General features: G+C 36.1%; 2 protein-coding genes and 1 pseudogene across 2 annotated transcripts; all 3 read right to left on the bottom strand.

Annotated features, from left to right (window-relative positions):
• Positions 1-7,744: 7,744 nt before the first annotated feature.
• On the bottom strand, positions 7,745-9,640 carry LOC122020697 (probable polyamine transporter At3g19553). Its single transcript, XM_042578704.1, has 2 exons — positions 8,522-9,640; positions 7,745-8,435 (listed from the first exon to the last, which is right to left on the bottom strand). Exons 1-2 carry the CDS (start codon positions 9,511-9,513, stop codon positions 7,904-7,906), a joined length of 1,524 nt encoding a protein of 507 aa, XP_042434638.1. The 5' UTR covers positions 9,514-9,640; the 3' UTR covers positions 7,745-7,903.
• A 3,209-nt stretch (positions 9,641-12,849) lies between these two features.
• LOC122019965 (SWR1-complex protein 4-like) lies at positions 12,850-50,037 on the bottom strand. Its single transcript, XM_042577633.1, has 17 exons — positions 49,657-50,037; positions 45,039-45,194; positions 44,864-44,956; positions 38,451-38,516; positions 38,288-38,347; positions 38,142-38,198; positions 25,264-25,399; positions 22,045-22,112; positions 17,929-18,021; positions 17,793-17,855; positions 17,393-17,563; positions 15,394-15,504; positions 15,168-15,263; positions 14,735-14,806; positions 14,560-14,617; positions 14,441-14,475; positions 12,850-13,217 (listed from the first exon to the last, which is right to left on the bottom strand). The coding sequence occupies exons 2-17, from the start codon at positions 45,150-45,152 to the stop codon at positions 13,137-13,139; spliced, it is 1,374 nt and encodes a 457-aa protein (XP_042433567.1). The 5' UTR covers positions 45,153-45,194; positions 49,657-50,037; the 3' UTR covers positions 12,850-13,136.
• Positions 48,774-48,915, bottom strand: LOC122022190 (annotated as a pseudogene).
• Positions 50,038-72,089: the final 22,052 nt, after the last annotated feature.

The raw sequence follows: 72,089 nt of genomic DNA, 5'->3' as shown, positions 1-72,089 counted from the left end.
ACATGCACGATTTTTTAGATATTCTATTTCTGTTTTCACTTTATCATTTTCTATTTTCAGATTATCATATAAATTTAGCGGACATGCTTTGGACAATTGTATTTTCAAATCTATGTTATCTTTTTCTAACTTACAACATTCTTTAGTTAATAATTTTATAAATTTAAATAATTTATTAGGTGGGAGAGATCGTACCTTACTTACCTTGTCGATCTCGTTGTCCGTAGCTCCCCCTGAATTGCTGCTTTCTTCTGTTGACGCTCCCCCTTCATTGATACTCTTAATGCTCATTTCGGATGAGATTGCTTCGTGGTTGGCTTCTTGGTGACTTGCCATCAATGCAAGTCCGGAGAAAACTTCAATCTCTGATTCAGACGACGTTTCATTCCACATCGCCTTTAGGGTCTTGTGTTTGTTCGTTTGGACAGGCTTCTTGTCTTTGCCTTTGTCTTTCTTCTTCAATTTAGGGTAGTTGTCTTTTACATGTCCTTCTTCATCGTAGTGGTAGCATTTTATTTTTCTTCTTCTTCTACTCTACACTTGATTAAATTGCATAGATTTAAATATTTTTTTTAAACTTACGTACCATCAGCGTGATTTCATCATCATCGAAGGAAGATTTTGACTCTTGTTCGTCCATTTTTGCTTTAAAAGTAACATTGTGCTTTGTCTCCTTCTTTGAATCTGCACATCTTGTTTCATGGACTTCAAAAGTAGAGAATAATTCATCTAAAGTAACAAATTCTAAGTCCTTAGAGATAATAGGCATCCACTAATGATACCCATTCTTTATTTCTAGGGAAGACATTAAGTGCGAACCTTAGCAAATCTCGGTTGCTTATCTTTTCTCCGAGATTCGAAAGTCCGTTGGTTAGCTCCTTGATCCTCGAGTGAAGATGTGCTACAGTTTCATCTTCTTCTAATCGAAGGTTGTTGATCCGGTTGCGAAGTAAGTCCCATTTTGTAAGTTTTGCCTCCGAGGTTCCTTCGTGTAGTTCCAAGAATTTCTCCCAGAGCTCCTTCGCAGACTCGTAGGCTCTGATCAGATTGACTTCTTGTGGCGGTAGAATGCTTAGCAGATGGAACTCTGCTTTGCCGTTTGCCACGAAATCAACCTGCTCCTTTTTGGTCCAGTGGTATTTATCTTTACCTTCGAGTGCTGCAAAACCAACCTCCATTATCAAAAATAAATCAAAATCGGTCTTGAAAAATACCTCCATCTTCTTTTTCCAGTTGACGAAGTCCCCCTCGAACTTTGATGGAGAGAGGTCTAGATAGGCCAGTTGGAGAGAGTTTTGCTTGAAAAATAACTAAAGATCTTTCTCGAGTTTTGGAATTAGATTAGTAGCAATAGCATAAAAATAAATAATACAAAAACTGAAAGAAAGATACTTGAAATTTTACTTGGTTACAACCGGGATGGTTGTTAATCCAAGACAATGACAGCACTAGAAAAAATCTCCTTCGTGTAGGCGGAGAAGCCTCTTACAATCTTTGAACGCTCAGACTATTGCTAGGAAATGAGTGCTTGAGTTGTTGCTCTATTTCCTAGCTCTAGGGGCCTTTTTATAGCTCCTGGAAATTCTTTCCATAGCTCGATGGCGCCTCCTAAGAGTTTGGAGGGAGCCTCCAGCGAGGCGGCAGCGGATAAAACTTTATCCGTTGCGAATGACTATTTTGGCCAGGTTGAGGGCGCCCTCCATGCTTATGGAGGGTGCCCTCCGCCTGAAGGTGGCGGAGGCGCTGGCTCGCTTCAGAGGCGCCTTCAACACCTTGTTGAGGGGCGACTCCAATAGTGTTCTCCAGCTTCTTCGGAGGCGCCTAGGTGATTGCGGCCAACTGAAATAAGGCTCACTCAAACTCAATTTCCGACCTTCTTCTTGAGCAGGTTTCCGTTCCAGCTTCTCGTCCCTCGGACGTCGTGTACGTTCTTCTCATCCACCGGTGTACTCTTCCGCAGTCCTCTCGTCCCTCGGACGCACCGAGCCCGTCGGCTCCCTTCCCGTGTCGTCCTTCTCGCTAACTGTGTCTTCTGCTCAATTTCCTGTGCTCCTAAGCTCCTATAGACTTAGACATAGGGATTAAACCAAAACAAAACCTAACTTAACTTGGTTGATCATACCAAAAATAATCTTGGGGTTCCAACAACACCGATTGTTTTAACAATCTGCCCTTTTTTGATGTTTGACAACCATTTAAGTTAGGGAAACAAATAATGCAACAATACATATGCAAATAAATATACATTCTAATTATGCATATATAATGGAACCTAATTATTGGCTCTCCCTTCACGTAAACTCCCCCTGAGCTATGATTTCTTGCAAATGTATTTATATTTTCCACTTAAACCTAAACTTCTCCCTCTTTGCTATACATAAAAAAAAACTCCAATAATATCTCAATTATTCGACCCTTATACCTCTAATGACCATAATCATCATGTATTAATTTCCCATATGATTATATACTTGTATATCATCATTTTGATCATTTTCTATTGCTGAAAATCAATTTCAGATTATCTCAGTCGACTACCCTTCATCCAATCAAACTCACAGAATTATTCTATTTTTGATGAACAGTGTTACCAGTCGACTGCCCTAGTCCCTAGTTGACTGCCCTTATCAAATCAACCTCACAGAGCCATTGTGTGTTCAATGAATAGTATTACCAGTCGACTAGTTTCTGATGCAGTCAACTGACACCAAAATTTTGACCTAAGCCCATTTCTGAATCTAATTTTAGAAAACACCAAAAATTTTCTAGACCTCCAAAAATTCTCAAATTTTGTAAAGAGATCTATTTTACCATTATATTCTTGGGAAAAATAGAATTAAAAATTAACTCATCACGGATCCCAAGATAGATACAAAATCTAAAACTATCTAAATAGTTCAATTGAATCTTGACCTAAAGTCCTAGTTTTGGCTTACTCTTGATGTATCTGTTCATATTAAACCATAATACATCCCTAACATTAGTTTATATGACATCCATATATCTAAAACCAATTTTCATGCAATATGAATCTCATCCTAATTGTGCCAACCAACTAGGTTAAAGACTCAAATCCATCTCTAAATTCTTTGGCATATTTTATAATCCATCTAGAATTCCAAGCAAAGTCCACTTGAGATCCATTAACCATAAGTCCGAAATTGACTTTTTGATCATCCCCTAGAGCTCTTAATCCTAGCCACCTTCCTAGATGACTCATCTATTATGGTTATACCACTATGATGCACCTTGGGTGATAATTGGCCTAGCCACTTTACTCTCTTAACCTTATACACATTGTCTTTAATTTAGTTAATGTCTCCTTTTTCTTAAATGGTTTTACCTCCATTTCTTGACTTCTCCTTGCTATAGTCATATGCAACCCTAGCATACGACTTTTCTTTAGCCTTGAAGTATTTTCTCTTGCCATTAGCACGTGCAATCATTACATGTGACTTTTCTTTGGCCTTAGGGGATGATGATCTATATCCCAAATCTGATTGTTGGGTCTTTGGCTATCCAAAATATTATCAAGTCCTTTAGATCCAACAATGAATCTATCTAGTACTTTTTCTACCCTATCAAGTTTTTTCTCAAGGTTTGATTTTCTAATTCTAAGTTTCTAACCCTAGAATCGACTTATCCACCATGGATATTCCTAAACCTATTCACCTTCCTAGGCATGTGTCTCCCTTTCTTGGAATTAATGCCTAGATTTTCCACCACCTTCCTCTCCTTAGGTAAAGTGGGTTGTTTTTTATTAGGTCTAACTTTTGAATTTGATTTCCTAGGGCTATCAGCCATGTTAACCCTATTCCTATCATTATATCTAAAACTATAATTATGCATAGGCAAATAAACAACCACTACAATAAATTTTACTTTCCACAGCATGTAATTATTCTATCCACAGTAACTACAAGCTGTTTAAAGTTATAAGACATTGACAGCGTGCATAGCGCGCTACAGTTAAGAACATTTGCAGCACGCACAGTGCACTACGTCCATTAGTTAATCAATCACCCTATCAATTGACTAACACCCCTGTTTTAGCCTTATCAAAGTTGAATTCTCATCTTGTCTGGTATATAGTTGACATCAACCTACCATAACTTCCTTTGCCCAACACTCAATCAACCTTGATCTGCCAAGACTTTTCATTGTTTAACATCTGGTTAACCTTAATTCATCGAGACTTCCTCGTTGCCTAACATTCGATCAACCTTGATCTATTAGGACTTCATCGTTGTCTGGTATTTGATCAACCTTGACTTGTCAGGACTTCATGTCTCATCTCAACTCCTTGTTAGACTTCTGATTGCCAAGTATCTGATCAATCATGACCCACTTGGACTTTCCTCTTGCCAACACCATATTAGACTTTTGGCTGCCAAGTGTGTGGTCAATCATGACCCACTTGGTCTTTTCGTCTTGTACGAACTCCATGTTAGACTTCCAATCGTCAAGTGTCTTGTCGATTATGATCCACTTGGACTTTTTCATATCTTGTCAAGTATTCGATCAACCTTGACCTACTTGATTTTTCGCTCAACCAACTTAACATATTGATCGACTGTCAGTTATTAGGTCAACCTTAACCTAAACCTATTTGATCTCTCACTTGACCAACTAACATATTAATCAAATATCAAAATCTAATTCAAGTCAACTCGAACTTAATTGGTCAACCTTAACTAGAGGTCGATTGCACCAACACTTGTGCCAAATTATCTTAAATTAGGCAGAGTTCAAAAACTTATAACTCTCATTGTAGGTCGTGGGATCCAAGTTTGAGGGCATGTTTACACTTAGGAGACTCTCAGAAGTGTAAAGATCATGGTTTGAAGTGATTTTGAGATTTTTAAAACGATTAGCGACTTTTGGTCAAAAATCACTGATAATCCTAAAATATTCAAAATTTTAAAATCTTGATAAAGTTTGAACTAGGAGAATCCTAGAAATCCTTTGTTAGTGTTGGTGAATAAGTGTGACAAGCCTAAGTTTTTTAATGAGTTTGTCTCAAATTATCTCAAGGGTATGAAGATTTCAAAAACTCACAACTCTCAATCTAATCTGAGAGTTTAGTTATATTCAGGAGGCTCCCAAAAATATAATGGTCATAATTTAAAATGATTATGAGATTTCTAAAACACTCAACTGAGTTTTGGCTAAAATTCATCGATGATCTTAAATATCTTAAAAATACTTCAAACCAAGTTCATTATACCTCAGATCATTATGCATATAATTATGCTCTTAAACATGAATTTTATAGCATAGATAGAGAGATGTGAGTTTTAAAGCTGACATAATTTTGAGATATTTTAAAAGTTGTAATGATCCTGTCACATAATGAGAGCATAGAAAATTTAATAGTCAACTGATGGGTTATGGACAATTTTGATCACTAATTGAGCATGGTAAATTTAAAAGTAGACTAGTGCACTTCACTATTTATATATTACTTAATTGTTGATGAATGCGTAGTCGACAACTGATAAAGAAGGGATACATGCATATGGTTTGAGAATAGTTGATGACAAAGAGGTATAGTTTGATTCTTGGCATATGTAAATATTACTTTAGATTATCTAGGAAGATCGCTAAGTTAAGGTTGAATAAGCCTCCATAACTACTTCCTTCCAAAATATGTGAGACCACTTAAAAGATTTGTTAAGGTGACAATTTTATCTTTTATTATCTGAGAATAGTTGATCGTGATGGAAATAATTATGTTGATACTAATCAAGCTAGCTGTGATAGTGCTCGATACTTGAGCATTTGTGGATATCTAATCCATTTAAATCGAGTTTGAAAATATAGTTATGCTTAATAATATGCTCTACTATAAATTGGCAAATACAAATATTTTAAATAAATTCTAGTGGTAAACATCTAATTGGTGTATATTCATTTGAATAGTATTAAAATAAAATTCTAGTGTTAATGATTAAAACTTTTATATATATTCATTGCATGCCCATGTGCAACACAGGCATATGAATTCATTCAGTAATTTTATTTTAAGTATATTATATATATTTTTAAGGTTTAAAATTTTAAGATTTAAAAGTTAAGTTAATTATATATAATAGATTTGAGTCAATAAATTTTTTAAAAAAAGTTTTTATTTTTATTTATGTATTTGCTTCTTATTTTGAGTGGTATTTTTGTATGAGCTTGTACGAGATTTTTTCATCTCCGGATTGTTCTAAGAATGAGTGTATTTCATAAAAGAGAGTGTGCTCACGTGTAGGTCATTGGATTAGTTATCTCGTTTAGATGGATATCAAGTAAATCTTTCATGTTAATATTGGAGAGCTTTGCTTTGTGTTTTCTGCTGCAAAAGATTATTATCGACGAAGCGAGCAAGTTATTCACCCCCTCCTCCTCTAACTCCAGGTGACCCAACACTAAGGACGCTAGACTGATAGGTCATCCACTACAAATACTTCTCAATTTACTCCAATGGTTGATGAAAACTTTTCCTGAAACGAGACCAATCACTCCAAGATTAATCGATGTAAATTAGATAACTAATGTCAGCTAAATAAAAAAAACATGATATACTTTTATAGTAAAAGTGATTATGCTCATCTCATATGTCCTTCATAGTTCATCCCCAGATTATGTGAAAGGATGTAAATTACAAACATAATCTACTTTAAAAAATAATGAACCATGTAATATCGAACATGGGACGACCAACCCAGCCCAGAAAAATTCTCCATCGCTGTCAGGATAAACTGGGAAGTATTCGTGGCGGACGACCCAAAAACCTAGTGTACATGGTTGCATGCCCCATTTGAAAAAAAAAATTCTACAAATATACCACAACTAAGAATTGAATCACAGATACTTGATAATAATTTTATACTCTTCCGTTACACCATAAAACATGATCTATTTGAACTTGTCTCTTCGAATGAGTCTAGTGGCTAGCGCATGAGATGTTGCCACCATAAGGTCTGGGATTCAAATCTCGATAAAGTCGAAGTAAATGTCTCCCTTATGTGCTAGTCATTATTTCAAAGACTAGTAACCGCCCATGATTTACCTCCTTCATGTTGACCTTGGAACGAGTTGACGGAGACACTGAGGGCGAGCGTATTCATCTTTTTACCGCCATGATCTACTTGAACTTGTATTTATCTTAAAATGATGCGATGGTTAAGATCTTAAAGCGGTGTGATGATTAAAACATTAAATGTTACCACAAAATCTAGAGTCAAAACTTGTTCTAAGTAGGGATGGCAATTTCACCCGAATTCGATGGAGGATCCGACATCCGACCCGAATGGAGGAGGGTATGAAGGGACTATCAATACCCGATACCCGACCCCGAATACCCGATTAAATAATATATATACATATATTAAAGAAAATTTTCTTTTTCTAAAATCAACTTACTATTTTTTGTTGATATTAGTAGGAGACTATATAATATTTAATCTATTTTTTAATTATATATATATAGAGAAAGAGAGGATATTAATTTTAATATGTTTTTGTTGAATGATAATAGTTTGATAGAAAGAAGAAAAATTATACATATAGAAAATATCCGATTCTTTAATGAGTATGAGTATACCCATCAGATATCCTATACTCGATGGGTATGAATACAGAGGATATAGAATCCGATCTGAACCCGACTCATTGTCATCCCTAATTCTGAGGGCCAACAAATCATCTATTTTTACCACATGAACTACTTGAACTCTGAGTGAGATGAGTAATCGAATATACCAAACATTGGAGTTCATGACCAGGGCAATATTTGCTAAAAAAATTAAATATAAAAACTTATAGGGAAAATAGTATACAATCTATTTTACCTTTTTCATTAATTATTGTGTAAGGTAGCTTCGAAATTTCTAATACAAATGGTTTTAACTCTGTTTCACTCCATTTTTAAGGCACTATCCAACGAAATTGCCAAGTCCAGAGGCTCCTTCTTGGCATGCGAATGGTCCAGCAAGAGGCTTACAGAAGCATCGTCGTCGATGGTCACTTGGTCCTGCACCAGGGCGGCGCTGGAGAAGCTCTCCGGCGGCTCAGCGGTGGCGAGAAACGCAACCCATTTCCTGCTCCTCAGCTGCTCTATCGCAGGGTGTAGCAGAAACCCGACCAGCATGACGCTTACACTCACGGCCACGGTCCTCATCGAAGCCAAGCACATGACGAGGACCAGCAGAACCGTCGGCGGTACGCAAATGGCCACGGCACCGCCGGTTCCTACCGGGATCCTGTACGGCCTGTGGAGCTCTGGCTTCTTGACTCTGAGTTTTATGAAGGCGGCGAACTCGAGGAGCATGCCGAGGGAGTAGAGGAAGTTGAGGAACTCGATGATTTCCTGGAAGCTCATCGACGACAGGAGCACGACGCCGGAAGCAGAGCATAGGATGCTGGTGGTCGGAGTTCCGTACTTGGATCTGCAAGGGGATCGGGAAAGGAAGAAGAAAGGAATCGAAGGAGAGAGACGGAGGAGGAGAAGAAGAGGCGGGCGGTGCGTGCTGACCTCTTCGAGAAGATGGCCGGCAGCATTCCCAGCTCGCTCATGCCGAGCAGTTGGAAGGAGTCGCTGCTCATCTCGGCCTCGAACAAGCCCATGTTGGACATGGCGGAGGCGGCTTGGATCCACCAGCTGAGCCAGGCGCCGCCTATGGCCATGCCGACCTGGGCGAAGTAGCCGTCTTTCCACTCGCCGGTGGTGGAGGTGTCGAGCGCTCCCGTGCCGGCGAGCAGGGGGATCAGGTAAGATGCCATCACGAGCATGACGGCGCCGAAGAGGGCCCTCGGGAAGGAGCGGCTAGGGTCATCGACCTCGCCGGCGAGGGTGCTGGCCTTGTCCCAGTAGTTGAGGTTCCAGAACATGCTGTTGAAGTATCCCCTGAAGTTGGCTTTTTTAAGGTCGACGGCGAGCCAGCGGCGGGGGCGGATGCGGGGGACCGCGAGCAGAGCCATGACGACGAAGGGGGAGAGGGAGAAGGCGGTGAGGGCGACGGCGGCGAAGCCGACGATGTGGAGGCCGCGGTAGTTGAGGAAAGTCAGTGCGGCGGTGAGGGCGAGGAGGGCGGGGACGCGGGCGGCGGGCCGAGCGAAGAGGGGGAGGGACTGGCTGAGGTAGTCGAGGAAAAGGACAGGGTAGAGGGCGTTGTCCATGGTGCCGCTGATCCACTTCCAGAAGCCCTCCTGGAAGCCCCAGAAGGGGCCGAAGGCGGAGGAGATCCAGAGGACGTAGCCCCCGTTCTCGGGGAAGCTGGCGGCGAGTTCGGCGGTGACGAGCGCCTCCGGGAGAGACCACAAAAGGGGAAAAATGAGGAAGCCGAGGAGCGAGAGCAGGGGGCCCCCGCCGGTGGAGACGGAGTCCTCGACGCCGAAAGGGCCGCCGGAGACGTTGTAGAAGATGAGGGCGATTAGGGGGAGCACCGACAGCTTCTTAGGCGACGGCGACGGCAGCGGAGGAGGAAGGCGGGGAGAGGCGTGATCGGCGGCGGAGAGCTCGCCCATCCCTTCGGTGCGGCGGAGGGGCCGGGTGGTGGTCGATCCGGAGCGACGAAGGGAATGGAAATGCGGTTCGGGCGCTGGCTAGTCGACGCAGGAGGCGTCAGGGATCAGATTGGATCTGATCTCGCAATGATTGTGGGCTCCACGTATTATTTTTCTCTTATGCGGGAAGGAATTAATTATTAAATTATTCGGATAGATGAAGTTTCGTGGGGAGTTGGTGGCGTGGTGGGCTGGGAGTGGACGGGGAGACTTCCATTCAAAAACGAAATCTTCATTACCAAGTGAACGTAATTGCATATAATTTTCTTGATATGGGCAAAAGGCGTACATACATTTTTTTTTTTTTATAAAAAAAAAATCTTGTACATATTCCTAATAAATATAAAACATAAATTTCGTCTGGAATCGATCGAAGCGTCCGATGATCTCAGTCAGGAAATCCTAAGTGTGAAAATGAATCGGACAAATTTTATATATATATATATATATATATATATATATATATAATTTGTATGCTCCGGATTGATTTCTGCGGACACCATTGGCGATCATGCAATTTTATATTTTTTTTTTCAAATTTTTTGTTTATTTTTTTTAAACTCCAGATTATGTCAATACAAATTTTATCTTTACGATTTAGACATTAAATTATAATATTAAATATATATAAAAATTAAATAGAAAAAAATTAAGTATTTATGGGGTGTGAGACATAAGGTGCTTAGGATATCATTTCTATATAGAGAGAGTCGTGTTATGTTACCTGACTCCCATGCACAATTCACGTGCATGACTCTTATAGATATCCGGATGTCCTACACATCCAGTTGAGTACGAGAGTTGAGCAGCATATCAATCCAGCATATATATAGAGAGGAGTGATATCGTCCCTGACTTGCATCTAAGTGGTCAGAGCATCCAGAATGTCGAAAGTGATCCAAACGCCCTAAGTCACTCATGGGTGCGCAGTGCGCTTTGTAAACAGCTAGTTAGGGAGGATATATATAGAGAGAGAGAACTGATAGATGCTTGACTATCTATCTATGTCGCTTATCCACGACTGAATGGTTGTGGTGCCTAGAAGTGATCCTAGTGTCCCGAGTGCATTCACTTTACATAGCACAGATCTCTTTCAGGTGCCCCAACAACTCAGTCATGGATAAGCAACACCGACAGACAAGTAGCCTCTCATATATATATATATATATGAAAGAGATAGAGAGATATTGATATGTTGTCCAACTTTCGTGCGAGGGTGCGAGGCACCCGGATATCTGTGAGATTCATGCATGTTTTCTCAACTGAGACGACTCGAGGCACCTTAAATGAATCAAGGCACCCTGAGTGATTCAAGATGACCCGAATCATCTTAGTCGTGAAAATATGACACAGACAATGAATCAGACACCATATCATATATATATATATATATATATAATATTAGCCTATATACTTCATAGTGGACACCCACCTAGTTTCTTTTTTAAAGCTTAGGATTTAAATTATTGCATTTAAGTTTAAGAAATTTAAAAAAAAATGTGCTCACAAAGTGTGTTCATATATATATAAATTTTGAAAGACCATAAGAAACTCCTTAGGGTGTGTTTGGTTCAGGGTTATCGCTGATAACCTTAGTTGGCTATCAACAATAACCTTATTTGATTTAAGTAATTGGTGATTCCTGGTAATACAACATTTCCGCCACATCAGCAATTAGGGAATATAACCCGGAATGGGAAAACCTTGGAAGCCTTAGGTTTTTCACGATTCCGAAGTTAACAAAAATTTTTTTCCCAAATTATCCTCCAAGCGACAAGCGGCAATGGTGAGCAGGTGGGCACCGTGGAGCAACGACGGCTAAGACGGAGCAACGATGATGGTTCGCTAAGGAGAGAGCAGCAGTCATAGGCGCACGATTCTCCTCTGAATAGTTTGCGAAGGAGGAAGCAATGGCCTAAGGCACACAGTGCTAGCGGTTCGCAAAGGAGGCACCAACAGTTTGCAGAGGGAGATAGAGACGACGCCGGTGGTTCACGGAGGAGGCGACACGCCGATGGAGGGAGCAACGACCCAAGCCGCACAGTGCCGAGGGTTCACGAAGGAGGGAGCAGTGGCCTAAGGCGAACAGTGCTGGTTCATGAAGGAGGCACCGATGGTTCGCAGAGGAGGGAGACGGTGCCAGCAGTTTGTGAAGGAGACAGCACACTACCAGAGGGACCAACGACCCAGGGTGCACGATGTCGGTGGTTCATGGAGGAGGGAGCAGCAACCCAAGGCAGATGGTGCTGGCGGTTCACGGAGGAGGCGCCGACGGTTCGAGGAGGAGGCGCCAGCACTTCACAGAGGAGGCGCCGGTAGTTCACAGAGGAGGAGTCGACGGTTCGCAAAGGAGGAGTCGGTTCATGGAGGAGACAACACGCTGACGGCTTACGAAGATTGCGCTAGCGATCGTGGAAGAAGCACAGTAACGTAAGGAAGAATCAAATTTTTAATCAAGTATTTAAATTTATTTTAATTATATTTTAAAATATATATATATACTTATTTTAAATTTTAAAAATTAAAAATCAATTATATTTATTTATTACATATATTATCAACTTATTAATTAATAATATTATTAATTTAATTTTAAAAATTAATTAAATATCAAATTAAACAAAGGATAATATAGTAAATATCAAATTAGATTATAGTATAACCTACGTTCAATCAAACAACATTGGATTTATACTTTATTCCCGATAACCTTAGTTATGTGATTACTTGATAATCACGTAACTAAGACTATACACGATAACTTGAATCAAACGCACATACTCAGAAAATGACTCATTTATACTAAAAAAACATGCAGTTTTTATTATTAATTACTTATATTTGAATTATCTATCCTCACTGAACTGTGATTCATTTATTTATTTTTCAATTTCGATTTCGCAGCGACCAAAATATAGATGCCTACAATTGAGACCCCGCACTAAGTTAAATTCATAGCAAGCTGCTGCTTTGCTAGATGTGAGGCAATTTTCAGCACAAAACTTGCACAAACTTCTTTGATTTTGCTGGCAAACACAATGGGGAAATGCAAATTATGACCAAAAAAAAAAAAAAATACCAACAGTGACTGCAGCTGCAATGAACTCGGTTTGTTGGATCACTATCAAACCCGAGTGGGAGGACAACTGGTGCAAAGATATCGCTCGCCTGAGCATTTGATCCAATCCTACACGGAGATGAATTGCATGTATTGATTCAGCTGGTAAGTGAGGAGCAAGGGAGCAGCCAGAGATGAATCCACAAACCAGAGCTCATCCACATTTATAACAAGACACCTTTTACATAAACCGTCCAGTAATTTTTATCTCAGTTAATTTGACAAATTATACAGAGTTGAGTTTCAGAATCAATCTTACTACACTTGCAAAGACAGGTTCAAAAGTATGGATCCTTGTCTAAGTCACACAGACTACTTACAGGCACAGTGAAATCAAAAGCCAAGTTCAGAAAATCACAGATCAAGGTAACACAATCAAATGTTTGGTTGGTTTGTTGGATAATCTGCAATCTTCCCAATGACAATGCCTACCCTTTGTTTTCTGGTACATGGTTTTCCTTGCACATTATCCATCGGAAGACTTCAATTTCCTAGGCCGTTTAGATTGTGGTGGTGATGGTGGCGCATCCATGAATCTTCCAGGAACCTTAAAAGACATCACAGATACGTACAGCATTTAGGAGTTGAGATATTCTGTTTATAAAGGGATTAGTATGATCAATAGCTGTAACCTTCTAAAACTAGATGATAGAAAGGGCTAGGAGCACAAGAATTTTTCCAATAAAAGTATATTCTTAGCCAATTCGTTCCACCCAATTATTAATTCGGTAAATGAACCGTGGACACCATTTCAGGCTAGATATGAAACACATCAAGCCGGTTTGCGAGCTTTTTGAACAGGCTCGAAAAATATTTGAACCGTGGACACCATTTCCACCTTTCAATACAAAGGTGAATACCTTATGAGTAATCTGATTGAGATTTTATTCTTACATTTGTTTATGTAGAAATTCAGCCAGGAGGAACACATTGACCATGTGAGCATTTGGAATCTTCCTTCGGTAGGTGTGTGTTGGTGGTGGACTTGTCTTTCAAAGTGTTTCACCTTCCATGTTTAATATTGTGTCTATTCCATTATTAATTGTTGGTTTATTTGTTGTACCTTAAAATTTAAAACTATCTTTTAATACATGATTAAACTTGAACAACATTCATTAAATGGAGGCATAGGCTCCATAAACTAATGAATTCAAGATAGATATAGTTGCTTTAAGACAAATACACAACTGTGTTAATATTAACATAAATAAAAGTGTGTTAACCGATAAGTGATATGCTCAAATAATACATATAAGCCAAAATGTAAAATATATAACTTTTGTTAATTCTCACCTGTTAAATAAGATTACATTCATGCACATTATTCCTATTTATCAGTAATTTGCATTTACTTGACATTTTTCTTAGCCTCTAGATTTACATGTGAAGTCTGGTGATAGAATATAAAGTTGCTTAGACACCTTGATGTGCTGGAAACCGACTTTGATTCTACGCATAATGCGCTTATTTTACCATATGTTTAGTGTTATGATATTAGTATACATTGCTCTGCACTTTATTGAAACGTCCTGTGTATACCTTTTGTTAATTCTTCACCTCTTAAATAAGATTGCGTTCATGCACATTATTCCTATTTATTAGTAATTTTCATTTACTTGACATTAGTGTTTCAATTAATCTTCCAATTTTTTTGTTTTATGTATCTGATTGGAGGCAAAAAAATGTGTATTATATCAAATTGAAAGTTTGGAATAGTTTATGCATGAACAATTTAATTAACCCAAAAGTAGCACAAGTTGAATAACTGACCTTCCTTTTGTGGTCACGTTTGCTAACTCTATCACCTGCAAAAACAGGAAGTACATATTTAGAGCACCATATTCTTTTATAATATGAAACCAAACCAACTGTTTCTTCCTTTCACCTACCTCCGAAACCAAGAGAATCAGGGACAATAGTTCGTTCAGCATCCCCACGATAAGCACGCTTTAACATTACCATTTAAAACAGTCAAGATGTAAACACAGACACTAGAGGTAACATCAAGGGAATCAAAAATGTTTTTGTGTGTTCAATATGTGATCGTAGAAGGCCAACAATTACCTTAGGAGTGCTTGATGCTTCAGCATATGTATTGTCTCGGTTTGCAGTAGCTTCAGCCTCTCTATTTTGCAGCTATTTTATACAACATAATAATAGTAATAATCAAAAACAAGAAGCTAGTTGTTTGAATGGCAGTCATTAATTACTAAAGATGATCACTTTATATCATATGAAGATGCAACATCAAGAGTAGTTTAAAGAAGAATGATGAAAAAGGGTTAATTACAACTGTATCATCATATCATCTTTTTATATATATATAATCATATTAAACCTAATTGCTCTTCAATATTAATAATCTTAAATTCCCTCTTGGGAAGAGTTGAGTTGCTCTAGATGTTGCATCAATCATATATCTCCCATAGGAAAACTTCAGCACAGACTGTTATAACAATTTAACTTTGACTGGAATTGGTAAAATAGCATAATGTACCTGTTTTTGTAGGTTGAGCAGTGTTAGTATCTCTTTTCTCAATTCAAGGTGTTCTGCACATACTGATTTAGTTGGAACCTTTGGTTTCAGATGAACCTACAAAGGAAGATTAATAAGAATACTAAAGTTTATTTCATGTCTGATCAGACATAAAAAAGAATACAAAAACAAAAGAAATCTTCAATTATTTGTTATTATTGGGACAGATCGAGGAAAACAAACAAACCCCTAGATCTTGGAGTGTCTGATCAACCCTTTTGATGGTCCTCAAGCCTGCAGTTGAATTTGCAGCTTGCACCATCTGGTCAAGCGCGTGTGTTCTCAAATATACACGAAGCTGAAAAAAAAGGGATTAGTTGAGATAACTTCAAAGCAATAGAAAATACTATGAAAGGAGGTTGCCCATCAAATAAACTGGGAACAATTTCCAATAAAAAAATTAACAATTTAAATAGGAATATCTAGCAAGAATTTAAAAATTATATTTAATGATATTGGTACTCTGATTTTCTAATCAATCGAAAAAGATAGATAATCTGTTGGTTTTGAACAGTTTAAGCTCCTACCATAATGAAGTAACTACATCAAATGCACTATACGGTTACGAGTGAACTGAGATCTATGCAAATAACGAAACACCAGACAGAAGACTGCAGTGTGTGCAATAGCTCCATGTGCTAATAAAGATAACAACAACAACCAAGTTTTTATCATACTAAGTGAAGTCGGCCACATGAATCCTCCTATACCATTGGATTTGATCCCTACTGTATCCTCATCTATATTTAAATGAATCTTTATTTTTTGCTAACAAATTCTTCCTCTGACCTTATCCTTACATTTCGAAGAGAAGGGGAAAAAAGCCAAGAATGAACTCTGTCATGATTATTGTTGTTTTGTTCCTTGTTGATATGATGCATATTGAATTGGCATGCATCTGTCAAAGAGCAAATGTAGAAGAAAAAGAATAAAGTCGAGAGAATATAAATGATGAATTAGGACAGACTAAAAGTATGAATTTTACTATTGTTAAGACTTAAGAGAAGAATATACCCTTTCTTAATGGCTCAAGCTTTTAGATCATAGTGCTCACCCAACCAGACTTAACATGCAGAAAATGTATGTTTGAATCATGCCCATTTAAATAAATATAGAATATAACCTCAATTAAACTAGTCCGAGTGTTGAACTTCAGTCAGTTTGTTGTAATCCCAACGCCCACAGATAGGAGTGTTAAGAAAATATCGAATGTGCCATTTGCTAAGAATTTTAACCTTATGAAAAAAATGTATGCCCAATCAAATTTAACACATGGTACAGATTTGAATTGAACAAGAATATTCGTACCAATTCCAAATCAGATTTATTTAGGTTTATAGAAAGTATAAAAAATTAGGCAACCTCATATCAGGTTAGACGATGAGACAATGATAATCATCGCATGAAAAAGACAAGGATCCAGAAGTGAAATTATGAGTTCAGTTTAAGATTAAAAGTAATGCTACCCCTGTACTACCTGTTATCAGGTAGAGACCAATCACTTTGAGCTATTAATTCACCTTTTCTTTGTTATCACATGATTAGCCTTCTATCTACTTCAAGCGTGGACTTTATCAGTACAACAAAAGAAAGAAATACAAACCTTGCTCATAGCTAGCAATCTTATGTTTAATGACGAGGAGAAAAAAATCTACTAACAATGTACCACATTGGTTGTGCAGCATAAAAATATTTGTGGCAAAGTAGACTTTGTTTCAATAAGGCAATCATGAATCAACTACTTAGCATCACTTACAGGAAATAAAGCAAACTGAAGACTTTTTGTAGTAACAACAAAAATTTGTTGTTTGACAAATCAAGAAGCATGCTTATTTTACAAATTATGGTACATAACATAAGAACTGTCAGAGATAATTAGAGAATCTCGCATGTAACTGGATATAACAAGTAACCTTCAAAACAATACCCATCCAAGCCAACCTGGAAAAATACACAAGAATTTATCATTACTGACTAGTTGTGAGAAATCACCGAGATATGAGAGTTGTCTTCTTTGACCACATATTTTGTTATCTATAGAATGCATGACTAGAAAAAGCACTAGACAAATTCTTTGTATGAGAATCAAACTTATCCAAGGAATCAGAGTCAACAAACAGAGTGGAAGAAAGGCTAAAATTAGTAAATGGCCAATTAAAAAAACAACAAAAAAATAGTAAATCTACCATGCGAAGTGAAGCTGGAGTTGAGGTACATTCTACTGTGGCTATTGGTGGTGTAGCAGCTGAAGATGACAGATGAATGTTAGGCGATGGCAATGCAGATTCATCATGAGCAGCAGCCTCTGCACCTTCATTACCTATTTGGTTGTCCGGCAATTCAACTTCTTCTGCACTCTGTATGAAACTCTAATCTAAGTGCATCTATTTTATTTAATATGCAGAAAGAAATGGTAACTCTACAACCAAACTATATATATATGTTCCTTTGAGGCAAAAGTTCTCTTTGTACAACCTTAAAACAGTATTAAGCTTCAGAAATTTGCAGTACTAAAATTGTTACATGATAGCTATGCTGCATTTTGACCGAATCCATTAAGAAATGACTGGGTTAATATAAACTCACATGGGTCATATTCACTTTACTAGCCATGCGTGACTCCATTATTTGTTTAGCTTCAGCAAGGATCTAAAATGGTAAGAAATAAATCAGAATTTGAAACACAGGAACATAAATGAGCAACGTGATGCAACAATAATACCTCTGCCTCTTTCTGCTCTTGCTGTCTTGTTTGAGAAAGCACTGCAGACAGTGCACGTTTCCGCTCAACTTCATGTGTCATATTGTAAGGTTCCTAAATGTGAGCACCAAAGCAGAAACAAATCACAAACCTATTAGAACATATCAGATCCTACTTTTTGGGAATGTCTACCACACGATCGATGCGACATTAAACTTTTATGCCCCATACGTGAGTTTAAATATCCACATGTTGATACATAAAGTGACTACCTCAAAGAATGTCCATGAAATGGAGAACCATGTTTGCATGCAAGATGATAAGAACAAAAGTCCTACCTAATGGAGAACAGGAAAAAAAGAGGAGAAAAGTGATTGATCCCTTCAAGGGCATAGACCTCCATCAATTCATAGGCTATTTTATTCCTAAATTTGTTTATATCTATATATCTACAACAACAACAACAACCAAACATTATCCCACTAGGTGGGGTCAGCTCTATGGATCTTTTTACGCCATTGAGCTATATCTCCTACTATATTATCAGCTATACTTAAATAAATTTTATCTTATTTTATTATTACTATGTCTTTTGTGGTCTTCCTCTTCCTCGTTTGATATGCGTGTTTGTCGTAATTTCATATCGCCTAACTAGAACATTTATTGGTCATCTAAGTACATGCTCGTACTATCTAAGTACATGCTCGAACCATCTTAAACGTGTCTGTTTTCTCTTAATAGATGCAACTTTCTCTCTAGTGCTCTCATTTCTTATTCTGTCAATTCTCGTATGTCCACACATCCATCTTAGCATCCTCATCTCTGCAACTCTCATCTTATGTTCATATGCTTGAGTCATAGCGCAACATTCAACTCTATATAACATAGCAAGTTTAACTGCGATTTTGTAGAATTTTCTTTTAAGTTTTAGAGGTACTTTACGGTCATAAAACAACCTTTAGTTTATATCTATATATCTACAATAAAATAATTAATTCTAGAAAAAATATAAGGAGTAACTTGATAGGTAACTTGAATTAGTCCCTACAACTATTTCCAAAAAAAAGGAGATAATTCTAGTTTAAAGGAATGATTTGAATTAAAACCTTGTCCTCAAGGTTGGACTAGAATAAGCTTTGCAAATCTCCTTTTTCCTTATTTTCTTCATGATGACTTGCATTGCCACTCTAAAATTCTCTTTGATTATTGCAAAAGAGTGACCTGTCTTGATTCTCCAAGAAAGACAAGCATGCCAAGGCTTCTGTTCCCATGTTATTTTGTACTAAGTATTCACCAAGCTGTCACAGACATGACAAAGTTCCTTTGATATCGTAAGTCACTCTTCAATGAGAAGAGGCTAGTAGGATTGCAAATGAGTCCAAGTAGGCAAGTTGTGTTATTCAAGCTTTTTTTGATAAGGTAACCAAATCAAGCCAACCCATGCCAAGCTAAGCATAAAATGAACCAGCCATGTCGAACTAAGCTTAAAATAGACCAAGTTGTTGAAACCGTTGTTCATGCTTGACATTTTTTTTTATAAACTTGAGTTTTGCTTAAGCTTGGTTCATTTAGATGTTATTGACCTCTTAATTTGGAGGTTGATTTTATAACTTTTACATTTTTAACCTTCTTTGGTTGATTAGTGAACTTAATATTTGAATTTTTGTTTATTTACAAGTTTGATAAGTGTTTTATTAATGAATATGATTAACGAGATGAACACATATGAAGCTTGTTCATTAATTACCAATCTCTGACCAAGCTTGTTAACTCTGCCCATGACGAACGTGTCATGGCCGATCTCAAACCTGGATAAAAGAGGAGGGTTGCGTTAGGTTGTCAGTCAGCATTAAACTATGACAAATGTTCAATGAATAGATCCATTAAACTATTGTGCTAATGCTAGATTGTTCCCCGGAAAGAATGCGTTGCAAAGTCCGACTATAACGTCTTGACAAAGACCGTTACATCTCTAAAACTTGGATGTAGTACTAAATATGTAAGAATTTACATTGCAAGTACGATTGTAACATAACGACAAGGATTGCTACATCTCCATGAGAACTTAGGTGTAGTAGTAAATAGCAAAGAGTTCTCACACCATAGATTGGATAACAATAAATATTGTGATCGTAAAGTATCTAAAACTTAAAGAAAAGTTATACAAAACCACAATTAAACCTGTTATGTTATATGGAGCTGAGTGTCGGGCTATGACTCAAGCACATAAGCAGAAGATAAGAATTGCTGAGATAAGGATGTTAAGGTGGATGTATGAGCATACGAAAATTGACAGAATAAAAACTGAGAGCATTAGAAAGAAAGTCGGAGTTGTATCTATTGAAGAAAAACTCCGAGAGACGTTTAAGATGGCACGAGCATGTACTTAGACGACCAATAAATGCTTCAGTTAGGCGATGTGAAACTATATCAAACACGCACATCAAAGAAGACCATGAAAACTTGGTTAGCAATAATAAAATAAGATAAAATTTATTTAAGTATAGATGATGATATAATGGGAGATAGAGCCCAATGGCGTAAAAGGATCCATATAGTCAACTCCACCAAGTGGATAAGGTTGGGTTGTTGTTACAAAACTTGTTCAAGCTTGTGTATATTAAATGAACATGAACAATCTCTTACCAACCTAAACACCTATCGATAAACGTTTAATTCATTTATAGACCTAGAAGCTATCATGTTGAATCTTCCTTTGATAACAGAATGCCTTTGGTGAGTAATTATCATGTGAAGGCCTTGAGCCTCTATTAGAATCAAGTGATTTTAATAAAGCATCTTGCGTCAAATCTTAAATAGCAAAGATGAGCGCATTAAGACTACTTTAGGATTAAGTGATGATAAGATAGCCCCGTAAGTTGTCTTCATCTAGTAGAACCGAATATGGTATAACTTCCTTTAAGATAAATTGCATCAAGTCTCCATTCGACATAGGTGAGCATATTCAAATTTTCCTTGATAGCCTCTGTAATATCCTAATTTACTTAATTATTATTACTATTATATAAAAAAATTACTTAAGTATGTAATTAATTGTTGATTTTGAGGTTGTATTGAAAATTTTAAGAAAATAGACAACTCGGTGTACGAAGCTACTGCCAATGTAGGGCCTAAGAGTCGAATCACATTTGGGTCTATTGTACGAAACCTTACTCTACATTGCAAGAAATTGTATTAAATTTTTAATTAATGAAAACATTTAGTTTTCATTTAACTTAAATTTTGGCTTAATCTATAGAGCCCGAGCTCAATTTGATGAGATATATGGTTGAACCAACAAAAGATCTAACCTGACTAGAAACTTAAAATCCTAGCAAAGATCTCATTCTCAACTATATTTAGACTAGAATGCATTTTCATTCCATTAAACATTTTAATGATTGACATTTACTTAGAAAATATTTTTTCATTGTATGTATAATTTGAGAAAGTTTTCAATTATATAGCATTCTTTAAAAAACAAAATATGGAACCGTCATTCTAAATATATATTATTTAAATAAATAATTAAATAAATAAATAATTTATATAACTATTATATATAAAATAATATTTTTGTATTAATTTATATAATTATGATTATTTAATCTAAGGTCTGGAGAACTATAGAGTTAACCAAAGCAGAATATTACAAGAATCAATACTTCCATCATATTCACGCCACATCTTTTAGTATTATTAAAGTTACATATTATGATGTATCAATTTTATTTTAAAAAACTATATTTAATTATTTTTTCTAACAATATTAAGTTGTTCAATAATGGAGAACTTATGTAAAATCAATGTATAACTTATTTTTAAATTCTACACAATAAACATATTTATCTACTAATTACTATATATAAATAAAAAAATACCGATACAAAATTGTATCGGCACGGCACGATACGATACCGAAACTGTACCATTTCGGTATGGGACAAAAATCTCGGCATGGGTCGAGATTTTAAACCTTGCCTAGGATGGTAGGATCCCCATCCTAACAAGCTTGGTTCAGTGTTAAATTTGCATAAATGGAATCATTATAACTTCACTGCATGTAAAATGCAAATCTTATGCATGAACACATAGGAAGCATATGTAAAACTAGCAATCAAGAGGTAGTCATTATACCTTAACAATTGGATGTCCAGAAACATCAGTAGAAGAAGGTGCCCTAGCAAGCAACAGTGCTCGAGTCACTGCAATTCGCATGTGCTAACAATCAAAATATATACATATGAATATATATTTGTGTGGAAAAAGATATTGCAGCCATCATAACTATACAAGTACCTAAACATTCAAAAAAAAACATGGAAGATTAGAAGAAGTCTCAGATGGTAAAAGTTTTGGCTACACTAAACAATTTAAAGTATCTCCAAAGTGCATAAGGATTTGATCTCTGTCCATCCTTTCTCAAATGATATTTGAAAGAGAGACAGCAAGATAAAGAAGAGCCTCTAGAAGGAGATAGCCTCACTAGAAAAGTAAATTATTATCAGATGATTTACAATCGACTATTTCATAATTACCCATATGTCCATTTAATGTCCTTCAACATAGCTGTTTGTTTTTTTGTTGAGATTTACAAACCTTGTGTGTGTGTGTGTGTACATATATAGAAGAACAGTACTCATTTCTTTGAATTGCTCTGACACCAACCATATAGTGCCTGCATCAAGTGACAATTGTCTCAGTTTGTATCAGACGAAACTGATCACACATTGGGTGAGAAGGGGGGCTAAAGGTAGAGGCAGTTGGAAAGCTTGAGATGAGGGTTTGTGACAAAGGGACAAAGGAAAAGACATATTAGAGGTTTTGTGTGAGCTTGTTTTCAAGTGACAAAGTTCAATCAAGATATGCAGACTGACAATATAGGCATTTAGCAACCGTTCTCATGAACCAATTTTGCATCGGATGACAGGTTGCTCTCCTTCCATTCAAGCAGGGAAGAGTAAGGGTGAGGAGCTTGAGAAATTCAACAAGTATTAATTAGTAGGGATGCTATATATCTTCATATACAATAACTCAATTCAGCTGGCATGTACTTATAGAATAACCTACTTTAGGTTTAGCTCCTGTGTAATTCAAATTAAATACATACCTACACATCATAAAAATTCCAATTATATTAAATCTCAATCAGACCTAAAACTTGGGTGGCCAGACCCGACCCACGGTGTATTGGCATGATAATGCCTAGATAAATTTTAGGCTAAAACTAAAATCAGCAGATATACAGGAATTTCAAACCTTGGCCAACCTCAAATGGATTTCCTCCTTGGTTGAGCTCTATCTCTGTCAAGACCTTTTTATTGGTCTTGTAATCCCCTCCCATTGTGATCCTTAGGCATCAATCCAATTATCATAATTAGTGTCATTGTTTTGACACTAAATTTCGACCTTAGCAAACCAGCAGAATGGTATATGTCACCTATTTTGGCAGTACATATCATGATATTAATCCCTCTGACAAGCATTACAATGTATTGGCAACTAGTAATTTTGGACTAAACTCATTTACTCCTAGCACTCCCTCGAGTTGGGAGTATACATATCTATTGTCATATTTCACTAGCCATTAAAAGTATAAATCAATCTCTACTAAGTAAAAAAGGGCAGCCCAATATACGAAGCTCCCGCAAATGCAAAGTCCCGGGAAGAGTCTACTGTAAGCAACCTTATCCTACTTTACAAGAGGTTGTTTACGAGATGCAAACCCGTGACATCTAGGTCACACAGCAGCAACTTTCCCGTTGCACCAAGCCTTCCCTTCATCAATCTCCACCAAGTGGTTAGGTAAAAAAATATAATTTGTTATTCAAAAGAAATTATGCATGCAATGCTTGAACAAGATAACATCTCAACTAAAGTGTGTAGTCAACTTAAATGAGTTCACTAGATTGCTTAAATTGTATATGAACGTTTGATTGCCATAATTCACATAAATTAACTAGACGAACTACAAAACCTTTGTTTTACCGTTTGATCCATTTGAATTGAGTTAGTCAGCAAGGAAAGAATTTACCCAACATCAAAACATTCTTGAGACAATAATCGAGAAATGTTATCACGACAAGCTAACATCATGCATGGATTCTCAATGTCGGCAAGGTTGGGTGAGCATCTTGTGACATTGACAAGGATCATCAAGGGTTCCACAGTTTAAAGGCATCAATGAGCTCGTGTGCATGAATTTACCCAACATCAAAACATTCTTGAGACAATAATCGAGAAATGTTATCACGACGAGCTAACATCATGCATGGGTTCTCAATGTCGGCAAGGTTGTGTGAGCATCTTGTGACATGACAAGGATGATCAAGGGTTCCACAGTTTAAAGGCATCAATGAGCTCGCATGCATGTTTCAACTTCTGTAAAGCTTCTTCACGTTCCAACCTCCACGGTGTATGGAAGTATGCTTCCTTCTCCTTTCCTTGTTCCCCTCTTCTTCTGCCTTCTCTCTTTCTTTTCCTTGATGTCTCCAAACTCAGAGTTCTATAGTACGAAACCAAATTATCCAGTTCTAGTTGGGGATCCAAATTCTAACTTGAAACAAGATTTCTAACTATGCTTCCATCAATGTTACTAAGTTGCCTCGACATAAGTACAATATGATCTGAAATTTACTTTTGTCAGTAGCAATATAATGCAAGTTCAGAAATACTGCAAGAAAGCTGAGTTGTAAAATTGGAAATGGACATGGATCTGAAGTAGTGGTTTAAATAATTTATCATACTATTCAATAAGTTGATAAAGATATATTATATATTAGATGAAACTAGAGAGGTTCTAGAGTTTGTGATTGTTATGTGTCTTAGTTTAAGAAGAAAAAGTTGTTATACTTGTACAAATAGACAATGGGTTAAGGAATTAGAAGGCTAAGAAAAGATACATAAAAAAGTGTGCAGGATTACTAGGTGAGATGAAAAGGAAATCATATTAGCAAGCCAGCAGGTGTCAACTGATAGACTATGTAGGCGTCAGACAACCTGGACTCTACAGTTACAAAACTAAATAGAAGAGCTCTTTTAAAATATTCTATGCTACAGTATGCTTGTATTGTTCTTACACTTACCCCCACTATCTATGTTCTTGGCATCCAACATGATTAACTTGGGAATTAACTTTGTTGTCTAATAAATGACGTCTCATCTTCAAATTCTTTTATAGAATAACAAGAGGCAAGACTCTAAAATATGAAAATCATAATTATAATTTTGAGTGAACAATCAAAATAAGCATGATAGTCTTTAAGTCAGTAAGCTGTCATAAGGACTCATCACAAAGAAAAGGTGCACAATATCAACATAACTATTCAAAAAGAATTTATTTGTGAAAAGAACTACCAGAATAGTAGCGATTCTTAAGTTCTTCAACACTCCGAGTCTGAGGGAATGGAAACCTATCTGCTATAATGATGAAACGAAGATCAAACCGTTTGCAAAGATCAAATAGCTGATCTGTTTCTTCCTTGCTCCACGTCTAAGTAGAAAGAAAATTAGATACAAGGAATGAAGTGCAATAATCATAACACAATTGAAAGGAAAAAAATTAACTTATATCTTCCAATACTAATGCAACAAACAAAGAGCAGAAAATTGTAAGAGAAATCACCCAACAGAAAGATATGTAGACCAATAGATAGTGTACGCTCATGCAATTCCCAGGCAAAGCAAATCTCTAATGTTTAAAGTGAAGTCTATGTAACATACAAGGAGCTTTACCAGTGGAGAATTGGAATCGGAAGGGAAAAAAATGAAGAAAAAGAAATAGATAAGGCAACTATATATTTCAGTTCAAATTTTATATTCCATTTGAAATAATTCAGTTTTAACATATCTTGTATGGACACAAAATAATAATAATAATAATAATAATAATCTGAATTCATCTTAGCCCGTGTTATCCATGGAGGTGTCGAGTGTTGGCATGACACGATAGTCATTGACATGATTACCACAATGACACATGAGAATATGAGATATTGTTTGTGTCAAATAGAGACTAGTATTAAAATTCAATAATTTATCGGCACAATATGTTTCAACCATGCCACCCAACACCATACAAGATTCGAGCCATGGTTATTATAGTTAATCACATGTTGATTGTCTTAGTTATAGGGTATTATGTTGAGTTTTCAAAGGAATCCACTATTACAAAGTAGTCTTCACCAACGTTTGAAATGTCGTTTCGTGCCGCCCGGCACGAACGGTTTTTTTCCGTTCCGTCGGGCGGCCGAAACCGGCACGGGAGGCGTCCCCGTCTCGACAGCGCCGGAGGAGACGCAGGACGCCTCCGGCGGCGTCCCGCGACGCCTTCGGCACCGAAGGCGTCGTGCGCGACGCCTTCTGCAGCGCCGAAGGCGTCGCGCACGATGGCTTTTGCGGCGCCGGAAGCGTCCGGTAGGGTCGCTGGACGCCCCTCGCAGGATCGCGCCGCGATCATCACGGCGCGATCTCGCGTACTACTGCAAGTTTTTTTTTTCTTTTTCTGTTTTTAATAATTATTTTATTTAATTAATTTAAAGAATTCCCAAGGAGGATGTGCGGAGGATGTGTGATATTTCTAGGAGCCTTTTATAAATCCTAATTAAATTATCCTAATAAAATATATAAAAAATATATTTAAAATTAAAATAAATTAAATAAATTTTATTAATTAATATTCTGAAAAAATAATATTTTAAATTTCATTTAAAAATTTTAAAAAATATATAATAATTCTTATTTATATTCTAATATATTTTTTATTATTTTAAATTTCATTTAAATTTTCAAAAAAATTCTAAAAAATTTTAAAAAATTCTAATAAATTATATTTATATTCTGATATTTTTTAAAAAAAATGTTTACTTGATATTTTTTACTATTTAAAATATATATTATTTAATTAATAATTAATTAAATGAATAAATAGTTAATTTATATAATTATTATAATATAAAGTAATATCTTGTATTAATTTATATACTTATTATTATTATTATTATTATAAATATTTCCATTTTAATTTGAATTATTAATATATCAATTCTATTTAAATAATTTTTTTAATTATTTTTTCTAATAATATTAAATTATTCAATAATTGAGAACTTATAGTAAATCAATATACAACTTATTTTTATATATACAATAAACATATTTATCTTATAATTACTATAGATAAATAAAAAATACCAAAACTGTATCGGCACGACACGATACGATACCGAAACTATATCGTTCCGGTCTGAGACCGAAACTCCGGCACGGGTCGAAATTTTAAACCTGGGTCTTCACTAAAGTAGGTATCAATCATAATATAATTATTGATCTCTTCACCAAGACCAACCATAATGAGACCAGCTGCATAAGGCTTCTGAACATTATTAATCATAACTGTCTCAATATCGGCAACCATGAATGGTTGCAGCTCAGTGCTATATGGTTTGAGTGCTTTGACATTGGTTGGATGGCTACGCTTACAATTACAAGTCTCTCAAACAACAGTGATTAATGGTTATGTATGCATATATATTGTGCTCTCTTAACAATAACAATATGATATTAAGTCACTACAGAATTACCGCCACGCTTCTACAATCATTTTACGGAGAGGCTGCAACTTTGATATGGCAGCATGGCATCTTTTACCTCCATCACCACCAAACACTTACATTTCTTCCTCTTCACCTGCTAGTAAAACCCTAAATTTCTCTCTCTTAGGAAACACCACCCTCTGTTTCTTTTCTCCCACACTTTACCTCTCATCACCATAACCACCACACTTATTATAAAGACATTAAGTTCTATGGTTGCTAAGATGTTGCCACAAGAACCAGAATCTCCATAAGGTAAAATTGCCACAACGATATAATGCATAGTAAGGCTACTGATTATTCTGTGACACTTTCAAGAGTATGCAATCCTCCTCCTCCACCACCTAGTTCTCCTCCACGTCGGATATCTTCTGCTATCGTCAGCTAGTTCTCCTCTACCTGTAGTTCATGCCAAATATAACCACTAGAACTAGCACCCATGCCAGCGGCACGTCGCTAACCTTGCCAAGGTTCCTTCATTTATGCACTTAACTTTACGTGGCGCCGCCTTTAGAAAACCAATTGGCACTACTCATCTTGGAACTAACATCTTATGATAGAAACTAAAATTGAAAATCCTAGGAAAATATAAGAACCTAGCTGTAATCCCAACTCTCAAGTGGCATATCATAACATACAAATATTATAATTGTGATAACAAGGAGATCATAGCATCAAAATGCCTGCACAGTCGTAGGAAGTGACAAGAGTTGAGAATTTCAGCAAACCCTTAAAAACATTTAAGGGAGAGGAGTAGATTAGAACTTCACATGTTACAATGCATATTATCCAAATTGACATCGGACAACAAAAGGAAATGCACCAGTATTTTTATTATCTATCCATTTGCAAAGTGTGTGAGAAAGAAATCAAAATCATCATAAATAATGGAGTTACAAAACTATTATTTCCACTGAAGTGCTAGGACAAAATACAAGACTAAAACCTAACTTAATCACTTAAAGTTGCATGGATACATCAAATATCTCTATCAGTCGCGCAAAGATATTTAGTTACTATTGATATGGAGTTTTGTGTCGACAAAATATGAAATGACGTCCTGCTCATATTCATTCTTAGCATAGCATCATTCTATAACCTCTTAGTAACTCAATATGGAAAAGAAAGCATATATGCACTTTAAAACAAAGAGAAGAGTATCAAACTTAATTAACCAAACCCAACCCAACCAAAACAAAGTCAAGTCCTTAGTTATCAAATCTTCACCTCCTTACACAATCACAATTCAAGAAAAAAGGACAAGTTCAAGAAGATGTTAGCCTTAGTAGCGAAAGAAATAAAGGTTGGCGTTAATATCTCATTTGAGAGTCATCCCCTAAGATTACAACACTCTTTAAGGTAATTTCGAAGCATAATCCTAGAAGAGTCATTTAACTCTTATTTAAATAATTATGCATGTGATACACCTTGTTCCGAGTTCACAATCATCAAATCTCTCACATTACCATATGAAAACTCTCAAATACATGGTGAAAATTTTAAAGCATAGTCCCATAAAACAAAAGTACTACACAAACAAATTATTTACTTCTCTATACTATACTATCAAATATGAATGTTGTTCTGGGTTCACAATTATCAAATTTCTCACATACTATATGAAACCCAGAAAACAAGGCGAACTAAATAGACACTAAGAGAACCCTAAGCATTGCTATGAACACCATAAGTTATTAAATTGGCAAACGTTATTAACTCAAAAAGAGGATCACTCTTACAAACTATGTTGATAGTCTTGTCATCAACAAAACTTACACTCAAATATATGTTTTGTGTATCTAGACTTATAGGCATGTTAGACCTAATAGTAGGATCATGATGATTCTCAAAAACTAGCCTAAGCAATGGCACCATAGTAAATACATGATGCTGTATGAATAGTTAGTCATGCACCTTAGACTCATAAATGGCCAAGCATATTCACATGGGTGATCAAATGCTTGATTGTTTACTATGTCAACAACATGATAAATAGTCTGCACACGATGCTCTCGCTTACATACACATTTTGTCCTTATCATTCTACAAAAAGCATTTCCAAAATTATGACAAAATTAGAGTAATTAAGATTGACTTGAACCAAACATCATTTACGAAGCTCAAAGCTTACATGGCCTCGCTACACCATCTAAGAAGCTCAAAACTTCCATGGCTATGCAACCTTCTATAGGTCTTTCATAAATAATTTTAATGCCTATTGTAGCCAACATAGTGAATTATAGTAAGAAAGGGAAGCTTTGTTAGACCAAGTCTTTCTTAATAGCCTTTTAGGAGATTAAAGAAGGGAAGACTAATGTGTCTATCCTTAGACACTAATCTTTCCAAACAATTTGAGGTTGCTTATGATGTATCCATTATAGAAATACAAAAGGCATTATGCAAAGAAGGGTACCGATTGTTTTATTTAATCAAGACTTCAATGAAGACTCAACACAGCTAATGCACCTATTATCAAGGGTTTTTACACTCTCACCCCAAAAACATAGGCTATAAAACCAATCCATATTATACTCGAGCCACAGGGCACTAAATTTCATCCTATTATGAAAGAAACGAAGTGCCAAGAACAAAGGATGGGTAGAATTCTTTCGAGAATAAACTTTTACATTAAAAAAAATAAATCCAATAATGTTTTACTCAGTGGTTGCTGTGGTCAATCTATATAAAATGAGCTCTAAGACTAATAGAATGCAAGTGACCCATAAATGAGTAATTTTACTTATGCTAACTCTAGTATGATCTTTTAGAAAATATAAGAAAATAGCCATAATTATTTAATATGTAATTAGAGATGGTTACGTACCCACCTATGTAATTCTCATACATCACTTAGAGACTTTATAGTTTGGATACATGCAAGAGGCTCTTAACAATTTAGAAGGGACATGATTATAGCAAATAGTAATTGATGGTCCTTTTGGTCATTTATGTTGCAAAATATTTCCAATCTCACACATGCCAAATTCAACCATTAGCCTCACATGTTGCTAATTATTTCCTGGAAGATCTAAAGAGGCCTTAACAAAGATTTTATTTTAGAACTGCTTGGAGCCAATTGAAATCACGACTTCATTATGGTGGTCGTAGATAGATTTTCCAAGATGGCACGTTTGGTTCTGCGTAGTAAAACTAATCATGCATCTTATATACCTAATAGTTCTTTAAAAAAAGTGTCTTGTTGCATTATATTTATAATGTTACACACATGTCAAATTTGTTAATTACTTCTTGGAAAAACCTAAGAAAAATTATTGGCACCCAACTTAGATTTTCGTTTGTTTTTCTTCTACAAACTAGTGAATAAAATCTGGTTGTCAACTATAGTGTAGAAAACCCGCTTAAAGGTTGGTGGGTGAAAACTAGAAATTTAGGATTCCATTTTTTTAATTGTTGAATTTACTTATAGCAATTATAAAAAGTTCAGTTGCTAGATGTCGTTTATGAAGTTAAAGCTTGTGAAACTATTGATTTAATCTTCCCACCCATTTGAGTCTGCAAAAAGTTTTAGTAAGCTTATTTGAAAAGGCCTCTTTGTTTGATTTCTTACCTATCTTTTACCACCAATTTGAGTCAGCAAAAAGTTTACTGCATTTGAGAGCCTATTGATTTGATTTATTACTTATCTCTTCCCACGCATTTGACTGCAAAAATTTACTAAGAGCATCAAGTCATAGTCATTGCTTGTTGATTTCCCAAATGTCACGCCCTTTTAGTAATTGTGCCTGCACTCCCCTCCACAGCACAGTCAATACTATAAATCAACACCATTGTTGACATGCAAAATGGTGCTTAACCTGAGAAACTCTAAAAGACGCCTCGCAGTCCTTGCACATTAGAAAAGACTCCTTAACATTCCTTAACATATCATAGAGACAAGCTCTGCCAAGAGGCACAGACTGCCTACTTTGAGATATTAAATCAAGAGTTAGAGTAGTCATCCCCAAAGGAACACCTTCGAAGATAGCTTTGCACCTATCCTCAACGTCAAAAGCCTTTCGAAGAATTTGTCTTTATGCCTGATGGAATCGAGTTCTTCTTTGTGAAGATAATAATTTAGCAACAATTACATTTTTACTTTTTAAATGTAAATCTTCATATCTTTTATTAGGCATAGCAAACATGGCAAACGTTAGTTACCAACATACTAAATGGTTTTTATAATTAGACCAAAGAGGCTGAAGTCATTGTTGAGCGTCTCAAACCCAACCCCTTTTGCTGTATTCCCATTAGCTTTCAATAAAAATGTTTCACTTAAGAGTATTCTTTCTCTTGTAAACTTCTAGTTTGGACCACAAGCACATATAATTAGCAAAGCTGAATTCCTATTTTTTATTTCCCTCTCATAGGTTTATTGAAACAATTAAGGATACATATGAGGACGTAATAACAAGAGTGAAATCTCTAGGCAAATTAACTGAAGCAGTCCTATAAAGATAAGATTACATCATGCATTAATTTTAAATCAATATCATTTTACATTAGTTATGAATATCATGATGTATGTTGTTTACATATTATTTTGGTCAATGAGACTCAGAGTAAATGCAAAAGTCGAATCTTGGTAGGAAATTTTGAAAATTACAAGTTTTAGGCTTAGTAAAGTAAAGACAAAATATATAAAATTTAAGTTTAGTAATAGTAAATATAGCAAGACAATTTTTAAGCCAAGAGATAATGAATCATCAATAACTAAAATTTTAAGTATCTAGCATCGTTTTTGCAAAAGGATGAAGGGTCGATAAAAATGTTTTATATAGGATATAAGCAGAATAATTGAAATGGACATCAAGTTGTTTTTTGTGATCATAAGATACCTCTAAAATTTAAAAAGAAATTTTATAAAACGGCAACTAGAATGATTATATGGAGTTCAATTTTTAGTTATAAACCAAGCACACTAGCAAAAGATAAGAATCGCAAAGATGAGGATGTTAAAGTAGATGTGTGAACATCTGAGGATAGAAAGAATACGATACTAGAACATTAGAGAAAAAGTCAAGACTACACCTATTGATAGAAAACTCCGAAACACATATTTAAGATTATAGTCACATAAGCATTCAATAAATGTTCAAATTAGACAATGTAAGAATATGACAAATATGCACATTAACATAGGAAGAACACCAAAGAAGATTTAATAGCAACGATAAAATAGGATAAACTCATTTAAATATAAATGATATAGATGAGGATATGGTAGGGAATCTAAATGAAACCCAGTTCCAAATGTGAACCTGGGTTATGACGGAAACATGCTGGATCATCTGGCCAAAACATGGATTGTATATTCCAAGAGGGCTAAAACACAAAAAAGGGGCAAACCAACATTAACATATAGTAGGCAGTTTATATTGTAGAGTCAATTATTTCTCTATGGCAGTTATGTTTTCATGTTTTAAGGTATGTGTGTGGTTATAAGTTGGTGGGAAGTTAGTGGGGAAGGGATCTAAGAATTATTGTCAAAAGAGAGAGATGTACCAATGGAGAAAGTTTCTCTATTTCTTGTTGAACTGTTTATGTTAACCCTAATAATTTTGTGTGTTTCTTTATTCTGATTTTGGGACTCTAACATTGGTCCGACCTACCGGATGTAAGAGGGATTGTATGCTTAGAAGGAATATCAAAGAGGTCAGATGGGGCTAATGTTTTGGAAGAGAGGGTGGCGATGCAAGAAGGAAGTATGGAAGTAATCAGAGGTATTATGCAGCATTGATGTCTGAAGTACAACAACATGGTTCTCTTTTACAAGAGATCAGCAATCAATTAGGAACAAGGGTTAAAGCAACACCATTGAAGGGGGGCATCCATTTTTGTTGATCAGTCATCTCAATCTGAGCCTCAAGAACATCAAGGTGATCAATTGGAGAAGTAAGGATGTCTATGAAGAAAGTAGAATTACCAATGTTTGATGATTGGGATCCACATGGATTACTAAGGCTGAGATTTATTTCGAAGTCCATAATTCAAGTTGGCACATGTAAGTATGGAAGGCTCCACCATTCATTGGTTTAATCTTCTTAAGGAGACCGAAGTTAATCTAACTTGGAAAAAACTTAAACGTGCTCTCATTGCTCGTTACAAAGGAACGGTCTAAATAAATCATTCATTGCTGCTTGAAAGGTTGCAGGGGCATTAGTGAGCCCAAAAGGCATAACTAAGAACTCATGATGTCCATTGTGAGTGTTAAATGCAGTCTTATGAATGTCTTCCTCTACTCTAATCTAATGGTACCCAATTTCAAGTCAATTTTTGAAAAAAATCATAGCTCCAAATAACTCATCAAGCAATTCATCTACCACATGAATAGGGTACTTATCTAAAATTGTAACCTTATTTAATGCTCTATAATCAACACACATTCCCCATGATGAATCTTTTTTTTACCAATAAAACAGGACTAGAGAAAGAACTTACACCAGGCCGAATAACCCCCAATTGCAATATTTCATGAACCTGTCTTTCGATTTCCTCCTTTCGATGGTGTGGGTAACGGAATGGACACACAATAATAGGGGACTCTGCCCTTCCTGCAACACTATAGCCTGTTGTTGACTTCACTTAGGTGGAAACCTGCTCCCTTCTTTGAAAACTGCAGAAAATCTTTCAAATTACTGCAATAATGCTGATGGTTGTGATGCATTCAATTCTGATTCTAGTGGTAATGTTGTTCGAGAAGTTACTCCCTCTGCTTCACATGACAACCCATCAATAGTAAAAGAATGCCTTTGCAAAAGGCAATATAGGGAGCAGGATTCTGCCCCCCTTTTGTCTCTTTGTTTACCCTTCTTAGCAGCCTCCAACTTACCTTGTAGGGTGACTAAAAGATCTTCATGATGGAACTGCATGGTCATCTCCTTCCAATCCATTACAACTTTCCATAATGTTTTCAATTGGGAAACTCCCAAGACTACATCTACACCTCTCAATTCTAATACATATGCCTATATTTTCAGCTCAAAAGTTCTCAAGTGAATGTATAACTCAGGACACTTCCCTTTAATAATCATGTTATGCCCATCACCAAATTTAATTCCCAATTGCCTTGTCTCTTGCACCTTCAATCCGAGAGCTACAGTTAATTGAGGATAAATAAAATTATGGCAGGTTTCACTATCTATAAGCACCACCATATCAATCCCCATTAGTTTGCCTTCACTTCATGGTTCTATTGTCAGTTGTACTTTCTGAATTCATACCCAATTATAGAAAATTATGGTAAAGTAGATAAGCCTATGACAGAATTGACTAAGAAGGATAATTTTCACTAGGGATCAACTTCTTTAGAGTCTTTCTTGTAACTCAAAACGCTCTTGCCTAGTCCCCTAGTTCTTGCACTCCTAGATTTTTCCAAGCCATTTAAGATTGAGTGTGATGCCTCTAGAAGAGGAATTGGCATTGTATTAATGCAAAATAGAAGATCAATAGCTTATTTTAGTAAAGCTTTATCAGAAGGGAATTTGTCAAAATGTGCATATGGAAAAGAATTGATAGCTTTGGTTTTATCTGTGCAACATTGGCGTCACTATCTTCTTGGGAGACCTTTTATAGTGTATACTAATCAAAAGAGCCTTAACATTTACTACAACAGTGGATCATAACCATAGATCAACAATGTTGGATGACCAAGTTATTGGGTTACCAATTTGAAGTTATTTACAAATCAGGTCTAGAAAATAAAGTTGTTGATTCATTATCCAAAATATATGAAGAAGGTGAATATCACACTTTAGTGTCTTACCCTACATGAGAGGAAGGTGAGATCTTATTGAAGAAGCTAAACAAGACCATCAATTGCAAAAAATTATGACCCATTAAACCAACAATCCAGATTCTCATCCAAGTTTTGAGATGCAACAAGGAGTTCTATATTACAACAATAGACTTGTTATATCTGCATCATCTCCTTTGATATAATCACTCCTAAAGGAATTTCATTCTTCCCCTTTAGGAGAACATTCAAGTTTCTTGAAAACTTATTGAAGCTTGGCAAGAGTTTGTGCAATCTTGTGATGTGTGCCAAAGGCACAAATATGCTGCAACTGTTCCTGGAGGCCTGCTCCAACCTTTGCCGATTCCGAATCTAATATGGGATGACATCTCTATGGATTTTATCACCGGGCTTCCTCAATCAAGAGGGCATGAAGTTGTTTTTGTTGCGATGGATCGGTTTTCTAAATATGCACATTTTATTGTGTCGAAACATCCTTATACAGCCAAGACAATAGCTGAATTGTTTGCTAGAGAAATTATACGACTCCATGGAATTCCTAAATCTATTATTAGTGACCGAGATCCATTATTCGATAGTCACTTTCGGAAAGAAATCATTCGGCTGTAGGGCACTATACTTAAGATGAGCTCTTCGTACCATCCTGAAACAGATAGGCAAACTGAAGTCTTGAATAGATGTTTGGAGGGATACTTACGTTGTTTTGCTTTTGAACAACCCAGAAATTGGGCTTATTGGATACCATGGGCAAAATTATGGTATAATACTTCTTTTCATATATCTATTGGTAAAACTCCTTTTGAAGTAGTTTATGGTCGAAAGCCTCCTACTTTACTATCTTAACAAATGAAACTACAGACAGTGACAAGGGAGTTATTTGACAAGGATGAAGCTCTCCTTCAACTTAAATGTAATCTTTCCAGAGTGCAAGAATATATGAATAGATATGCTGATAATAAAAAGAAAGCCACTACAATTTGTAGTAGGAGAATGAGTGTTCCTTAAATTAAGGCCCACAAGCAGCACACGGTTTCTAGGAGAATTATTCAAAAATTGGCAACAAAATATTATGGGCCTTTCCAGAGGTTATTGCAAAATATGGAGAGGTTGCATATAAGCTCAAACTCGCCCCTCATTCTTGAGTCCATCCCGTCTTTCATATATCATTACTTAAGAGAGCTATTGGAGAGTATAATGTACTAGCAAATCTACCGGAAGTAACACTTGAAGACCCGAAAATGTGATTTCTAGTAGAGACATTGTTCATAATGGCGAACTGATTCATCAATGGCTAGTCAAATGGAAGGGCAAGGATATGATTGACACGTGGGAGGATGATTTCACTCTTAAAACTCATTTTCCTCATTTTAGCCTTGAGGACAAGGCTAGAGCTGTAGCATGTGGTAATGATATAAACCCAGTTCCAGATGTGAACCTAGGTTATGGGGGAACATGTTGGATCATCTGGATTATGGAGAAACAAGCCCAAAACATGGATTGCATATTCCAAGAGGGCTAAAACACAAAAGGAGCAAATCAACATTAATATATAGTAGGCAGTTTATATTGTAGAGTCAGTTGTATCTATGTGGCAATTATGTTTTCATGTTTTAGAGTATGTGCATGGTTATAAGTTGATGGGAAGTTTGTAGGGAAGGGATCTAAGAATTATTGTCAAAGAGAGTATTGTTTTTGGCTAGTGGAGAGAGTTTCTCTATCAGACCTTAGTGTGTGCGTGTTCTTGTTGTACTGTTTGTGTTAACCCTAATAATTCCGTGTGTTTCTTTATCCTAGTTTTGGGACTCTAACATAATCGATCCCAATACATAAAAGGATCCATATAATAGACCTCATTTAGTGGGATAAAGGCTTGATGTTATTGTAATTCCCTCTCATAATTTAAAGCAAATCTGTTTCTCATTTATGGTCTTCACTAGGGGTGTAATCGAGCCGAGCCGAGCCGAGCCGAACTCTTGGATGTTTGAGTTTGGCTCGTTTATAATCGAGCCGAGCTCGAGCTTTATTTAACGAATATATTCATGGCTCACGAACTTATTCGAGCTTTTATCGAGCCTAAACGAGCTTAATAAATATAAATTATAAATTTAAATATTCATTAAAAACTAAATTATATATTTTTAAAAAATTATAATATTTTTGTTAAAATTTATAATTTTATTCTAATAAATAAATTTAATATATTTGTCTATGTTTTTTATAAGTAGAGTGTAAAATATATAAATTCAATATCAAAACTATTATTTTTTTTTTTGTTTAAAAGTTGATTTATGAGCTTAACGAACATGTTCACGAGCTAACGAGCCGAATATTGTGAAGCTTGAGCTTGGTTTGTTTATCTTAACGAGCCTCATTAAACGAGCTCAAACGAGCTTTTATCGAATCGAGCTTCGAATAGCTCACGAGCGGCTTGGCTCATTTACACCCCTAGTCTTCACTTTGCCTAAAGCCATGCTCAACTCATTTCATCCTTCTTCACCTAAACTGTAAATATGACACACATATTGGGGCTAACAAAATTCAATCAAGAATATCTACTTGAGCTAGTTAGGATATTTTAATCATAACTCGAAACTAAATCCAGTATGTCTTGAATCTGATAAGTCATGTATTTCTCTTATTTGTGAATGAGGGTTTTATTACGCCACCCTCTCTTCTAATTGTTTATTCTTTTCTTTTATAAAGGAAAGAACTCTAAAATTTATCTAGCCATCTGTAATCAAGTGTGATACCTCTCATAAATCTCAGAAGCAAATAGTATGCCATAAAATATTTCTGTCATGAAATCAGCAGATTAAATTACTAAAAATGAACTTGTTATACTAAATATTGAAAAGGCTTTTCTTTACTATGCTGAAACTAGTACCTACAGGATCAGTTAAATGCTTTTCATATTCCTCATCTGTATATTTGAGAACATCCACAGACTGCATCCAGAAGACAATAAAACATGTTACACAATTAGCAAAAAATAAAAAACTTGCAGCAATGTTTGATCTGAATAGTGTTGGCTTACCTTGTTGTATTTAGCGAATGAGTAATCACCTGTAGGTGGAACACCATTTACAACCCTTACCTGTAAAGCTCAACTTTAAGAACATAAAAAAGTGTAACTTGGTAACTAAACTGACCATTGCAAGTATTAGCAACATACTCGAGCAAGAGGGAGAATTCTATACCCAATGATACAGTTGCAAGTTATCTGGTCGAGCAGAAGATGTAAAAGGAAGCCATTGCCAAGAAATCTGCAAAATAGGTAAATAGTGCAATAAATTAATAACTATGACAGTTAGTGAGCTAGAGGTTGATGTGACCATGGAATTGATAAATTTGGCATCAACTTCACCCACCAATCTTAATTAAAAATAAAGCACATAGTTCTTCCTACGGATTAAGATCTCGAATCATGCCAACGGCACAACTAAAATTTTTCAACCTAGATGGAGAATACTCAAGATCGGCTGGCATAGAAAATGACTAATAGCCTGCTAGTGTTGGCCGAGCCACTAGAAACCAAAGTGATTCCACTTGTTTCATCTAGTTTTAGTATCAACTAAGAAAAAAAGATATTGGATGAAGTAGAGAAATGTACTTAGTGAGAGGCAAAAAGCATTGATGAGATGTGAAAGAGGAGAGGTAGGAGTGAAAAGTCAGTAGTGCTCCTTCGTCAACCCTAGGCGATTTGCGAGTGAGCACCCGAGGTAGGAACATATCACATCCCTACCCCGAGTGACACAAAGAGCAAGTGAGAGAGAATAAAGTTAAGATATAACTTTTTGATTAATTATTAATGTTATTATATCCATGGTTTAAAATTTCGAGTTATTCCAGAGTTTCGGGTTATAACGATACAATTTTAGTACCATATCATTTTCAATACCTTTTAAACAAAAAATATATTAATTAAAAAATATTTTTATTAATATTTAATTGTTATACACCTTTACTATTGAGTTATATTTGAGATATTGAATGTTGAGTTTAAGTTTTAATATTATTCATGGAATATTTGGTGCTTATTGAGTAAATATCGATTTAGAGTTAAGTTAGAAATTATATTATATACCCATGATGACCGGTCATGGCCGGTCCCAAGCCCGGATAAAGGAGGAGGATTGCGTTAGGTTGCCAGCCGGCGTCAAACTATGATAAATATTTCATGAATGAATCCATTAAACTATTGTGCTAATGCTAGGTTGTTCCCCGTAAGGAACGCGTTGCAGGGTCCAACTGTAATGTCTCGGCAAGGACCGCTACATCTCCAGAACTCGGGTGTAGTGATAAATATGCAAGAGTTCGCGTTACAGGGTCCGACTGTAACGTCTCAGCAAGGACCGCTACATCTCCATGAGAACTTGGGTGTAGTGTTAAATAGGCAAGAGTTCTCACACCATAGGTTAGATAAGAACAAATATGATAGGAAAACTAATAATCTAAGATTTGGAATATGGAACTCTCACTGGTAAATCAATGGAGGTAGTAGATATGATAATTAGGAGAAAAATTAATATTTTGTGTGTACAAGAGACAAAATGGACAGGTAAGAAGGCAAAGATGATAGAGAACTCGGGTTTTAAGTTATGGTACACTGGAAAGAGTAAAACAAGAAATGGAGTGGGTATTATTGTAGATAGTTTGTTAAAGGATGAAGTTGTAGGAGTAGTTAGAAAAGGGGATGAATTATAGCCCTTAAGATAATAGTGGCGAAAGAAACTATGAACATAATTAGCGTATATGCATCACAAGTAGGATTAGATGAAGCTACCAAATTAAGGTTTTTGGAGGACTTAGATGAAATATTACAAAATATTTCACCAAATGAAAGGATTTTAATAGGAGGTGATCTAAATGGGCATGTCGGAGTGAAAAATGAGAAATATGAGAGGATCTATGGGGGTTGAACGAGGAATGAGGAAGGGAAAACTATATTAGATTTTGCGATAGCATATAACCTTATATTAGCTAATACGTTTTTTAAGAAAAGAGAAGAACACTTAGTCACATTCAAAAGTGGGAATAATAAATCGCAAATTGATTTTCTTATGGTTAGGAAGAAGGATAGAAAGATTTGTAAAGATTACAAAGTCATCCCTAGAGAAAACTTAACTACCCAACATAGGGTAGTAATATTGAATATATACCTCAAACATAGTATCGATAGAAAGAAAATATATACAATTCCTATAATTAAGTGGTGGAAGTTAAAGGATAGGAAGCAACATATATTTAAGGAGAAAGAGAAGTACAAGCATTAGGTGAAATATACGATGACTCTAATACGACATGGGATAAGATGGTATCAAAGTTAAAAATAGTAGCTAAGAGTGTCCTCGGTGAGTCAAAGGGGCATGCGCTACTAAGTAAAGAATCTTGGTGGTGGAATGAGAAAGTACAAGAGAAAGTGAAGGAAAAACGAATAGCTTATAAGGAATTATATATTTGTAAGAATGAGGAAAACTTAAAAAAATATACAATAGCCAAGAAAAAAGCTAAGAAAGTGGTGAGTGAAGCAAAAAATGAAACTTTTGAACGGTTATATCAAAAATTGGATACAAAAGAAGGGGAAAGAGACATTTATAGAATAGCTAAAGTGAGAGAAAGAAAAACAAGAGATCTTAGTCAAATAAAATGTATTAAAGATAAATGTAATAGGGTATTAGTAAGCGATGGAGAAATAAAAGAGCGGTGGAAGAGGTATTTTCATTAACTTTTTAATGAAGGTTTAGGTGACCAACTTAACTTAGGTAATTTAATTAGGTCAAATGAGCATAGAAATTTTAATTTTTATCGTAGAATTCAAACTTCAGAAGTAAAATAAACTTTAAATGAGATGCACAATGGAAAAGTCATTGGACCAGATGATATTCCGATAGAGGTATGGAAGTGCTTAGGGAAACAAGGTATTGAATGGCTTACAAAATTATTTAACATGATATTGAAAACGAAAAGAATGCCTGATCAATGGAGGATAAGTACTCTAGTTCCCTTATATAAGAATAAGGGAGACATACAAAATTGTGCAAACTATAGGGGTATTAAACTAATGAGTCATACTATGAAACTTTGGAAAAAAATAATAGAAAAAAGATTAAGGAAGGAGACCACAGTGATAGAAAATCAATTTGGGTTCATGCCTGGAAGGTCGACAATAGAATCTTCTTAGACAATTAATTGAAAATATCGGGAGCAAAAACAAGATCTACACATGGTATTCATTGACTTAGAAAAAGCGTATGATAGAGTCCCAAGAGAAATTATATGGCGAATTTTAGAAAAGAGAGGTGTTAGCGTAACATATATTGAACTAATTAAGGATATGTATGAGGATGTAACGACCAGAGTAAAGACTTCCAATAAAGATAGGGTTACATCAAGGATCAACTCTAAGTCCCTATCTTTTTACACTAATTATGGACGAACTCACTGCGCACATTCAAGACACAGTACCGTGGTGCATGTTGTTTGCAGATGATATTATTTTGGTAGATGAGACACGTGAAGGAGTAAATGCTAAACTAGAATCTTGGAGGGAAACACTAGAAGGGAAAGGTTTTAAGCTTAGTAGATTAAAGACAGAATATATGAAATTTAAGTTTAGCAATATTAGAAGTAATGAAACAATTGTTAAGATAGGAGAGGACGAGTTGCCTGGAACCGAGCGATTTAAATATTTAGGATCATTTTTACAAAATGATGGAGGGATTGAGAGAGATGTCTTACATAGAATACAAGCAGGATGGGTGAAATGGAGGGGAGCGTCGAGTGTTTTATGTGACCGTAAAGTACCTCTTAAACTTAAAGGTAAGTTCTATAAAACCGCAGTTAGACCTGCTATGTTATATGGAGCTGAATGTTGGGCTATGACTCGAGCACACGAGCAGAAAATGAGAGTTGCAGAGATGAGGATGTTAAGGTGGATGTGTGGACATACAAAGATGGACAAAATAAGAAATGAGAGCATTAGAGAGAAAGTCGGAGTTGCATCTATTGAGGGAAAACTCCGAGAGACACGTTTAAGATGGTACGGACATGTACTTAGACGACCAATAAATGCTCCAGTTAGGCGATGTGAAACTATGATAAATATGCATATCAAACGAGGAAGGGGAAGACCAAAAAAGACTTGGTTAGCAACAATAAAACAAGATAAAATATATTTAAATATAGATGATGATATAATAGGAGATAGAGCTCAAATTTTAAAAGGATTCATACAGCCGACCCCACCTAGTGGGAAAAGCTTGGTTGTTGTTGTTAATACTCAGTCTCCTATATCGTTAAAAGATTTTTTTTCTCTATGTTTACCTCGCGAGCAAATAAAGAAGGAAAAAAGATAATCATCCTTAAAAGAGGATTTTTTTTTTCTCTACTTACCTTGTGAAGAGATAAAGGCAAGAAAGAAATTAATCATCTTTAAAGAAGTTTAAAAAAAATCTCTTTGTTTACCTTTGTGGACGGATAAAGAGGAAAAATTAAAAAGGTAAAATTAACCAAAGAAAAATTACTTGATGAAAGAAGGAAAAGAATTAAGAAGGTAAAAATATTGTTGGAGAAAAGATTCCTTGTTAAAAAAATAAAAATTTGTCTGAAATTAAAAATTAAAAAAATAGAAAAAAAACACGCACACACACAATGACCCGTGACCTCATGGAGGTTGTCATGAGGTCGTGGTGCTAGTGTCGGTCAGTGGACATGCCAACCGTCGCTGATCGATACTTAAAACCTTGATTATATCACTCATACTTATATCTTATGTATATACATAAATTTTATCTTTTTATAAATTATATCATATAATTACAATTAAATCTATAAATTGATCACTTTATAGATTAATTTAGTAATTTAATTTATGCAATAACTAATTTAAATTAAATTATTTATTAAATGAGACTAAATTTGATTGTAAATCAGATTAAAACAATGTATTAACTCAGATTACAACTTGTATTATAGTACTCAAATAAAATTAAATGTGATTTGGTTATACCCTATAAAGTTAATTAAGTTAATGCAATTTGCTCAAATAAGAGCAATCCAAGCAATTGTATGATCAATTATTATTTAATCAATCAACAGTGACGATTTGCTCCAATATAAACAATCACAATTACAACACAAGTGATAACACCATGGACAGCACTGATATTGTACCATTGACCATTCTGGTCAAAGGCCAAAGTTATGGCATGGCTCAAGGTTTCAATTCTTAGTTCTTCCAACTAATTTGATTAAAAAAAACTATCAGAAAATAATAAACATGACACCAAGCATGTAGTTGGCAATGTGAAAAGGGAACACAATATAGCATCAAATTGTTTTGCGTCAAATGATCTAGAATTTATGATTTGGAAGATTTATTTAACAAACCTTGATGATCCATATATAAGGCAAACTTATGCAACATGATTAGCTTATGTATAGATTTTATTGCCATGATCACATAACAAAATTCAGGATAAGATCTTTGACATCTCACAACAATCATAAAAAAATATGAATCTTTATGTAATGTATGATTCTCTATGTATTTAAACATTTAGATGATAAGTGAGATGCTAGAATGATAAATTGGTTCAAAATTTTTTATATGACGCACTAACCAGACCAAAAATATCAAAATTTTAAAATAATATGCAAAGGACCAATCAATCATGGAGGGTATTACTATGCTTAACCATGTGAATTAGTGAAAGTAAAATGATCATGGTTGAAAATTTAGTCATAATAAATAATAACATTAGGGTTGGCGTACTAACACTTCTTAAAAATTTAGGATTGGCACTTTTTAAAATTTATATTTTTGGCACAATAATTTTAAAAACATCATAGTTTTATCAAAATTGTTTATTTGTGCTTCAAAAGCATTTTACTCAATGATATATTTGCTGAAAATTCAATGAGAATAGGCGATTCACAAGCATATACATACAAGTTTCCTACCCCTCCATCCCACCCAACCCCACAGATCCACTCAATTCACTTGGCCCATCCAACCTACCTATTCTACTTGATTAGTCCAACCCAATACATATCCAACCTTTATAGTCAACCTAATCTACTTGGCTCGCCTGACCTATTAAATCCTCCCACCACATCTAGCTCTTCCACCAATCTAGCTTACGTAACTCGCCCAACTATTCAACCTTACCTATCCAAGTAACCCACCAGGTCAACTCAGCTTGTCAAATTTGCCCAACACCGACACATCAAACCCATCTGGTCCACTAAATCCTTTTGGCTTGCTCATTCAGTGCAACCAACGACATCCAAATAATCTGGCATGCCTTACATCTCGGCTCATTCAGTCCATTATAGAATAGGTGGAAGGGAATAATTCCTTCAGAATAATCATTTTACCCTCAAATGTCAATGTCAATTCAAGAATTGGAAAGGAATCACAGGAGGAGAATCAACCACTCCCATGTCATTGTATTTCAACCTCGTACACATAACCTCGCGACAATCCTATAGTAAGCAAGCTCTTGAATAAAAATCCTTGTTATTTGGAAAAGGAAATCAAAAGGAAGAAAGACAAACATGAACAAGATGAAAAATGAAAAAACTATATAAGGTACTAAATCTTGTTTACCTTTTCCTCTTTCTCTGAATATTGTCGTTTCTTCAAGTGGGAGATCTCTATCGTGGGCATAAGCGGTGCCATCCCTCCTGTAAGAGCATAAACCTAGGTACCAAAAAAAATCCATAATTGATGCAATGAATGTGAGGTAGAAAATTTTAAACTAGGGAGAAATAAAGGTGTTTACCTCCCGATGGATGCCATCGGGTTTCCTTTGGGAATCCTTCTGAGGACGGGTTTTCTTCTCCTGAGCACCAGGGAATGAGTTCTTGGGAAGGCCGAGGATGTCCTTGGCATCCATGGCAAAGGCTCGAAGAAGTGTTATAATTAAGCCATGAATCACCTACAATTGCACAGAGTGTTATAATTTAATAGAACCAAAAAATGATCAAAATGCATCAGTAGAGAAAGTTCAAGGCTACATGTTGCAAGATAAGCAGAAGTAAGGTTTAAAATTTTGACCCGTGCCGAGGTTTCGGTTCTAGACTGGAACAATACGGTTTCGGTACCATATCGTATCGTGCCGATATAGTTTCGATATTTTCTAAATATGAAATATATTAGTTAAAAAAAAAAAATATTTAACGTAAATATTTTAAAAATAAACAATATAAAAATAATCTTAAAAAAAGAAAAGATAAGAAAATAGATAAATAAATAAAAAAAATTATTATAATTTTTAAATTAAAATAAATGAAATGTAAAATTAATTAGATAATTTTATTAGGGTTTAATAAAGCATTTTTAGATTATCTCTATCATAGCTAAGAGTTGATTAAAATAATTAACCTAAATTTAATAAAAAAAAATTGAAATCCGACACCACTTGCGAGCTCACGCGACTTCGGCGCTGCCGCAGGGTTGCACAACCCCTCAACCATGGCCACGGGGATCGCGTGACTCCTCTGGCACGACCGCGGTGGTCCCTTTGCAGCGGCCGCAGGATTGCACGATGCCTCCACGGAGGAGGCAGAAGGGTTACTGCTGTTGTGGGGTCAAGCAACCCCTCCGCTACGGCCACGGGGTCGCGCAACATGTCGCAGCTGTTGCAGGTCTGGTGCCGAGGTCGTGCCGGTGCCGGTCGCCGAGCGGAACGAGATGTTTCACCCATTTCGACCGCCTCGACACAACACTTTAAACCATGAGCAGAAGACTAGGATGAGAAGGAAATTATTAAAACAACAGAAGATGCAAAACATTTCAGATGCCATGTATTTCTCTAAAGGTATCCATTAAAGATTCTACACACTTCTAAAAAGACAATTTTTATATAGCCATAAACCAATAGGCAAACAAAGAGAACTAGTGCAAGGCCAAAGTATTTTAATAGGAACAAGATAGAAAAAGGACAAACATGTAGAAGAATTCACTTGTCAAAATAGCAATTAGTATCTCACAACTTTTGTCAAATTTATATGTGATGTGGCAGTGGACTTTAGTTTAGATGTATCAAGACAAGAAGATTTCCTAAAGCTATCGTTTATACTCGAGAAACTGTGCAGAGTAGGCCACCTCTCTTCTTAAGCAAGAAAATAGGTGAAGTCGTGCACGATGGCTAGAGGAGAAATGTAGCTAAATGCAAGGGGAAGTCAGCAGAAGAAAGATCGTCAGATTGGGAAGCTGGCAAAGGCAGAGCAAAGAGATCAGAGAGGGGATCAAAGAACAAGCTTGAGTACAAGTATATGAAGGGAATCAGAGCAGACCCTTAGTGCAAATCAACATCTGATAGATTGACAACAGAGACAACCAGCAATCACGCAGAAGTTTGGAACCAGAATCCAGTATCAGCAAAGCAGAGTCAGCAGTGTCCTAGGGAGGAAGATCCGCATGCATTGTTTTAGTGACAAGACCGTCACATGTGGGATTGGGGGAAAAGGAAATAATTGTTGTTAGGGTTGATAAAAGATTGGGTAGACAAATATTAAGGTTATAAAATTGCATTTGGTACACATGAATAGAATGAAATTAGAATGGGAATGAGAAAGGAATGGATTGGAGAAAAAACAAAAGTGGAATGCTTAATTCCATTCCTATATTTGGTTGCACTAAGGAATAACATAAAAAGACAAATTGCCCAATGAACACATATAGAGACCTCTTTTTTTTCTTTTTTTTTTTTGGCAAAACCTAATATCAAACACTACCACCAAATTGCAAAACTTATACATATATCAAATAAATTCTCCATTTGTATGACCAAAACTTGCACATAGAACAAAACATATCCACTATCATACTCAACATTTAAACAAAAGCAACAAAAGTCGCTATCTATCTACATCTTTTTCATATTCTTTTTTTGAGCAAGTTAAGTAAGCATCTATTATAGTCATAATCTATCAAAAGAAGCTCAACCTTCTATCTATGTCTATCAACTCAATAACAAAACAAACTTCAATAAACACTCAAAAAAAACTTTGTAAAATAAAAGAGGGAAAAGGAACAATTTAAAATTAAAATAATCAATCTAAATCTAGCCACTTCCTAGAATCTATAACACCTTCAAACCATTTACGATAGTCATTGTTGGTGCAATTATGCTTCAGCTTGGTCTTGTTAGACCAAAATGTTTGGGCAATGTAATTGAGTTGAGTCTTTAAGTTAGGTTGATGTGTCAAATATGTCAAGATTAATTAGATATTTATATTGAATAAAGTCCAAGTGGATCAAGATTGACTAGACACTTAGTAATTGAGAAGTTCAACAAGTATTAGCATCGGAGAAAGAATAGCAGGGGTTGGCAATGAATATTGGAGTGAAAGTGTTGGCAATGGATGAAGTCTAATAGGAGTTGGCAATGGACAAAATCCAACAGGTGTTATCAAGGGGAAAAGTCCAAAATGCATATTGATATGATGCATACTTTTATTTACATATAGAGTTGCTTAAGCCAAACAAAACAGCTAAGCTTCCAATGGTCAAGAAGAGGAAGATTTGAGAAGAATATCTGCTCCTCTTCGAAGAAGAGACTCAAACACAATAGAACTTGGAAGTTGAGTACCTACTACATTTTACCCATGAAAATTATCTCACTTCATATATATGATTTATGATAGTACAGCAAGCAGGGCCTGGTGCTGATTTTTCTTGCATACATATAGAAAATTGTAGATGAAACAGATAGAATATATTTGGTACATAAATAGAATAAAAGCTTCTGTAGACTAGAATCTAGGTAGTTTAGCACCAAAAATTCGAGTTTGTGTTCCTTTCCCTTGTCTTCCCTCAAAAGGGTATCTCCTGATTGTTCCTCGAGATCAAACCTTGCCTACTTGTGTCTTTAATGTGTTCTTTATAATTAGCAGGATAATCCTACCCTTTATTTTCTTGATTGAAATAAAGGAATATTTAAGCATGATCAATCACGGACAGAGACAAGAAGTCCAAAAACAGTAAAGCATCCAAAGTTGAGAACATATATCCCATATAGTAAACAATCTGACTAGATTTGGACAATCTAACAACTTCACTTAAAGTAAAAGCAATGGTAAATTTGAGATAAATCACTAAGAGGAAGGGAAAATCACTTCTTCTCCCTCTTCACCTGCATATCTGTGCCAAACGCCCTAAAACCCTGACTCTTCCCTCTACCTCAATTCAATGGATTCCAAGGTGCTACAAGAGCCCCCCATGATTTCCTCAGAACTAGCGATCGTACACACGCGTTGCATGTGTAATATAATACATGAATACATGCAAAGTTTATAAAAAGAATATTTTAGCATTAAAATGCTAAAGCAAAGTCATTAGTATAAAGTAACTGCCACTTTGAGAATCCGAATTATTTGGGTTCTCGAGTGTCGCCCTTGCGTCTATAACGGACTCTCCTTCATAAAAAAATAATTTAATTCTTTATATCAAATATTAAACTGATAAGAACAATACTACAATTAATCTTAGCCAAAAGGTCACCCATAAATTGGGTAAGGGTGTGACCCATGTAATAGTGCAATGCAAAGGTAACGCTCGAGAATCCCAAAAGTAAGCTATTATAATAGACTCCCTCTAATAAAAAATTAATTTAATATCATACTTGATCTTAGCCAAAAAATTGAGAAAAGTATGGTTTCTAACGTCGCCAACCCAAGGTATTTATAGAAGTTTCTCCGCTCGTAATGTTGTCAATCCTAAGATGTGGAACTAAAGAGAATCAAAAAAAATTATTGATGAGAAAAATTCTCAATAATACGCAACAAATTGTTTTGAACAGTGAGATGCAGGAACGTTTTAGTAGTCTTCAAATATGGTGCTCTCTCCCGAGCTCGAATCCTAAAAGTACAAAGGTCATTTAAGTAATAAGCTAATACTAAGAACAACTTCATATAAATAATTTATTCCCCGTTCTTTGGTATTAAACGTACTAATTTCTTAATTGATTGCTAGTCTTTTAGTTATTAGATCCATAGATTCATTAATCTATCTACCCATTTATCATTCTATAAATCTAACCAACATGTACTTAAATCAATTAAGTCGCGAGCTTATTAGCTAATCACACGAATTGGTAATAGAGTTCAACTAGATTTACCCCTACTGTTAGCATGTGATAATTCATTGAATGAAAGTTAACTCATTAACCTCACCGTTAACAGAGAGTTATTCAACCCATTGATAACAACCGGATTATTCCTACATCTAGTGGGAGTAACCAACGTTTAGTATCGATTGAAGGCAATTTAATTCATCCTCCTTACTGTTAACAGCAACCTCGATAAACCCCAAAATCCATAACCAGTCTCAAATTCCAGCTTCTACTCGGAAATAGGACTAATTTGAACCAAATTTAGGTAAGGCAGGATTATTACCTTTGGGCTTCTTCTTCTCTGGCAGTGGCTCCTGGAGGTCTATGGAGGCAACGGCTTGAGTTAAGGTGGTGGTGACAGCAACCGTGGCAGCAACAGGAACTGCTTCCCGAGGTCCGTCGGTTTACGCTGGGCGCAGATCGGCGCTCAAGCCGCGACCCAGGTCTCTGGGGACGGTCTGCAACAGCTGACTGTGACCCCTTTGTCCGAGACGGCGACCGCAAGCAGTGGCAGCTCTGTGGCACCGGCGGTGTCGGGCGGAGGTGGCGCGGCGTTGGGCGAAAAATTGCCGCGGAAAATCGCGAATGGAAAAAGAAAAGGTAAGGCGGTGGAAGCTAGGGCAATAGGAACTTGGGGTTTTTTTTTTCTATCCCTAATTGAGTCAATCCCATGAAATATTCATAACTTTGTTTAACTACAAATTTATAATAATTCTGTAAAAATCTCAATAACTTATCTTACTATTTTATTAAAAATCTTCCCTCTTTACTAACTAATTTTGATGAAACCTAAAATGAATTTATATTAATATCCTTCTTTCTATTCGCACTAAAAATAATTTCAAGGTTTATTAGTAATTTCACAAGCAAAATAATCAGTGATCTAGAGTTCGAGACTCAGCTGCGGCATATTATTATAAAATTTTCTCATCTTTAATTTTCTCTGTTGTTTTATATAAAAAAAATATAGTTCTCTTTAGCCCCACATCTTATAATTGACAACACTATGATCAAATAAACTTTTATAAATATTTTGGGTCAACAATGTTAAAAAAATATATTTTTCTTAGTTTTTTTTACTCATATAAGTATAATATTAAATTAAATTATTTTTTTCATAGGGAAATCGTAAGAGTGGCACTCGAAAATCCAAACAATTCGGATTTTCAAATACCCAAATAATTTAGGTTTTTAAAAGTCAAGTACTTTACCCTAATGACTCTATTTTAGTATTTTAATGCTAAAATACTTTAATTAATATAATTTGATTATAAAAAGTCAATGTGATTTCAATATATTATATTATACACGCGACGCGTGTGCATGATTACTAGTATATAATATATATATCCTTATTATTTATCAAATTATAATTATAATAATAATAATAATAATAATAATTATTATTATTATTATTATTATTATTATTATTATTATTATTATTATTATTATTATTATCCTTAAACAACCTTATTTATAATAAAAAAATTTACTTATTTCATAATTAGTCATCTTAAACTTTATATTTATATAACATTAATTTATCTATTATCTAATATTAATTTTTCAATCACTTCCACCCTAGCCTTGTCAATCTCAACCCCCCCCCCTTCGGAAATCATGTGACCCAAAATAAATCTTTCTCTTATCAAGAAATGATATTTTTCCTAATTTATGATCAAATTTACTTACTCACACCTCTAAAAACTATAGAAAGGTTAGTCAAGCATGCTTTGAAATTAATTTCGAACAAAAAAAAATCATCCATAAATATTTTCATTATACTCACTTAAATATGAAAAATAGACATCATACAACATAGAAAAATAGTGAGAGCATTCAGAGATCAAAGGGTATTCTTCTATAAACAAAAGTATCATATGGGCAAGTGAAGATGGTCTTTTCTTGATCATTAGAATGTATGGGAATTTGATAAAATCTTGAATACTTGTATAGATAGCAAAAGCATTAATGTTTTACGAACCTCTCAAACATTTGATTAATAAAAAACAAGGTAAATGATCTTTTCTAATTTATTAATTCAGCTTCTTGTATTCAATACACATACGGCAACCCATAATGGTTCTAGTAGGGATCAATTTATTATTTCCATTTTTAATCATAGTCATTCATTCGTTCTTTGGAACCACATACATTAAACTTACGTATCTATCAAAGATTGGAAATATCATTCCCGCATCCAATAGTTTTAACATTTATTTTCTAGTTACCTCCTTCATATTGAGATTTAGCCTCCTTTGAAGTTCGATCGAAGATTTATGATCATTTTCATATAAAATTTTGTACATGTATAAGGAAGGGCTAATATCTTTGATGTCATTAATAGTATATCATATGACTTTTCTATGCAATCTAAACTCTTTAAGCAACTTCCTAGTTTTAAAATCATTCAAACATGCATTAACAATCACAGGATATATAGAATTTGGTCTAAAAAAATTCATACCTAAGGTTGGATGGAAGGGATTTTGTGTTATATCTGAGGTGATTTCCCTTCATCCGTATGTTGGGTCTTGTGTAAGTCTATTAACTTTTTCTTGTCCGAGGACACATTAGGAACTCCATCCATGATACATATGTACTCCTTGATTTCATCATCTTCATATTCTATTTCTCTACTGATTAGGCATGCTTCAAAGTGATCATCCAATGTTCATCGAGGCTCTTCTTCTTCCACCATCTATTTTAAGAGATCCATCCTACAACAAATGTCACTATTAGTTGATTGCTTAAATCAAAATCAATCTTTTCTTCCTCAATCACTAAAGAAAGTCTATGCTTTTTGACGTTGATAAAAGTTTCAGTTGTCGCCAAGAAAGGTCTTTCCAAAATTATGGTGATTCAAAGATCCTTATGTTGGGATATGCCTGATGCGGTGTGCTAAAACTGTTGGAATGTATACTGAAAGCCTAAGCTTTGTAAACATTTATTATGAATAAAGAATCACATTTGGTCTAATTGTCTACATTTGTTTGTAGTTGTACATTTAATTTATATTGTAGATAACATAGTATGTGGTGTCACATACAGAAGATGATGTTATCAGTACCTTATAAATTATAAACAGTAGCTCACGACCAAAATGGAAAAGGAACAAACCATTAGAAGGTCGTAGTGTAATTAGGTATTAGTTTATCTTGACTATATAATTACACTAGTACACTCAGAGTATATTGAGTAGGACCATTTGAGGTCGTTTCTTTTATACTGACTTTATAAAGGAACAAAGACCTCAGTTATTATGGAAGTGTGTGCTCTTAATCCTAATATAATAACAAGCACATATATTTGATATTTATTTCTTTAATTTATCAATGGGTGAGATTTAGTTCGTTGAATCAATAAACCCGATAAGTTGGGAAATGGTATCACTTATAGTGTGTGTTGTTGATTATAGAAGGAAACTATGTCCTAGAGATACTAGGTTGATAATGTCCTCAAGAGGAGCTCATAAAAATTGTCATGTTAAACCCTGCAGGTGGACTTAGTCCGACATGACAATAAGGTTGAGTGGTACTACTCTTGGACTTAGATATTAATTAAATGAGTTGTCAGTAACTCACTTAATTAGTGGACATTCGGTATCTTAAACACAGGGAGACTAACACACTCATAATAAGAAGGAGCCCAAAAATATAATTTGGGATTGGTGCGGTAGTTCAATGATAGTTCTCTAGTGGAATGAATTATCATTGATAAAATTAAGTTGTGTGTTCGGGGCGAACACGGGATGCTTAATTTTATCGGGAGACCAAAACCAATTCCTCCTCTCGGTCCCTATCGTAGCCTCTTAATTATAGAGTTCTATACCCACCTATACTCACCTTCTATACTCACCAATAAGGGGCCGGCCAAGCTAGCTTGGGAACCAAGCTAGGGTCGGCCTAGGTATATTATTGGGTGGCCGGCCCTAGCTTGAACCCAAGCTAGTGGGGGCCGGCCAAATTAAATTAAAAAGGGATTTTAATTTTAATTTTTATTATTATGTGGAAGATATAATTTAAAGAGAATTAAAATTAAAATATCTCTCTTGTAAAAGATCTATAAAAGATTAAAGAAAGAGATTAGATCTCTTTCCTTATTTGTAGATTGGAGAGATGTTTTATTTTTTTCTTTAAAAATTATTCACATGTTGATAAAATTAAAATTATAGAAATTTCCTTTTATCAATCATGAAGAAATTTTAAAGAGAAATTTTATTTTTTAAAATTTTCGGAAACAAATTAGGAAGTTTTAATTGTTGATTAAAACTTGTCCAATTTGTTCTCTAATGATGTGGCCGGCCATTGAAGATTGATTTGGAAAATTTATTTTATTTTTCTAAATTAAATCATGTCAAGGAAATTGAGGAAATTTTATTGTAATTAAATTTCCTAATTTGCCTAGGCCAAGGAATATAAAAGAAGGGGTGAGGGTGCCTTCATGAGATACAACATCTATTATTTCTCTCCCTCTTTTGTTCCTTGGTGTGGCCGGCCAACCTCTCCCTCTCTTCCTCTTGTGGTGGCCAAACCCTACTCTTCCATTGGAGCTCTTGCGGTGGCCGGATACTACTCGGAGAAGAAGAAGAAGAAGGAGAGAAAGCTAGCATCTCTTGGAGCTTGGTTAGTATTTTGATTTTCTTCCTTGGTGAAGCTTCCTCTTTGTTGGCCGAACCTAGCTAGGAGGAGAAGAAGGTGATTGGTGGTTTCTCGTCTCGGAAGATCGTTGCCCACACAACGTCCGAGGTTAGAAGAGGAATACGGTAGAAGATCAAGAGGTTTTTCTACAAGGTATAACTAGTAATTTTATTTCCGCATCATGCTAGTTATTTATGGAAATAATACCAAATACAAGAGGCTTAAGATCTAGTATTTCGAATATGTTTTTCGATGTTGTGTTCTTTTGTTTCTTTCTTTCCTTGTGATTTGATTGTTCTCTTTGGTTAACCTAAAGTTATTTTAGGAAATTAAATATTAGCTTTCTATTAAAGGTTTTGTCTAGTCGGTGGTGGTTGCTCCCATATCCAAGAAGGCCATGTGCCTCGCCACGTCAGTACTGGGAACCTTTTATGGAAATTAATATTTAATGGAATTAATAACTTAAGGAGACTTGGGTCGAACGTGTTAAGTTCCGCAGGAGATCCAAGTCAAAACCTAAAAGAACAAATAGATTAAGTTTTGGATCAAACGTGTTAAGTTCCGCAGGCGATCCAAAATTTAATTTAAAAGAACACATGGTAGCTAGGAAAAGGTTCAGACCTTTGTACAAAATTTTGTACAGTGGAACCTCTAGGTTTTCCGAGTAGCAACCAACAATTGGTATCAGAGCTAGGGTTTTGCCTCTGTGTATTTGGTATTTAGTTTAATTATGCACATGTCATACATAATTTAGGCAGGATAATAGTAGGATGTGCTAACTTTGTGGATGCAGGATCCAACTATTATGGCTTTTAGTTAATTATGTGTGTGATTGGACCCTTGGACATGTCAAGGGCAATTTATATGTGTGTGCATGATTGTATTAAAATACAGCAGGAGCTGTATTTAGGATTTTATTTTTGATCTAGATACATGTACATTCCTTTTATGGAATATAGGATCAAAATGTAAAATTCTATTTATGTCGCGGATCGAATCTTGCAAAGCGTGGAACCTTCTAAGGACCAGAGGCGCAGCGGAACTAGGAGCAAGATGGATGCGACAGCTAGACCCGGAGGCGGTGGCCAAATATGGCAGCAGCTTGGGATGACAACACACGGAGGACAATTTAGAGATAAAAGCCATAATAGTTGAAAATTAAATTTTCTATTTATTGCTTTTATATTGTGCTGTGTGTGCATGTTAGTTTACAAGTTTAGTAGGCTAGCATAGTTAAAATTCCTCATTTATAAATAACTAAGTGGGAGAGGGATTTTTAAATAAATCCCATGGTCTCCATTCTTGGTTTGTAAGTGATGCAAACAAGCTTGCGTTGGCTCGAGTGCCTTTCTCCATAAGGGATGAGCTTGTTTGTGGATCACTAGAACAGACTTCCATTTTGGATGACTATAGGAAATTAATTAGGCGTGTGATCTTCCCCAACGGAAGGGCATAATCTTATTAATGGACTTAGTGTCAAGTAATGGTATACATAGACACATCTAATAGTATTCTCCCAACGGAGTCACTATTATTTGTGTGACCAAATAATACCAACTATTAATTTTATTTGTCAAAAGTTAGGTTGACAAGATAATAAAATTAATGGGTTAAAACCCTCCTTTTACAAATGTTGAATTTGTATACGTCCACACTAACGTGGCATACAAAATTCACGATGTGATAAGGTGTTGGTTAATTTAAAATAGTATTGTTTGAGGAATCAATATTATTCTAAATTTAGAGTTCTGACCAAAAGTTATTTGTGATTCTTAGGATGACTTTCAACCCATTATCCATCATACTTCAACAAAATAGACTTACTGGACCTAATTACATAGATTGGAAAAGGAACTGGACATTGTTACATTGCTGAAAGCTATAAATTTATCTTGAACCTTGTCATGCACCTGGTGAATCTACCAAGAGGAGATTGAATATCATAAGAGATGGGTAAAGCGGATGAGATGGCGCGGTGTTACATTTTGGCTTCAATGTCCAATGTATTGCAACATCAGGATCAAGATTTACAGCCCATGATATTATGAACAATCTCGAGGAGCTCTTTGGTCATCGGGATAGGGCTTCTAGACAAGAAGCTATGAGAAAGATAATGAAAGTCACCATGCAAGAGGGTACTCTGAAGGATCATATCCTAAAGATGATGGCTTATCCGAACGAGATACAGATCCTTGGAGGAGAAATTGATGGGAAACCCGGATCGATATGATCCTCCAACGCTACCTAGAAGTTTTGAGCGTTTCGCTGAACTATAATATGAATAAAGGATTTATTCATTAGGGGAACTAGAACTTCAAGCAGCAGAAGGATTATTTAGTCACAATTCTCAAATTCACTTTCTTGAAAATGGTTCTACTTCTAAACCGAAGGAAAGAAGAAGAAGAAACAAGTGGCAGGAAAGAAAGTGAATAAATCTCGGAGTACGGGATTTAGTGGAGTGAAGAAGCCAAGGGCAAGTGCTTCATCTGAAGCAGTGAGGACATTGGAAGGCGGTGTCCTCGTAGGAACCAAAACAAAGGTATATCTCATGCTCTTTTGTTGAAACATGTTTAGCGGTGTTATCTACCAACACCTGGTAGATACGGAGCCATGATCATGTCTGCAATTCCTTGCAGGGGTTCCAGAAAAACCCGCGACTATCTGAAGGGGAGATTACGCTCTACATGGGCAATGCTACTAAGGTGGCGGTTGTTGCGGAGACGTCTACTTGTCTTTTAGTAGAAATAGAAATTTGGTTTTAAGAAATTGTCTTTATGTACCCAGTTTTAGAAAGAATTTAATTTCGGTTTCTAAACTGTTTATAGATGGATATTCGGTTTCTTTCAAGAATGATGTAGTTATTAAAAGAAATAAAGTGATTATACGTTACGGTGCATTAGTTGGCAATTTGTATATTTTAAATCCAATTTCTTCCACAAAGCAAAACATGGAAATTTATAACTCATCTTCTAATTCTAATAAGAGAAAAGAACCTTCGAAATGAACCAAGCATATCTTTGGCATCTAAGACTTGGTCATATTAATTTAAGTAGGATTCGGAGGCTTATAGCCGATGGACTTTTGAGTTCATTAGAGTTGGAAAATTTTCCAACTTGTGAATCTTGCTTAGAAGGTAAAATGACCAAGAGGCCGTTCAAGGCCAAGGGGTATAGAGCCAAAGAAATGTTAGAGTTGGTTCACTCTGATTTGTGTGGTCCTATGTCTGTCCAGGCAAGAGGAGGTTTTGAATATTTTGTCTCTTTCATGGACGATTATTCAAGATATGGATACATTTACCTAATGCGCGCAAGTCCGAGTGCTTTGACAAGTTCAAAGAATACAAGGTGATGTGGAGAAGCGATTAGGTAAAAGTATCAAGACACTACGATCGATCGTGGTGGCGAATACCTCTTAGGAGAGTTTAGGAATTATTAGAGGGAGGGATTCAATCCCAATTATGCGCACTGGAACACCCCAAGAATGGTGTGGCAGAGCGAAGGAATAGGACTCTTATGGAAATGGTTAGATCGATGATGAGTTATTCGAATTACCAAATTCGTTTTGGGATATGCTCTGGAAACAGCAGGATACGTTTCGAACTTAGTACCTTCTAAATCAGTTTCTTCTACTCCCATAGAATTGTGGAATGGCGAAAACCCAGTCTAAGACATATTCGGATTTGGGGTAGTCCAGCACATGTCTTGAAACGAGATCCTGATAAGTTAGAATCTCGTACTGAAGTTCGCGTGTTTGTAGGATATCCCAAAGGCGAAGGTGGTTTATTTTATAGTCCTAAAGACGGAAGGTCATTGTTAGCACCAATGCCCGTTTTTAGAAGAAGACTATATAATGGATCAAAGCCCAATAGTAAAGTTGTTTTAGAAGAACTTAGAGGACATGTCTACTTCAGTACCAACAATGCAAGATGAAGTACCACAAGAGCCGCAACACGTGTCACACATGATACACAACCACGGTGCCTCGTCGTAGTGGGAGGGTTGTGAGGCGACTGAAAGATTCATGTTTTGGGAGAGTCTTGGACTTGATCCGGGTAAACATGAACTCGATCCCCAGTCATATAATGAAGCACTCCAAGATATAGATCCAGCATCTTGGCAAAAGGCAATGAATTCCGAAATAGAGTCCATGTACTCTAATAAGGTTTGGGAGCTTGTAGAACCACCGATGGTGTAAAAGCCATTGGATGCAAGTGGATCTACAAAGGAAAAGAGGGACGGACGGGAAGGTAGAAACCTTCAAAGCTAGGCTTGTTGCAAAGGGTACACTCAAAAGAGGGAATCGATGAGGAAACCTTTTCACCGGTAGCCATGCTTAAGTCTATCCGGATACTCTTATCCATTCTTTGCTCATATGGATTATGAGATTTGGCAAATGGATGTCAAGACTTTCCTTAATGGAAGTCTTGAAGAGAACATCCATATGAAACAACCGAAGGGTTCATTGAAAAGGCAAAGAGCATCTAGTGTAAGCTCAATCGGTCCATTTATGGATGAAGCAAGCTCAAGGTCTTGGAACATCGGTTTAATGAAGTAATCCAGTCATATGGATTTATTCAAAGTCCGGATGAGTCTTGTGTATATAAAAAGTATGGAAGCGTGGTGGTATTTCTTGTACTATCGTAGATGATATTTTGTTAATTGGCAACAATGTCAAGGTATTATCGGGCGTAAGGGTATGGTTGTCAAACAATTTGATATGAAGGACTTAGGAGAATGTGCACATTCTTGGGATCAAAGTTATAAGGGATCGTAAGAAAAGAATGTTGTGTCTATCCCAAGCTATATATAGATACATTCCTTGCTCGTTTTAGCATGCGATTCTTCGAAAGGTTTCTTACCTTTTAGACATGGAGTAGCTCTATCTAAAGAGATGTCTCCAAGACATCAAAGAGATAGAGGACATGAAAGCGGTTCCTTATGCTTGGTGTAGGAAGCCTAATGTATGCAATGCTATACGAGACACGATATCATGTTTTGGTGGGCATGGTCGTGATATCGAGTAACCTGGACAAGGACATTGGTCGGTAAGCATATATTGAAGTACACGAGAAGGACTAGAGATTATATGCTAGTTTACCAAGCAGACGATCTGCTCCCTGTGGGTTACACTCCAATCAGATAGGGATAATAGTAAGTCTACATCGGGCTATGTGTTTACTTTAGGAGGTGGAGCCATTTCATGGAGGAGTGTTAATGCGTTTCGGACTCAACCATGGAAGCTGAATATGTAGCAACCTCGAGGCAGCTAAAGAAGCAGTATGGCTCGGGAACTTTCTAATGGACTTAGATGTGATTCTGGTTTGCCCAAAATCATCACAATTTATTGTGATAATAGTGTTGATTGCAAATTCGAAGGAACCACGAGCTCATAAGGCAAGTAAACATATAGAGCGCAAGTACCACGAGATATTGTGGAGCGAGGAGAAGTTGTCATCGTCAAGATTGCATCAGCGGTAACCTGGCGATCCTTTCACTAAGGCCCTTCGGGAAAGCTTTCGATCGGCGTGTGGAGGAATGAGAATCGGATGTATGGTAGAAGATATGGCGGCTTAGTCGTTAGTATAAGTGGGAGATTGTTGGAATGTATCTGAAAGCCTAAGCTTTGTAAACATTCATTATGAATAAAGAATCACATTTGGTCAAATTGTCTACATTTGTTTGTAGTTGTTCATTTAATTTATATTGTAGATAACATAGTATGTGGTGTCATATGCAGAAGATGATGTTATCAGTACCTTATAAATTATAAACAGTAGCTCACGACCAAAATGGAAAGGAACAAACCATTAGAAGGTCGTAGTGTAATTAGGTATTAGTTTATCTTGACTATATAATTACACTAGTACACTCAGAGTGTATTGAGTAGGACCATTTGAGGTCGTTTCTTTTATACTGACTTTATAAAGGAACAAAGACCTCGGTTATTATGGAAGTGTGTGCTCTTAATCCTAATATAATAACAAGCACATATATTTGATATTTATTTCTTTAATTTATCAATGGGTGAGATTTAGTTCGATGAATCAATAAGCCTGATAAGTTGGGAAATGGTATCACTTATAGTGTGTGTTGTTGATTATAGAAGGAAGCTGTGTCCTAGAGATACTAGGTTGATAATGTCCTCAAGAGGAGCTCATAAAGATTGTCATGTTAAACCTGCAGGTGGACTTTCCGAAATGACAATAAGGTTGAGTGGTACTACTCTTGGACTTAGATATTAATTAAATGAGTTGTCAGTAACTCACTTAATTAGTGGACATTCGATATCTTAAACACAGGGAGACTAACACACTCATAATAAGAAGGAGCCCAAAAATGTAATTTGGGATTGGTGCGGTAGTTCAATAATAGTTCTCTAGTGGAATGAATTATTATTGATAAAATTAAGTTGTGTGTTCGGGGCGAACACGGGATGCTTAATTTTATCGGGAGACCAAAACCAATTCCTCCTCTCGGTCCCTATCATAGCCTCTTATTTATAGAGTACTATACCCACCTATACCTACCTTCTATACCCACCAATAAGGGGCCGGCCAAGCTAGCTTGGGAACCAAGCAAGGGCCGGCCTAGGTATAAATTGGGGTGGCCGGCCCCTAGCTTGAACCCAAGCTAGTGGGGGCCGGCCAAATTAAATTAAAAAGGAATTTTAATTTTAATTTTTATTATGTGGAAGAAATAATTTATTAAAGAGAATTAAAATATCTCTCTTGTAAAAGATCTATAAAAGATTAAAGAAAGAGATTAGATCTCTTTCCTTATTTGTAGATTGGAGAGATGTTTTATTTTTTTCTTTAAAAATTATTCACATGTTGATAAAATTAAAATTATAGAAATTTCCTTTTATCAACCATGAAGAGATTTTAAAGAGAAATTTTATTTTTTAAAATTTTCGGAAACAAATTAGGAAGTTTTAATTGTTGATTAAAACTTGTCCAATTTGTTCTCTAATGATGTGGCCGGCCATTGAAGATTGATTTGTAAAATTTATTTTATTTTTCTAAATTAAATCATGTCAAGGAAATTGAGGAAATTTTATTGTAATTAAATTTCTTAATTTGCCTAGGCCAAGGAATATAAAAGAAGGGGTGAGGGTGCCTTCATGAGATACAACATCTATTATTTCTCTCCCTCTTTTGTTCCTTGGTGTGGCCGGCCAACCTCTCCCTCTCTTCCTCTTGTGGTGGCCGAACCCTACTCTTCCATTGGAGCTCTTGCGGTGGCCGGATACTACTCGGAGAAGAAGAAGAAGAAGGAGAGAAAGCTAGCATCTCTTGGAGCTTGGTTAGTATTTTGATTTTCTTCCTTGGTGAAGCTTCCTCTTTGTTGGCCGAACCTAGCTAGGAGGAGAAGAAGGTGATTGGTGGTTTCTCGTCTCGGAAGATCGTTGCCCACACAACGTCCGAGGTTAGAAGAGGAATACGGTAGAAGATCAAGAGGTTTTTCTACAAGGTATAACTAGTAATTTTTATTTCCGCATCATGCTAGTTATTTATGGAAATAATACCAAATACAAGAGGCTTAAGATCTAGTATTTCGAATATGTTTTTCGATGTTGTGTTCTTTTGTTTTCTTTCTTTTCCTTGTGATTTGATTGTTCTCTTTGGTTAACCTAAAGTTATTTTAGGAAATTAAATATTAGCTTTCTATTAAAGGTTTTGTCTAGTCGGTGGTGGTTGCTCCCATATCCAAGAAGGTCATGTGCCTCGCCACGTCAGTACTGGGAACCTTTTATGGAAATTAATATTTAATGGAATTAATAACTTAAGGAGACTTGGGTCGAACGTGTTAAGTTCCGCAGGAGATCCAAGTCAAAACCTAAAAGAACAAATAGATTAAGTTTTGGATCAAACGTGTTAAGTTCCGCAGGCGATCCAAAATTTAATTTAAAAGAACACATGGTAGCTAGGAAAAGGTTCAGACCTTTGTACAAAATTTTTGTACAGTGGAACCTCTAGGTTTTCCGAGTAGCAACCAATAAAAACACGTTTGCAGAATTTGAGGGATGTCTTAAGGCAATCATCTTATGATTTTTTTTCTATTTATTTGATAAGTATAGATTCTTTATTTGAATACATATTATATATTTGTTTGTCTTAAACTTATTTACTGAATGTCTGTAGTATAATTCATAGCATGAGAGAATTTGTGATTAGATCGCAACTAGTGATTATCTCTACATGTGCAATTATGAATATATTGAAATTTTCCTAGTCGTCAAATTGATGCATTCGGACATCATCAATTCTGTAAGACTAGCACGGGTTATACTCCTTGGTTTGACCAAGCAGTTATTTTCGCACTAGCTGAAGATATTGGGATGTCGAGAGTTAAATGTGGATGTTGGTTATGGTAATTAGTTCATTGGAGTGACTCGTTGCAAGACTTCATATAGTTTTCTACATATATATAGATATTTCTATGAAGTTCTTACTGCAGCATGAATGCAAGTTTCCTTCGACTTGAGGTATACAAGTCATCTTGGTCATGAATACTAATACTTTGACATCTTAAACAAGTATCTCATTGAGGTATGGACCCCGGATGATTGGGTATAAGTTAAAGTGTCCGAAGGTGTTTGGATAGCTCATAGAGGATTCACCGCTTATTGTGAGGAGATATATATACCTTATGACCACTCGTTAGGATTATTACTCAAAATATTTGGCCAAAGCACCATATGTTAAGAGTGCGAGACTCTTGTACACATGTATGAGTAATTTGAATATGTAGAATGAGGAAGCATTACTTGGGCTAGGTGTGACGTAATCAGGCTAGTAAGGATAAAACATATAGATCATGTCCTGAACCAAATGGGTATAAGACAAGTGAAAGGAACAAGACACAACTCACTATAGCTGCTGAAGGGTTTAGAATTAATTCTAAGATCAATTATGATTTTTTGACTAATTGGGGATCATGATGTATTACTAGGTGTCACTCATGATTGGTTTATAATTAAGTAATTAATTATAGATGACCAAGATAAATCGGGAACTTATTGGTCACACACACTAACGAATCTCTAAAAGACGTAAAATAAGTTAAAGAATAAGATACCTAGATCAAGAGATAAATGCTTGGTTGGACCATACATAAGACAAATATGGAAATATTTATCATAATGGAAGCGCGGATGGGCCACATCTCTTATGAAAAAGTTGGACCATATTTACTTTAATTATGAATTAGTCATGAACCAACTTGATTTAGTTGTAAACCAAACTAAGGGGTTAATTGACTAATTTTTAGTTAAGGGATAATGAGTTGAATTTGGACTTTCTAATCCAACTCATTAACAAGGGCTATATATTAATATGGTTAAGAGAAAATTATACACATGAGATCATTAATTGGCTTGTAAGGGTTTTTAGAAAACCTTAACCCAATTGATCTTTTTCCTCTCCCTCTCTCCTCTCTCTTTGCCGCCACCAACAAGGGGAAGCCCTTCCCCTTGTTGTCGTGACCACCACAAGGAAGAAATCTCTTCCTTGTGTGCTTCTCTTCCTCTTCCTCTTGATCTATCTTCTTTGCTCATGACTACTAACTTCCAAAGGAGAGGCTTGTACTCAAGGAGTTACCTTAAGAAGCTCGGCGTGGATACGAATAGAGGTGAGATTCGACAATGTTGCTACGGTTGATGCTCTTCTCGTTATAGGTCATCCGTAAGGTACACCTAGCGTAAATTTACTTTCCATAAAAATTTAATTATGTGATCATGTTTGACATGTTGTATCCTTGTATGCGTGTGGTGCGTATGATGTAATAATTTAGGAATTATTATTATTTTATTTTCCACTACGTATGTTTACAAAACGTGTTTTAATACACACTGTATGGGGCAATCCCAACACTAACACCCTCTATTTCTTCTAAGCAAGATTATAATGAAAAGGTAAAAAATGCTATTGATTAATTATGAAGATATTGATGAACAATATGAGCCTGAGGTTGAAGCCACTACAAAAGAAGACCTCTTACTTCCAAGGAAAGAATACCTAGTTTATTATTGGTCTCTTTGGATAAAAAAAAACTCTATATTTGATGAGGAAAATTATAATGTGGAAATATAAATAGTAAAAGATAACCTGTTAGTTAATGATGATATTAAAAATGGAATATCCACTTCATCAGCAATTCTTCCGAACGACAACTTGGTTTCTGCCATGTCTCAAGAGGAAGTTGTTGATACTTTTGAATAGGATGATCTAGAGGAACAAATTGACAATGGACAAGAAAAGAGAGGGGTCTCGCTTTGATATATCGGCATTCTCGAGCAACCTTCCACTCTGGCTTCTCATCCCTCCAATACATCACGCGTTTTCTTCTCGTCCGTTAACATTCTCTTCCGTAGTGCCTCATCCCTCTGAAGCATCGAGCCCGCCGACTCTCTCCTGTGTCATCCTTCTCGCTAGTTGCGTGTTTCGCTCGACTTCTTGTGCTCCTAAGTTCCTACACACTTAGACACAAGGATCAAACCACAATAGGACCTAACTTGACTTGATTGATCACATCAAAACTACCACGGGGTACTTACACTATATGTTGAGGATGGTATGGTGGTCTTAAGGTTCTCTGAAATGTTCGATATACATGAAGCTATAAGAAGACCAAAAAGAAAAAGTCATCAAAAGCACCCAATAGAGTGTGTAAGAATGTTGGATGTTGCTAATTTTGTTAAAGAAGATAAGGAAGCCTTTTTAAGGAGCTCTTCTAAAGATTTAATTATTGCCAAGAATATTGATTCTACTCTTGTTGCCTTTGATGATAGTGTGGAAGAAGTGTCTGATATAGCTCATGAGAAACTTAATGACACCTATCTTTGTGCTCAACCAATGAAGGATATTGCAATGAATATGTTGGTTGGGCGAACTCCTGTACTTATAGATCTTTATCCTTTTGATCAATATGACTATGAAAATAACATTATTTGAGGAAACTCTCCTAAAGCTAGCCATTGTTGGTGCAATTTCCAGTAGGTCAAGGTTGACCTAGTTGACCAAGCGTAAACCTTGGTCATGGTTTCGATGTTTGACAATACAGAAAGACATGTAGACATGGACAATGCAGGTGCAGTTGTCCATGCGGAGAGATACTGATCAGGGTCTGATCAGGTTGGATGAAGAAGAGTCAAGTAGGTCAAGGTTGACCGGATACTTGACTGGGGAGTCCTAACTGGGATGTTAGGCAGCGAAAAGTCCTGGTGAGTGAAGTCAGGCAGTGCGAAAAGTCCTGGTGAGTGAAGCCGAGGTGGAAAGTCCTAGTGAGTGAAGCCGGTGAAATCACAGTCGGTGAAGCGGTGAAAATCGTAGTGGTGAAGCTAGGTGAAAGTGAAAGTCCCGGTGAGTGAAGCCGGTGGGAAAGTCCCAGTAAGTGAAGCCAGGCAGTTGGAAAGTCCTGGTGAGTGAAGCCGGGCAGATTAGAAATCCTGGTGAGTGAAGCCAGGTGAAAACCCTAGTGAGTGAAGCTAGGTGAAAGTCCTGGTGAGTGAAGCCGGGCAAGGGAAAATCCAGATGGATCAAGGGTGATCGGACATCTTTGAGAAGGTCAAGTAGGTCAAGGGAGTGACCGGATACTTGACACGAAGAGAAAAGTCCAAGTGGGTCAAAGGGATTGACCGGACACTTGGTGGAGAGTCTTAGCAGGTCAAGGGAGTGACCGGATGCTAAGCATGATGTACCAACAGGTCAAGGTTGACCGGATGTTGGTGTAGGAGACTTGGGACTTGGTTTGGGCAAAAACCAAGCTCTGGATCGATCAGTCGATCGATCCAGGATACATCTGGTATCCGGATCGGTGCGGTGACCGATCGGTAACAACGAGTAGCTCATCGAGTGTTATCGATCGGTCTGCACCGATCAGAAACAGATCGAAGGCGAAGTTCGGGAGAAAAGGAAGGACATACATGCTGATGGTCCCGGACCGATCGAGGAGCTTCGATCGGTCCCGGACCGATCGAGGTCTTCTGGACCGATCAGATATGTCCCGATCGGTCCTGTATATCCGCTGAGATTCAGGCTATCTCCGTCTTCTTCGCTGCTTGAGTGCGTTTGCAGGTATAAAGGAGATCGAGGGCTACTGATTCTCTTCTTCTTCCTTCTGCTTCTTCTTGATCTTCTTCTTGCTTCTGCAAGTTATTCTGTTGTTCTAGAGCTTTGTTAAGCTCGCTGAAGCTTCGCGTGAGCTTCCTTGACTTCTCCGACTGGTTTTAGGCTGGCATTCGTTCGTGAAGTTAGTGCTTCATCTACAGATTTCAGTCGACGACGAGAAGGCAAGCAAGAGTTGTTACATTCATCTTTATATTTGTATCTTGCTGTGCTTCTTGTACTTGTACTCTGATCTTGCTGTTGCAAGAGTTTGTGGTGAGGTTTCTCCACCCAGAAGGAGTTCTTATTAGCCGGTTTTCCGGGGACTCATCCACCGATGGATTGATAGGCTTCGTCCACCTTACGGACACGCCGAGGAGTAGGAGTTTCATCTCCGAACCTCGTTACATCGTCGAGTTCGAGTTTGAGGTTTGATCTTTCCTTTTTGCGTTTCTATTTAGTTATTTCCGCTGCGCTAACCCTAATTATAGAAAGAAACGAAGATTTGGGGTCGGCTATTCACACCCCCCCTCTCTAGCCGCGACCGTCGATCCTAACAGCCATGACTATTCAAATAACTGTATAACATCTGAACCTGAAGTTGATGACAATGTGTTGTAGATTTCAAACACTAAGAATTCCCCCAATAGAGGTATCGTTGGCAGAAAAGAGCTTCCATGTTTAAGTTCTATTCAAAACAATGAGAAAGAGGATATTCCATGTGGTAGATTAGCTAAGGTTGTAGTGTGTGTCATATCGGAGGACAATCCGAAGAAGAAGTCTCTTGAAGATGAATGTCTTCGTATATCGATTTTACTTTTAGAAAACATGCAAGATCAAGCCTTTTGATTAATAATGAGAAGAATACTATAGAACCAGTCAGAAGTGAATCTGAACTAGTTCTAGTAGAAGTGCAGCAGTTGCTAGTAGATTTTTACTAAGTTGATATCAGATGATCTTCCTTCCATGCTACCATCTAATACTATTCTAAACTCAAGGATGAGTTTTTTTCAACCCGAGACAACTGATGCAGGAGAATCCAAAGATTTTGTCTTTTTTTAGAGTTAATTTTTTCTTTTATATTTTAGAAATTTGAGTGTTTAAGATTTTTAGGATTTTGAGTCTGTTAAAAAAAATTATTTCTTCTGCATCTTAAGATTTTGGGTCTATTTAAACCTTTGATTAGTCGATGTTAGAGAAGTTTTTTGGATTAATAATATTTTTTAGTAGTGTCATTTAATTCTTTATTTTCTGGTATTCTTTTTAATTCGAATCAACATATCTAAAATTAGTTTCAACATTCATAGTCCAATCAACGGAATCAATACAACCCATAGGACAATCATTATTCTTCTCAACGTCACCCGAATGGAGAAAATGCTCGATCTGCGACTATGCCTGAGTCGGGAGAATATAAGAGATTTGATCTCGCAACTCCCAAATACCTGTGGAGTCAAATATATTATAATAAACTCAATCCCTCGATTCTGGAGTACCCGTGAAGTCGAGAAGAGTAATTAAGAGATTGCCAAGCTTGATAATAAGGGCAAACAATAAACTGGTCCATAAGAAGAGTAAACATGGCATTGATCTAAATAATCATCTTGTACAAACTCAAAACAATAAGTACCGAAATTAAAAGTGGGCTTGTAGTATGTGTAGGATCGTTATGCACGTGAGAGAGAGAGGGTGAATCACGTGGTTTTTCAAATCTATCTTTTTTTTTATTTTGAAAACAAGTATGCAGTGGAAAATTAAAAATAAAAATAGAACTCAAACACAAGAACTTGATGAGTTACTTGGTTCGGAGCCTTCGACGACTCCTACTCCAAGACTCATAATCCCTCGAACCGTATCGATGGACAATTCACTAAAAAACTCTTTCAGACCCGCCAAAAGAGAGAATTGAATACAAGTACGGAAAATGAAAAAGTGTAACAGCTTACACTTCCCTCTTTTTTGCAAGTATAAAAAAAAATACAAGAATATTAAATTGTTACCAACACTTTAAAGATGGAGAATCTGAATGGGCTTGTGTGTCGGTGTCAGTTTGATGACAACAATCGGATGTCCTCGGAGCAACAACACACCAGCAAAGCAAAGTTGGAGCAGAAGAAGAGTCGTTTGAAGCTTGTAATCGAGTTAATCATTTATGCTGCTCAAACTTTTCTTTTAAAGAATGTTGAGGGTGCCTCCAAGTTCATAGGAGGCGCCTCCAACCTAAAGTTTAATCCGTTAAACTTCAATCGTGTTGGAGCAATATGGGTACCCTAGGTTTTGATGTTTGGGCAAAGGTTTAAGTTAGGTTTATTATTGTATTTGATATGTATTGTGAGTGTACAAAATACAGGTACAACAAGGAAAGTCCAAGTGTGATCTTGGCAAAAGAGAAAAGTCCAAGGATGAGTCTTGGCGGTGTAAGTCCAAGTATGTAGTCTTGGCAACATAAGTCCAAGTGTGACTTGATAATGGATAAAGTCCTGAAGGTGCGACATCTTGGCAAAGGAAGACTCGACAATAATGACAAGGCCGATGGAAGCTCCATAAGGTAATTAAGACGTGAAGGATGGGGAGGCATCCGAGGGACGCAAGGGTGATGGAGGAGGCTAGAAGGTTAGGTCTAGGTTGGTCGGATGAGGATGAGTGCTGAGTGAATGTACTCGAGGGTTAAATCCTAGAATTAGGATTTTACTGTAGCAGTACTGTAGCACCACTATAATAGTATGGTAGTGTTTCTGTAGCAGTACTGTAGCGTTACTATAGCAGTTGACTGGTGTTTTCATCAGTCGACTGGTGTGGTTGATCGAGCAGTCGACTGGGAGCGAACAGAATGCTTCTGTTCATTCGGTTAGTGTGGAGCAATCGACTGATGGAAGTGTCAGTCGACTGGTATCGAGCCGTTGGATTGTAACGGTATAATCTCCACAGAGGGCAGTCGACTGGTAAGCGGAGTTTTCTAACTTGTTGCCTATATAACCAAGCATTGGAAGTTTGGTTAAGGTTGATAAAATATACTTGGTTAAAGCCTACTAGAGTCTCGCAAGCCCTCGTGTGATCAGTGTGCTTATATTCAAGTGTTTGTGGCGAGGTTTCTCCACCGACAAGGAGCTTGAGCTAGCTAGAGGTTTTTCGAGCAGTCATCCACCGACGGATTGGGATCATCCATCTTATGGACAACCATGGAGTAGGAATAAGTGATCTCCAAACCATGTTACATAAACGTATTAGAGGTTTGATTGTCTTGGTTATTATCTCTAGGTTTAGCATTTTATTTGTTAGATTTGTTTTTGTATTTTCACTGTGCACTAACATTATAGGAAGTGATCGATTTGGGTGAGACACTATTCACCCCCTCTCTAGCGGACGTCAAGGTTCCAACAAAGCAGCGTGAACTTCAACTTCTATCCATTCGAGGGTGTCTTCTATGCTTTGGAAGGCGCCTTCGAAGCACTATGAGGCGCCTCTAGCGCTTTCCAGGGTGCCTCCCTATCGCTAGAAGTTTATCCTCAAACTTCATTAGCGCAAGGGCATCTCGGCTGGATCCAGGATGCCTCCGCTCCACTCCAAGGTGCCTCTATGACTCTTCGAGGTAGCTCGGGCACTATTCATTCAAGGCTTAAGTTGGTTTTTGCTCCTACTAAAATACGTTAGGTTAATAAAAAAATATTTAACCTGCAAAACAAAGTTAGCATAATTTATAAATATTATTAATTAGATCATATATTCTTGAGACTAGGATCTAGTCACGATCTTAGTCTAGGTTTCCAAAATGGCCTAATCTTGACTTGCGTCAAAAGTCCCTAAATGAGACTCGTCCTCACTGGAACACTCTCCTTCAATGACTTATCTTACTTACCATGTAAAATCGCTTGACATGGGCCACCCCTTCAGGGATCCTAGCAACAATAACAATCCCCTTTGGGCCACCCCTTCAGCAGATCCTCTTCTCAAGTACATGATTCAGTACTTCTCGTGCCTCAAACATAGTACTTGAGTTTGGAGTTTCACCACTAGTAACGAGACCATGGTGCGGGAAGAAGTGACAGAATAGGTCACATGTGGCAACTGCTCGCAGCGACGTGGGCAACTTCTAAGTGAACATGATTGGCGACGATGATGATGGTCTGGTCCTATGGGAGAAGAGCAAAGAAGTTAACGTTTGTGACAGAATGAGGGTTCAAGCGGGGTGGGCTCCTCATGGTCCATGATTATGTCATTGGCGTTTCATTTGTCTTTCTTGTCAATCTCCTCTACTAGAGATCCTGGATTTCCATTAGAAGAAGGAAGATGAAGCGTCAAGGTCAAACCAATGGGGTACCTATTGGCTATTTCTTACAAAGTTAAGTGGTCCATGATCTCCACTTTGTGATCCATGTTGTGGACCATGATTTCCACAAATCATGGGACATGGTGATTTCTTTTCAAGCAACTCAGTGATGGTATGCATTTATATATATTCATATTCATTTTCAAAGGTCCCTAAGCCTACTCTCTCTACGGGTATGCATTTATATATATTCATATTCATTTTTAGAGATCCCTAAGCCTACTCTCTCTACGGATATATACACCATCATATTGAATGAGACAAGGTTTAGAAGCACCAAAAATTCTGAAACTAAACATAATTTAGTGTGAATCACAATAGCTAGAGGTACGTTATTCCATTCAATTTCATTTTCACTTTTTGATATGAATATATTATTAATGATACTAAACATGTTCAAATCGATTTAATTTATATTTACATTTGGTATTAGAGCTAAGTTTTACCTCTGTCTTGCATGTTTCCATTTTAATTTAATTGTGTTCTATAATTTAATGTTTACATGCTTATTTGTGAATTTCTATTAAGAATAAATGTTTGATTCTAGAAGCTCGGAAAATCTATCAACTAGACTTCAGAGTGTTCAGATTTGTTGTGGTTATCAGACTTGGTGATTCATGGTTGAACTGATTAGTTCGGTTATGTGGGGAATCAGGGGTGGTCCTAAGAAAAACGGTCTTGAGAAAAATTAGACCTGAGGCAAAATTATAGATTTGATTATTTGGACCCTCCCTTTTGCATTAACTTAAAAAATCAAATATATATTAAAACAATTAATTATATATCATAATCAAAGTAAATCAAAATATGTAATTAAAGAAACTACATATTAGAGAATATTTTACTTGATTTCTCGAAATAACTTATTCAACAAATAATATTATTTAAAATGTACGCTTCTTGCATTTTTTGAAACAAAGTCATCAATTATATCGTCATATGAGATATCCTCCAGTATGTCTTTTTCCATGCAAAGGATCACTAACTTATTCAATCTCTTTTGATTCATTGTAGTTCTCAAATAATATTTCAATAATTTTAACTTTGAAAAGCTCCTTTCAGTTGATGCTATAGTCACAGGAATAGTCAGTAAAATTTGATAAGCAACCACGACCATAGGAAAAATATTCATTTTCAATGCAAACTCTACAATTTTAATGGCCGTCCAAGATTTATTTGTGTCATATGCTTCCAGAGATAGCGTCTCTTGCAACATTCGTAATTCCAAAAGTAGATTATATGCATCAATATCAAACAGATCATCCTTTTTTAGAGCAGATTCAAGATTCACACAATATTTTCTCAAATAATCTTCATCCAATGCCATTAACTGTTCTCCATCGAACAAGAATCCATACATCTCTTCAAAAGTATTCAATTGTTCAAACCTACTCCTCAACTCCATAAGAGAAATATCTACCACAACAAGAAAATAATCAGTCCTAAAGCATTCTTCAGCTTTTTGTGGTTCTCTTTCAGTATTAGCTATCTCATTAAATTGTCTTTTTCTAGAAGTTTGTCGTCGCTCAAGAAATACAAGATCAACTCCTATATTGGAAGTAATTTATTTAGCAGAATTTATGGCTGATGCAAATCCTTTTTCCCTATAATTCTCAAAAAAAGAAACAAGCCCTTTCAATTATTTC

Source organism: Zingiber officinale, chromosome 9A (assembly GCF_018446385.1).
Source record: "Zingiber officinale cultivar Zhangliang chromosome 9A, Zo_v1.1, whole genome shotgun sequence".
In the NCBI taxonomy this organism is placed as follows: domain Eukaryota; kingdom Viridiplantae; phylum Streptophyta; class Magnoliopsida; order Zingiberales; family Zingiberaceae; genus Zingiber; species Zingiber officinale.
The sequence above is the reverse complement of the archived record's forward strand: the minus strand, read 5'-3'. Positions and strand labels throughout refer to the sequence as shown.

Excerpts from the sequence above, each read along its gene's own strand:
- LOC122019965 (XM_042577633.1), bottom strand. The coding sequence starts at position 45,152 with ATGGATGCCAAGGACATCCTCGGCCTTCCCAAGAACTCATTCCCTGGT. Across the intron at positions 25,400-38,141 it reads AAAAGCATTTAACTGATCCT|ACGTGGAGCAAGGAAGAAAC; the intron begins GTAGGTACTAGT and ends CTTTCTACTTAG. Across the intron at positions 17,564-17,792 it reads GTAAAGTGAATATGACCCAT|AGTGCAGAAGAAGTTGAATT; the intron begins GTGAGTTTATAT and ends AGTTTCATACAG.
- LOC122020697 (XM_042578704.1), bottom strand. The coding sequence starts at position 9,513 with ATGGGCGAGCTCTCCGCCGCCGATCACGCCTCTCCCCGCCTTCCTCCT. Across the intron at positions 8,436-8,521 it reads CCGGCCATCTTCTCGAAGAG|ATCCAAGTACGGAACTCCGA; the intron begins GTCAGCACGCAC and ends ATCCCCTTGCAG.